Here is a 72089-nt window from a genome sequence, read left to right on the forward strand (position 1 = left end):
CCAGCTCTGTTACTGTCCGAAGTCACGTGACGTCACTCCAGCTCATCCAGCCCTTTGGAAATGGCATGATCTGCCTTTCCCAAATTACAAAAAAAAAGCGTGGGGCCCCCAGGCCCTATATACTCTGAACAGCAGTATACAGGCGGTCCCCAGGTTACAAACAAGATAGGGATTATAGGTTTGTTCTTCAGTTGAATCTGTTTGTAATTTGGAACAGGTATATTTTTAAAGTGTAGCTCCAGCCGAAAAAAATCTATTTTTAAGCTTTTTGGATAACATAGGGAAGGGTTATCACCCCTGTAACATATGTTTTGCTGTCTGTGCCCCTGTTCAGAAGATTTCACCTCACTTTCTGTCCCAATGATAATTGGATTTTGAAAATTTGGGGTTATTAGGGAAACAATAATTGGTGATAAAGCATCAGTGGAGGAGACACCTTTTTCCCTATATTAACTCTTACAGGAGAGAATTTCCCTTCCTAGGGGTAGATTTCATCTCACTTCCTGTTGTCTCCCTCCGTTTGTAAGTAGGAGTCGTTTGTAAGTCAGATGTTTGAAAATAGGGGACTGCCTGTATATACTATACAGCCTTCCCTATACACTCAGCGGAAAATTGGGCCTTAGGTGTTGGTGGTACCAGAACACTGTAAGCCCTCACAGTTACTTTTGGTGGGCACTGGAACGGACCCTGCTGTGAAATATTATATCAAGAATTGTAATTACATGCCCCTGTTAAACAGGGGCAGAAAAATTGGGCCATAGGCGGTGGTGGTGGCACAACACTGTAAAGCCTCACAGATACTTTTGTTGAGTACAGGAATGAGCCCTGCTGTGAAATATTAGATCAAAAATTGTAATTACGCGCCCCTGTTAAAAGGGGGCAGAAAAATTGGGCCTTAGGCAGTGGTGGTGGTGCCACAACACTGCAACCCCTCACAGATTCTCTTGTTGAGTGCAGGAACGAGCCCTGCTGTGAAATATTTGATCAAAAATTGTAATTACATGCCCCTGTTAAACAAGGCAGAAAATTTGGGCCTTAGGCAGTGGTGGTGGTGCCACAACACTGCAACCCCTCACAGATATTCTTGTTGAGTCGAGGATGAGCCCTGCTGATAAATATTTGATCAAAAATTGTAATTACACACCCCTGTTTAACCTCCCTGGCGGTATGATTATTTCGGATTTTAGGTGCTGAAAGCGGTACAATTATTTTGCATGGAAATTTGGCGTTTTATATTATAGGCCTCTAATTCTTAACAATAACACACTTAAATCTGTCCAAACAAGAGTCTAGTAGATATCCCGGGTATGATGAAGTTTGAAACATAAAAACATAAATTATAATATAATAAATAAATATAAATAATTAAAAAAAATAATAATATAATAATAATATAATAAATTTCCCCACGATTCACTATCGCTCAATTCTGCTAGTGTTCTAATTTACTATCACTGTTTTCTAGCTGGTCTAAAGCCACTTTTGACGTAAAGGGACACTTTTTGGTTGCTATGGACAATCTCCAGCTTCCAGGCAGAAAGAACAGTATATATAACATAAAACTGCATGCAGGGCATGGGCCAAAGCACTGGGGACAAAAGGGATGTGAAAAAATTTCATACAGTACTGTATGTGTTATGGTTTTTACATTCTTTGAATTTGCCGCCAGGCTCCGCCCCCCGTGCGTCGCGATGCTCGCAGGGAATGGAGCCTGGCACAGAGAGGCTTCAGAGGAGGACAGAGCCCACAGACACAGCGGGGGACATCGCAGGATCCTGGGGACAAGGTAAGTAAAGCCGCACCAGGATCCTGCAATATAATCCCGAGTGTGGTTCTGGGTTACCGCTAATGGGACTGAAGTTTAACCCCGAGCTACACTCGGGTAAACTGTCAGGGAGGTTAACAGGGGTAGAAAAATTGGGCCTTAGGCAGTGGTGGTGGTGCCCTGAACCAAAAATATTCTTAGAAGCTATCATCATGAAGACTGAGGAGGAATAGGATATTCACTCAGCATAATAGGATAGTCACTCAGCATATGCAGTCTTCAAAGGAACCCACATCCATAGAAAAATCAATCGGTTACATCAGAATCAGGTGCTTGGTAGCTGGTGATCCAAGACTGATTCATTTTTATGAATGTGAGCCAATCAACAGAGTCTGTGGACAGGCGCACTCTATGATCGGTTACAAAGCCTCCATCAGCACTGAATGTACGTTCAGAAAGAACTCTGGAGGCAGGACAGGCCAGTAGCTTAATTGCATATTGAGCAAGCTCTGGCCAGTGGTCCATCCTCAAGATCCAGTAACCCAGTGGATGTTCTGTTGGAAAGGTCTCCAAGTCTGATCTTGTCCCTGCACCATGATATTCCTGCACCATGTAGTTCAGATGCTGGAGATGGTTGCTGGAACTGATCAGACCTTGGCGCTGAGGACTGAAGAATTGTCTGAAGGCATCAGTCAGCCGGCCACCTTCTCCACTGCTCTTTCTGTGACTGAACGAAGCCTCAGCAATACGTTGTCCAGCACCAGGAAATTGTAACCTCCCAGGCACTGGAAACGAATTGCACAAACCTTTCTGCAAGGCCTCCCCAAAGATGTTTCATCCCCTGTTCCCTCTACGAAGGCTTGATAAGTTATGAAACCTTACCCTTGTAATGTGGATCAAGAAGGGTTGCCAGCCAGTAATCATCCCTCTCCTTGATACCACGAATCCTAGCGTCCTTTCGCAGGCGTTGCAGGATCAGGGAGGCCATGCAGCATAAGTTTTCAGAGGCATTCGATCCTGAGTCTTCTGGGTCACTAAGGATCACATCAGGATCCTCAACCACCTCCTCCCAGCCACATACAACTCCGTGGGTTTCTGGGGACTGAAAATGATCCCTTGAAGACTGCTGCTGATGCTGAGTGTTATTCTCCACCTCCATGGTGACACAATCCTCCTCCTCCTCCTCTTCTTCTTCCTGTGTGATCAGCGGGCCCGCAGGAATACTATCTGGATAAAGGGGGCCTTGAGAGGTAAGGAAGTCCTCCTCTTCCTCCGGCTGTTCTGCCTCAAGTGCCCTGTCCATTATTCCACTAAGCGTGTGCTCCAACAGGAAGACAAGAGAGACAGTATCACTGATGCATGCACTGTCACTGCTCACCATCCTCGTGGCCTCCTCAAATGGTGACAGGACAGTGCATGCATCCTTGATCAGTAGCCACTGGCATGTGGCGAACAAAAGCCAAGCTCAACTGACCCTGTTATGGTGCCATACTCACACAGGTACTCATTGATGGTCCTCTGCTGCATGTGGAGCCGCTGCAGCATTGCCAACGTTGAGTTCCACCTGGTGGGCATGTCACAAATGAGGCGGTTCTTGGTCAGGTTGCATTCTCTTTGAATGTCAGCCAGCCGAGCACTGGCATTATATGACCGGCAGAAATGACCACAGACTTTCCTGGCCTGCCTCAGGAGATCCTGTAAGCCTGGGTACCTGCTCAAAAACCGCTGGGTGCACGGTACTGTGTACACCAACAGAAGTGTAATAACAACTATGGGTGTACTGTATGTAATGTGTACTGTGTACACCACCAGAAAAGTAGTAGCAACCGCACTATGGGTGCACGGTACTGTGTACTGTGTACACCGCCTGAAGTATATTAGAAAAAGTACACCAGGAATGGCCTGCAGTCAGATATAGCTAAACTGGATGCATATATATATAACTGAATAACCTGCCTGCCTACCTGCTCAATCTAAAATGACATTCTCTCTCTGTCCACGCCAACAACACTTTACACGGGGCCGACGTGCAGGCAGCATTGTATAGTGTGGGGCATGGACTTAGTCACCCTGAGCCATGATTGGCCAAAGACACCCTGCCTTTGGCCCATTATGGCTCTCTTAGCTGAGGGTGCTGGGATTGGCCAAAGCATGCAGGTCATGGTGTATGATTTTGCCAATCATCATACAGCAATGCACTGTGCTCCCGCAGTGCATTATGGGGCATTACGCGGTGCTCAAATTTGGTGCGAACGCCCCATAATGTTCGATTTTCGACGAACGGGCCAACAGCCATGTTCAAGTCAAACTCATGTTCGACCCGAACATAAAGCTAATCCCTATTAGTGACTGTGAGCACAGCTGGGCGGCTTTGCACCCCAGATACATCTAGAGATATGTTTTTGTGTTGAGGTGAATTGAGGATTGAGGGATAGGAAACATTACTGTGCAAAATAAGTAAAGGAGTTTGGGCAAGATAATCTTCTTGAAGGAGGCAATCTTTCCTATAGCGGATAGGTCATTAGTGCACATTTGATTTAGCAATTGGGGGAGCTGTTTCTGGAAGGCACGATAGTTAAAATTGTACAGGTGGTGTAAAGAAGAAGCTAGTTTTATTCCTAGATATGGGATAGATTGGCTGGACCAGGTAAAGGGGAGAATCTCTTTTTAGAAGAGATTCTTGTTTATACATAATATTTAGAGGGAGAATCAAGGATTTTAATGAGTTAAGTTTGTAGAAGGAGGCCAAACTAAATTGGTGGAGAATGTCTAGAATGTCTAGAACTGCTCACATAGAGTGATTTGGTAATCAGGAGTATAACATCATCGGCAAAGAGATTTATTCTATGGTCTAAGCCATTACATTGAATGCCCAAGATAGATTCATCTCCTTTAATCGTACCTGCCAGAGGTTCCATTAGGAGCACAAAAATAAGAGGTGAAAAAGGGCTCCCTTGGCTGGCTCCATTGGAGACCCCGAAGGGCTTGGCTAGAGTTTCATCTGTCAGCATTCTGGCTGAAGGGTTGGAGTATACTGAGAGTATCGCTGATTGAAACCATCCAGTTATGCCAAATTTGGTGAGTACTGCCTTCAGGAATCCCTAGTGCACCCTATTTAATGCCTTTTCCACAACTAGGGACAGAAGCAGGGAAGGCGTTCGTGCTTGGGTAGCCTGGTGAACCAAGTTGATGACCCTTCTTGTTGCATCTGAAGCTTGTCTGTCAGGTATGAAGCCAACTTGTTCTGGATGCACTAAGGAGGGTAAATATTTCTACAACATAGAAGCAATGACAAATATTTTTACATCTATGTTAAGGAGCGATATTGGTGTATAGTTGGTCGGAGAGGTAGGATCTTTCTCTGGCTTGGGGATAGTGGTAATAATTGAGCGTAACATATCTATCTGCAGAGAACCAGGGGTTGCAACAGAATTGAAGAGAGAAGTCAGGTGAGGTGATATGAGGTCAGAAAATTGCTTATAAAATGTATTTGTGTATCCATTTTTGCCTGGAGATTTATGGAGGGGAAGGGTTTTCATGGTTTGAGTGATTTCCTCTTCCATGTAGGGTTGGGAAAGTAGAGCTAGCTAAACAGGACTAATAGAAGGAAGATCAATTGATGTTAAGTTTTGCCTACTTGAGTTTGTTGGTTGGGGTGTAGTTGGGTCATTGGCCAGGTTATAAAGCAAGGAGTGATAATCCCTGAATGAGTTTGCTTTGTTCTGTGGATTGGAAAGAAGCTGCTTGGAGGTAGGGTGATAAAGGGACGCTATTTTGCATTTAGAGCACTGAGCATTAAACAATTAAGGACCAGAAGGATTTACCCCCTTAATGACCAGGCCATTTTTTGCAATACGGCACTGCGCCGCTTTAACTGACAATTGCACTGTCGTGCAACGTTGAACACAAACAAAATGTATGTCCTTTTTTTCCCAGAAATAGAGCTTTCTTTTGGTGGTATTTTAACACCTCTGCGGTTTTTATTTTGTGCGCTATAAACAAAAAAAGCGCCAATTTTGAAAAAAACACAATATTTTTTTACTTTTTGCTATAATAAATATCCAAAAAAATAATTTCTTCTTCAGTTTAGGCCAATACGTATTATTTTACATATTTTTGGTAAAAAAATTGCAATAAGCGTATATTGATTGGTTTGCGCAAAAGTTATAGTGTCTACAAAATAGGGAATAGATTTATGGCATTTTTTTTATTAATGACATTTTTACTAGTAATGGCAGTGATCTGCGATTTTTAGCGGGACTGCAACATTGCGGCGGACAGATTGGACACTTTTGACCCTCTTTTTAGGACCAGTGACATTTATACAGCGATCAGTGCTAAAATAGCCACTGGTTACTGTATAAATGTCACTGGCAGGGAAGGAGTTAACACTAGGGGGCGATCAAGGGGGTTAAGCGTTCCCTGGGAGGTGTTTCTAACTGTGGCGGGAGGGGACTGATTCGGAGTAGAGAGAGATGGCTGTTTCTGATCACTAGGAACAGCAGATCTCTCTCTCTACTTCCCTGACAGAACGGGGATCTGTTTGTTTACATTGACAGACCCCCGTTCTGGCTCTCTGAGGAGCGATCACGGGTCACCTGCAGACATCGCTGCCACCAGCCGCACGCATTGGCTCCGGCTTTGCGCCCACGGACGCGTGCGCGCTCCCTAGAGCTTTTAAAGGGGCCGACGTACACGTTTGTTTTGGTGCTCTAACTGGGCGATTTAAGATGAGATTGCTTCAATTTGCTGAGACCTCAGGTTTTTAGCTCTGAGATGGAGTCGGTATAATTGATTTAATTAAGCAACACAGAAATGTTACTTTACAATATTAATCCCCATGCCACCCTTTACTTGAATATGGTTGGATTTTTTAAATTGTCTTTTTATTTTTAGCTGGATTTTTTTCACTAACCATCCATGGAGTATGAAATTTTTTCTCCCTTTTATTCTTGGTGGCAATTCAATTTACTATATTTGAAAAACACACAGCCTCTGGCTGATCTGTCTGTGGATATATCTATTTTCATTCCTAATAGATGGTTTGGACACATGCAAATCCTCGACCGCATTGACTTACTGTTTACACGGGGAGCTGTTCGGTTATGTGAACAGGATGGTTTTGCATCTAAGGATCTTTTGTTAAATCTTTTACTAATGGGAGTATTGCAACATAAGTATATACCGATTACTCAGAATCACAGACTTTACCTACAGAAATGAGCTAGCACTAGACCCGTATCAGGACTTTGGGTGCGTCTAAGGTTTTTACAGTACATTATAAAGTATAGAAACAATTAAATGTATTGTGTTTACAAAGTGTTAATCAGGATACACATTTTTCAAGATGGAAATGCAGCTTATTTGCTTTACAAAAACAGATGCACGATGAAATCATTTGCTTTTCAGATAGTCTATCTGAGTGCTAGAAGCATCACGGCACGAGAGTCTTCATTTTCCATTTATTTGTATGGCCAATGTTAACTGAAACTCTTGGACTTTTGCATATCCTGAAATAAATCAATAGGACATTGACCTGAAGGATTATGAGGTTTATTATATGCAGTATTATTCAGTGTATACAGTGTATGGCTCTGACCAAAAGTCTTAAACACTTGAGAAATATTACTATAAAATTGAATAGTTTTTATTTCTTTTAAAGATGCTTATTTATATATTTTTAAAAACACACGAATGCCAGCTGGCAAATTGCACACTTGCTGGTGTGCAAATACAAGCAATTTACCATAGGTACACACACACATACACACCTTCTAACATTCTGAACTTATACAATCCTCAAAGAAAGCACACTATTTGCGTATTTAAGAGAATAAGGCGGATTAAATGATCGCTAAAAAGGTGTGTGTGGGGGAGCGCATTCCCAACATAATTTTGTTTAGAGACAAAGGAGATAAGTGTAGTCCCTTGTTCCTAAAAATGGGGCTATAGTTACATAGTTACATAGTAGGTGAGGTTGAAAAAAGACACAAGTCCATCAAGTCCAACCTATGTGTGATTATGTGTCAGTATTACATTGTATATCCCTGTATGTTGTGGTGATTCAGGTGATTATCTAATAGTTTATTGAAGCTATCAATGCTCCCCGCTGAGACCACCGCCTGTGGAAGGGAATTCCACATCCTTGCCTCTCTTACAGTAAAGAACCCTCTACGTAGTTTAAGGTTAAACCTCTTTTCTTCTAATTGTAATGAGTGGCCACAAGTCTTATTAAACTCTCTTCTGCGAAAAAGTTTTATCCCTATTTTGGGGTCACCAGTACAGTATTTGTAAATTGAAATCATATCCCCTCTCAAGCGTCTCTTCTCCAGAGAGAATAAGTTCAGTGCTCGCAACCTTTCCTCATAACTAAGATCCTCCAGACCCTTTATTAGCTTTGTTGCCCTTCTTTGTACTCGCTCCATTTCCAGTACATCCTTCCTGAGGACTGGTGCCCAGAACTGGACAGCATACTCCAGGTGCAGCCGGACCAGAGTCTTGTAGAGCGGGAGAATTATCGTTTTATCTCTGGAGTTGATCCCCCTTTTAATGCCAATATTCTGTTTGCTTTATTAGCAGCAGCTTGGCATTGCATGCCATTGCTGAGCCTATCATCTACTAGGACCCCCAGGTCCTTTTCCATCCTAGATTCCCCCAGAGGAATCTAGATTGATAGATTGCATTCATATTTTTGCCACCCAAATGCATTATTTTACATTTTTCTACATTGAACCTCATTTGCCATGTAGTCGCCCACCCCATTAATTTGTTCAGATCTTTTTGCAAGGTTTCCACATCCTGCGGAGAAGTTATTGCCCTGCTTAGCTTAGTATCGTCTGCAAATACAGAGATTGAACTGTTTATCCCATCCTCCAGGTCATTTATGAACAAATTAAATAGGATTGGTCCCAGCACAGAACCCTGGGGAACCCCACTACCCACCCCTGACCATTCCGAGTACTCCCCATTTATCACCACCCTCTGAACTCGCCCTTGTAGCCAGTTTTCATTCCATGTACTCACCCTATGGTCCATGCCAACGCACCTTATTTTGTACAGTAAACGTTTATGGGGAACTGTGTCAAATGCTTTTGCAAAATCCAGATACACCACATCTACGGGCCTTCCTTTATCTAGATGGCAACTCGCCTCCTCATAGAAGGTTAATAGATTGGTTTGGCAAGAACGATTCTTCATGAATCCATGCTGATTACTGCTAATGATATCGTTCTTATTACTAAAATCTTGTATATAGTCCCTTATCATCCCCTCCAAGAGTTTACATACTATTGATGTTAGGCTAACTGGTCTGTAATTCCCAGGGATGTATTTTGGGCCCTTTTTAAATATTGGTGCTACATTGGCTTTTCTCCAATCAGCTGGTACCATTCCAGTCAATAGACTGTCTGTAAAAATTAGGAACAATGGTCTGGCAATCACTTGACTGAGTTCCCTAAGTACCCTCGGATGCAAGCCATCTGGTCCCGGTGATTTATTAATGTTAAGTTTCTCAAGTCTAATTTTAATTCTGTCCTCTGTTAACCATGGAGGTGCTTCCTGTGTTGTGTCATGAGGATAAACACTGCAGTTTTGGTTACTGAAGCCTCCCGATTCACTCATGAAGACTGAGGAGAAGAATAAATTCAATACCTTCGCCATCTCTCCATCCTTTGTAACCAGATGTCCTTCCTCATTCTTTATGGGGCCAATATGGTCTGGATTTTTTTTGCTCTCCTCCGCTATGTGTCTTTCATGTTCTATCTTAGCCGTCCTAATTGCACCCTTACATTTCTTGTTGCATTCTTTATAAAGTCTGAATGCTGAGGATGATCCCTCAACCTTGTAATTTTTGAAGGCCTTCTCTTTGCTTTTATATGCATTTTTACATTGGAGTTAAGCCATCCAGGATTTTTGTTCGCTCTTTTAAATTTATTACCCAATGGGATACATTGGCAAATCCCCTTTTTAATATGCTCTTAAAGCAAATTCTTTGTTCCTAATATTTTATCCCAATTTATGCCTTTTAGCAAGGTTTGTAGTTTAGGGAAGTTGGCTCTTTTGAAATTCAGTGTCTTTGTGTTCCCTTTATGTTTCCTATTTGTGTGATTTATACTGAAACTAATTGACCTGTGATCGCTGTTACCTAAATTGCCCCGTATTTCCACATCCGTGATCAGGTCTGTATTGTTGGTAATCAGTAGATCCAGTAATGTTTTATTTCTAGTTGGTGCGTCTACCATCTGACCCATAAAATTGTCCTGCAAGACATTAAGGAACTGGCGAGCCTTAAATGAATGTGCTGTTCCCTCCGCCCAGTCTATGTCTGGATAATTAAAATCCCCCATTATGATAACACTTCCCATCCTTGCTGCTAATACAATTTGTGATAGGAGATCTGTCTCCACTTCCTCCCTCAGGTTAGGGGGCCTATAGCATACTCCCAGTATTATTTTCCCCTTAGCTTCATCCCTTTGGAGCTCTACCCATAAGGATTCCACCTCCTCTCTAGCTCCCTCAGTGATGTCATCTCTCACATTCGCTTGTACATTATTCTTGATATATAGGCATAACCCTCCCCCTTTTTTACCCTCTCTATCCTTGCGGTATAGGGTATACCCTTGAATGTTTGCCAGCCAATCATTAGAGCTGTTGAACCAGGTCTCTGAAATTCCCACAAAATCCAAATTCTCCGTGTACAACAGTATCTCTCTATAGTGTAAATTTAGTTTTTGGCTGAGCTGTAAACTGCTCAGATTTGATTGTATATTTGGTTCTGTTCTAAACTTGACTGAGTTGTGCATTTCTCACTGTTGCCAGTAGGTGTCACTGGTACCACAGGACAGTATGAGAATTACAACTAGGTTGAGCTGTAATGAATATTCTTTTTTCCAGAAACAGCCCAGTAGGAGGTTCCTGGCTGCTGTGCATTCGGGAAAGGGGTATTTATTGGACAGATGCCATGTGCTGCAGTTAGTTTGTCACCTCAGGGCCCTCCTGGCCCGAGGGTGTGTTGCTATAAGTTCTGCAAGTAGGCCCAGAAGCCTGTCTGGGGCCTACTAATCCTGAGGCGGTTTTTAAGCTGTCTTGACTGTGTGGAAGAAGCTGAGCCAAGCTGAGGAGATCCATGAGAGGACCCTTGCTGGAGAGAGCCAGGATGAAGACTGGTCTCTCAGGAGGGGCTGGTGACTCATTTGGAGGACTCACCTGTATCTAAACTACCCTTACAGTACCGCCAGGTCGGCTTAAAGGTTCTGGTACTGTTGAGCTATTCTACAATCTAAACAAGGTAACTAGCTCCTGGCTGCTAAGTCTGTGAGAGAGACTTATCCAGGAGTTCTGCTGGCTGCTAAGTCTATGAGAGAGGCTTGTCCAGACATTCTACCGGCTGCAAGGTCTGTGTGAGAGACCTATCCAGGTATCCAAGATCTTATAAAAGAAAGCTGTTTTGCCTTTGGATTCAAGGAGTCTGTAAGTGATCTACAAAAAGGGTATCTGAAACCTCCCCTAACCCCCTCTCCTACTACTTCTCTCAAGTTCTCATTAAAGCATTGAAAAATACTTAGTGACTGGCACCCAAATTCTTTTCTAAATTCCCATTTTAGCCATGGACTCAGCCCTGGGGTGAATGTAAGCTCGCTTCCTGTTTCTGAAGGTACTTCCTTGCTCACAGGAGACTCGGGGGGGCGCTACATAAGGCTACATAAGTATAGGTCTTGGATGTGAAGTGGGAGAAAGGATTAGGGATCTTGTCCAAGGGTCCCTAGCAACATATGTATAGGGGGTTCAAGGTAACAGTAATGTTCAATCAAAGTCAGGAGGGAGATAGTGGTCCACCCATGATTTCAATAAGCGTTCATATTTTTTTACTTTGTCCAAAGAAATTGCTTCCACTTTGGCATGGATCATGGCTCCGGTGACCCTGTTTTTGGTTTCTGTGATGCTAAGGTGGGAAGATCTCCAGGCCTTCACGATGGTTTGCTTCACCACGGTAGTAACCTGGAAGAGGAGTTTAAATTGTGGGCAGGTTGCTTCTAGGGTATTGAGTAGGACCGTGGCTGGGTTGGGGTGCAAAGGACCTTTGAACAGTGTAGAAAGAACAGGAATGGGTGTTTCAAACCTGCCTGATGCCCTTGGAAGCTGGAAAACACCAAAGTAGACACTTCATTGATCTTCTCTTGATTCCGGGTCCTGTACCAAGCTGCTGCACTTCTGCTTACTGAACACAGGAGGTCAGCCAGTCAGCACAGGTTCCATTCAGAGAATGCTTTGCATTTTTTGAATGAATGCAAATCATTCTCGGATTAACAGAGATGGAGAGAAAGGGGGAGGTAATGTCACACAGTCTACCTCTTCCAATCGGAGAATGCTTTGCATTCACTTAAAGGATGCACAGCATTTTCTGAATGGCACTCGTGCTGAGCGGCCAACCCCCTGTGTTTAGTAAGCAGAGACACAGGCGCTCAGCACTGGACCCGGAAGCAAGTAAAGATCACTGAAGTAGTGGTGTTTACTTCAATGATTTCTACCTTCTCTGGGCATTGGCCATGTATGGTATGTACTGTAACTCACAAAAGTGAGTACACCCCTCATATTTTTGTAAATATTTTATTATATCTTTTCATGTGACAACACTGAAGAAATAACACTTTGCTACAATGTAAAGTAGTGAGTGTACAGCTTGTATAACAGTGTAAATTTGCTGCCCTCTCAAAATAACTCAACACACAGCCATTAATGTCTAAACCGCTGGCAACAAAAGTCAGTACACCCCTAAGTGAAAATGTCCAAATTGGGCCCAATTAGCCATTTTCCCTTCTCGGTGTCATGTGACTCGTTAGTGTTACAAGGTCTCAGGTGTGAATGGGAGCAGGTGAGTTAAATTTGGTGTTATCTCTCTCACTCTCTCATACTGGTCACTGGAAGTTCAACATGGCAACTCATGGCAAAGAATTCCCTGAGGATCTGAAAAAAAGAATTGTTGCTCTAAATAAAGATGGCCTAGGCTATAAGAAGATTTCCAAGACCCTGAAACTGAGCTGCAGCACGGTGGCCAAGACCATACAGCGGTATAACAGGACAGGTTCCACTCAGAACAGGCCTCGCCATGGTCAACCAAAGAAGTTGAGGTCACGTGCTCAGCGTCATATCCAGAGGTTGTCTTTGGGAAATAGACGTATGAGTGCTGCCAGCACAAGAAAGCCTGCAAACAGTTTGCTGAAGACAAGCAGACTAAGGACATGGATTACTGGAACTGTCCTGTGGTCTGATGAGACCAAGATAAACGTATTTGGTTTAGATGGTGTCAAGCATGTGTGGCGGCAACCAGGTGAGGAGTACAAAGACAAGTGCATCTTGCTTACAGTCGCAGAGCATGATCCCCCTCCCTTTGGAGACTGGGCCGCAGGGCAGTATTCCAACATGATAACGACCCCAAACACACCTCCAAGATGACCACTGCCTTCCTAAAGAAGCTGAGGGTAAAGGTGATGGACTGGCCAAGCATGTCTCCAGACCTAAACCCTATTAAGCATCTGTGGGGCATCCTCAAACGGAAGGTAGAGGAGCGCAAGGTCTCTAACATCCACCAGCTCTGTGATGTCGTCATGGAGGAGTGGAGGAGAACCCCAGTGGCAGCCTGTGAAGCTCTGGTGAACTCAATGCCCAAGAGGGTTAAGGCAGTGCTGAAAAACAATATTGGCCACACAAAATATTGGCCCAATTTGGACATTTTCACTAAGGGGTGTACTCACTTTTGTTGCCAGCGGTTTAGACATTAATGGCTGTGTGTTGAGTTATTTTGAGGGGACAGCAAATTTACACTGTTATACAAGCTGTACACTCACTACTTTACATTGTAGCAAAGTGTCATTTCTTCAGTGTTGTCACATGAAAAGATAGAAGAAAATATTTACAAAAATGTGAGGGGTGTACTTACTTTTGTGAGATACTGTACATAGTAAATTGGTCCAAGCTGTACCAATGTAACTATGTATTAAGTACCCATGTCTAGAAGGATTCTATAATATTGCAAATGCAGGCAGGAAGGGGTTAATCAATTAACTTCCTAGAACGTGTAGTTAAACAAAAAGAGCAAACGATTCCCTGTATGTCTGTACTAGCCCCATGAGATTTAAGATTTTTTTCCCAGGAAAATACAAAAAAAGACAGGAAACAAAACAAGGTCAACATACTCCTTAATTTTGGTACCATCTACAGTTTTTAAAAGATACATTTGGAATTTTTTTTTTGCTTAGAAACATACTTACCTAGGTGGATGCAGCATTGGTCCAATACTGAATCTGTCTCCCGCTGGCTTTAAGATTGAAAACTGAGTGATTAAACACAGCTGATCGTTCAGTTCTCAGTGCTCTGTGAGCAGAGAGTTGGTGACTGTCAGTTACCGGCTCTATTCTCTGCCCCCCCCACCGTGCTCGTGGGGGCCCTGGGCTGTGGAGGGGTGGGAACAGCCGGCTCAGGCACTCAGCTACTCGGCTATGTGACGTTAGCCAACAGAGGGCTTCAGTCCACTGTCAGCTGAAAACGGGTCACAAGAGTGCAGAACAAACTGCACTCTTGTGATCCTCAGGCAAAGTACAGCCAAACAAGCTTTGGCTGTACTTCTCCTTTACATTTGCAGGATATTTGCATGCTGTGCTAAATGCTATAATCAGATCCAAAACATTACAAAGATTAGACCTTTGTTTCTGAACACTCAGTGAATACTCTGGATAAGCAGACTAATCAAGGAAGGCCATGTTTTATTCTTTTATTAGAAGAGGCTTTGAGATTGCTCCAGGACCGGGTGGTCTCCAAAAGACCTGGAGGGCCCTTTCAACGTTAAATATTGTAGTCTTTTTCAACTAGCTGTATGCAAAATGTTGGGGATTATGTCCATCTTGCCTGTTTTCAAGGTAATCCAATATATTTTTTGCTACAAAAATGCACTTTGAGGTCAATGAATTGCATTCCAGATTTGGGTAAGTTATGTCTTTCCATGATTTTAACTTTTTTAGTCTTAAAAGGTACATCCTTTGCAGCCCTTGTTTAAACCAATATAAATCTGCATATATTCCTTATGTTTGTGAGTTTGTGCATGGCCTGAAATGCTTGTCATTTTTTAATTTTTAATTCCTTTGGTAAGGAGAAGATTGAGCTCCAATAAAGACATCTTTGGATAGAAAATATTTTTAACCACTTATGCCCCGGACCATTTGGCTGGCAAAAGACCAGAGCACTTTTTGCGACACGGCACTGCGTCCCTTTAACTGACAATTGCGCAGTCGTGTGGCGTGGCTCCCAAACAAAATTGACGTCCTTTTTTTCCCACAAATAGAGCTTTCTTTTGGTGGTATTTTATCACCTCCGCGGTTTTTATTTTTTGCGTTATAAACAAAAAAAGAGCGACAATTTTGAAAAAAAGAAAAACAATACTTTTTACTTTTTGCTATAATAAATATCCCCAAAAAATATATAAAAAAACATTTTTTTTCCCTCACTTTAGGCCGATATGTATACTTCTACATATTTTTGGTAAAAAAAATGGCAATAAGCATTTATTGATTGGTTTGCGCAAAAGTTATAGCGTCTACAAAATAGGGGATAGTTTTATGGTATTTTGATTAATAATTTTTTTTTTACTAGTAATGGCGGTGATCTGCAATTTTTTATCATGACTGCGACATTATGGCGGATACATCGGACAATTTTGACACATTTTTGGGACCATTGTCATTTTTACAGCGATCAGTGCGATTAAATTGCACTGATTACTGTAAAAATGACACTGGCAGTAAATGGGTTAACCACTAGGGGGCTGGGGAAGGGTTAAGTGTGTCCTAGGGATGTGTTCTAAATGTGGGGGGATGGGCTATGTGTGACACATCACTGATCACCACTCCTCATCACAGGGAGCTATGATCAGTGACAGTGTCACTGGGCAGAACGGGGAGATGCTTGTTTACATTAGCATCTCCCCGTTCTTCCTCTTCGTGAGACGATCGTGGGTATCCCCACGGACATCAAGTCCGCGGGACCCGTGATCTGACTCACGGAGCTCGCGACGGTCGCGTGCACGGCGGCAAATTTAAAGGGACGTACAGGTACGCCCATTTGCCTGTCCGTGCCATTCTTCCGACGTACATTGGCGTGCGCCGGTCGCTATGTGGTTAAGAAACATCAGAAGGTGGGATGTTAGCGTAGAATCGTGCTTCTTGACTAGGTGACTGATCCTAGAACCATAGTTGCCATCTTTGATTAAGTCTTTGGATCTGTTGGCAACTGTTCCTGAACAGTGTAGACTCTGTAAATTGTAAGTAAATAGGAGGATGTCTTTTTTTCTCCAGAGATAGTGTTTAGGACAGAGAGATGGAGTTGAAGCTTAGAGACTATGGAGTTTATTGACTAAAAGAAATTGGCTGTCCACTTTGCAAAGGAATTTGTCCCGAGCAAAAGCTAATGTGGTGACATTTCACTTTGCAAGGAATACCCAATCATGTGCAAGAAAAAAAAAAATACACAAATTTTGCTTCCACATAATTGGATGATGGAAGTCATCAAAGCTTCACCTCATTTACTAAGCTCTATGGAAAAATCATCTTTTTACATGAAACTTATTTATATGTTTATTTAGGGCAGGGGTGCTCAACCTGTGGCCCATGAAGCCCCCTGATGTGACCCCTGAACCTCAAATCAGGGAAGCGCATGCCCATGCTCTGGGATGGTGAGTTGGCAAGCCCAGATTATGATCAACTGATTTCTAGCCCTCCATCCCAGAGCATAAGAATGCATGGAGCTGGCACCAGCAGTGGAGGAAGCAGGCAGACATGGAGGAGGCAGGAGCAAAGCCAATGCTTCTTCTGTAGTGCCAGCTCCTGTCCCAGGCAGAGTGATACCAAGTGCACTTCACCTGGGACCTTATTAGCACCCTGAAGAGTAATTTCAGTGTACGGTCAGTGTATTAAACATTACATATGCTGCACTTTTGTAATGGGCATACCAGCACTTATAAAAAACGGTTATTAGGCTGCTTTCACACTGATTCACAGGTGTAGGGCAGTTTCTTGCAGGTTAGCTGCACTAAGCCATACGACTCGTACACACGATCTGACTTTACGCCAACAAACCATGGAATTTTGTCCAAAGAGCGTTGGCTCAAACTTGTCTTGCATACACACGGCCACACAAATGTTGTCCGACAATTATAAACGTAGTGATGTACTAGAGGTACTACGTGTTTTTTCAGCTCTTTAGCGCCACCATTTGGGCTCCTTCTGCTAATTTCGTGTTAGTAGAAGTTTGGTGAGTGTTGATTCGCGCTTTTCATTTCACGCTTTTCATTTCTCACTTTTCAGTACGTTTCTAAAAGGCCGTTCGTCAACCAGACATGCTGCGGAATCGGAGGAGATAACGTGTTATTTATTATTGGCCTTGGAGTTATTGCTTTGAACATTTGGTTGAATAATAATGATTTGATTTGATTTGGTATATTTTCTATATTTTTGGATGCATAGAATGCACTTTTTGGTTAAGTTCTATTGGCAGAGAGCATGTCTAATTTTATTTGTTTTCTTTTTTTAATGCACTTTAAAACAATTGTGCAGAATAATACTTGGCTGTGTGTTTTACTTCAAATGACAGTTTGGGAGTCGGCAGCTACATTTAAAAAAATACAATGTAAAATTAACAAGGGACATCAACATAGTTTTATCTTTGATCTTAAAAACTACGGGATAATGGTGTTGTGGTAACTTGCCCAAGTATAAAAAAAAAAATAAGCATAATAATATTATTCTTGATATTACTAGAAAAAAAAAGCCTTTGAAAATGTGTTTGCAATAACTCCATCAGTATCACCAGCAAAGCAGCTTCATTATTATCCCATTAAAGAAGAAGAGAATTGTGTGCTGCATTTGGAGATTTCATAATTTGCAGCGTCACGAATGTTAATTCTCCATTACCAACGCTAGTTTACACGACCGACTGCTTCCCGCTCATCCTTGCTTCCGAGCATGCGTGTTTGTACTTTGGAATTTTGTCTGACGGACTTGTGTACACACGATCGGAAAGTCCGACAACACACATTTGTTAGTGGAAAATTTGAGAGCCTGCTAGCAAACATTTGTTGGCGGAAAGTTTGACAACAATTGTCCGATGGAGCATACACACGGTCGGACTTACCGCCAACAAGCTCACATGTAACATTTCCCATCGGAAAATCTGATTGTGTGTATGCGGCATAAGGGTTCATTAACATTTGATTTGTGGGGGGGGGGCGGTTAAACCCCATAGATCAATGTGGACTATGACCGGTTACCAAACCACTTAAGAGGCCCTCACTCTTCAAAAGGTTGAGCACCAATCTAGGGGAATCATTTTATGTAGCAGCTAAGTTTATGGAATAGAAGCACAGATGTTTGGTGACACAGTGGCTTAGTGGTTAGCACTTCTGCCAGGCACTAGGGTCATCAGTTTGATTCCCAACCATGGAACTATCTGCCTGGAGTTTGCATGTTCTCCCTGTGCCTGTGTGGGCTTCCTCTGGATATTCTGGTCTGCTTCCACACTCCAAAGACACGCTGGTAGGTTCAGGGCCAGGCCCAGAATTAGGCTGCTTAGGCAGCTGCCTTACGGTGCCAGGATAGGAGGGGGGTAGAAAAAACGAATTCCACAGCAAGGGATTCTGATTTTGAAAATACCAGTCTCCCATTCCCTAATGCTGCTCCACTAAGCACAGCATGGAAGTTTTAGTTTGCCTCACATGCCAGCTGCCTGTAGCCAGTGAGGGGAAGCTGGGAATGCATGACCCCTCCCCCTCATAACGCACTGCCATTTTGTGGCAGTCCGGATAGCTCAAATTTTAAATACTGTGTGACATCCTTCACACTGCACCCCATCACATTATGGGCACAATGTGAAGAAGGGATCAACACGGTGGGGGGGGGGGGGGTTGGACTTGGAAGCATAATGCACTATTCCCTGTGTAGACAAAAATCCTTGCATCAGCTCTACTGTAGGTAGATTAATTGGCACCTGACAAAAAAAAATTGACCCTAGCATGTGTATCTATGAATATGTGTTAGGGGCCGTAGAATGTAACCTCCTTGAGACACTGATGTGAATGTATAATATATACTGTTTATGTATATACATACTCAGTGACGTCTGGTGTTTTTTTTGGGGGGGCAAACAACCACCCTCCTGGTGTCGGTCGGCCCCCACCCCCCGGGGGGGGTTTTTGGCCGGTTGGTCGGTCATTAAACCCCACACTTGCCATATCTAGGTTGTGGGCAGGCAGCGCTCCTACGGGCAGTGGGGGGCGGCTTTTATCGCATCTCCTTCTCCTCTGCATCATGGTGGCTTCTGCCATGCATCTCCTTCCACTAGGCGTCCAATAGGATCGCCTGTCCTTTCAGCCAATCGGGTGATGCTTGACTGTAGACAAGACACACTTGTCTTTGTACTCCTCACCTGGTTGCCACCACACACGCTTGTCACCATCTGAACCAAATTAGTTTATCTTGGTCTCATCAGACCACAGGACATGGTTCCAGTAATCAATGTCCTTAGTCTGCTTGTCTTCAGCAAACTGTTTGCGGTCTTTCTTGTGCATCATCTTTAGAAGAGGCTTCCTTCTGGGACGACAGCCATGCAGACCATTTTGATGCAGTGTGCGGCGTATGGTCTGAGCACTGACAGGCTGACCCCCCCACCCCTACAACCTCTGCAGCAATGCTGACAGCACTCATACGTCTATTTCCCAAAGACAACCACTGGATATGACGCTGAGCACGTGCACTCAACTTCTTTGGTGGACCATGGCGAGGCCTGTTCTGAGGGTAACCTGTCCTGTTATACCGCTGTATGGTCTTGGCCACCGTGCTGCAGATCAGTTTCAGGGTCTTGGCAATCTTCTTATAGCCTAGGCCATCTTTATGTAGAACAACAATTCTTTTTTTCAGATCCTCAGAGAGTTCTTTGCCATGAGGTTCCATGTTGAACTTCCAGTGACCAGTATGAAAAAGTGAGAGCGATAATACCAAATTTAACACACCTGCTCCCCATTCACACCTGAGACCTTGTAACACTAACGAGTCACATGACACCGGGGAGGAAAAATGGCTAATTGGCCCAATTTGGACATTATCACTTAGGGGTGTACTGACTTTTGTTGCCAGCGGTTTAGACATTAATGGCTGTGTGTTGAGTTATTTTGAGGGGACAGCAAATTTACACTGTTATACAAGCTGTACACTCACTACTTTACATTGTAGACAAGTGTCATTTCTTCAGTGTTGTCACATGAAAAGATAGAAGAAAATATTTACATAAATGTAACTGAGGGGTGTACTCACTTTTGTGAGATACTGTAACTCACACATCATGTAGTTACAATTCTGCACTCCTTCAATTTTCTATCTCGTGATAAGTAATTATCTGTCATAAAGTAAGCTTCGATCTCCCGCGTGTCACCACACCTAGAAAAAAAAAATTGTATTTTCTCTTCCTGTTGTTTTCTAGCATGTGAGAGGAGAGAGCAAAGATCAATGCTGCAGAGGCACACGTCAGGTAATGTCTGTGTGAGGGATATAGGGGAGATATAGGAGTAATATAGGGGAGGTATAGGGGAGAGAAAGTACAGGTATAGAGGAGATATAGGAGTGATATAGGTGCGGTATATGGGAGATAAAGGACAGGTATAGGGGAGATAAAGGGGAGGTATAGGGGAGATAAAGTACAGGTACAGGAATAGGGGAGATATAGGGGTGATATAGGGGAGGTATAGGGGAGATAAAGGACAGGTATAAGGGAGATATAGGGGTGATATAGGGGGGATTTAGGGGAGATTATTCTGTTTTTGTTAAGGGATAGACAAGCACAAAAACTGATTACCTGTATTAGCTAATCCAGAGCTTACCGATCTGCTTACACTATATCAATGGAAGGGTTAAATGTTACTTAGAATGAAAATGAAAACTTTTTTTTTCAACGTGATCTCCTAACATACAGTAAATCCCACTTGAGAGCCTCCAGTATATGGCAAGGGCAAGCTTTGCTGAGATACAACAGATCCCAGCATGCCCTTGGGATCAGTGTTTTGATATATTCATTCACTTTGTTCTCTTGGTTCCACAACAGGCAGCAGACTGACGTTTGGTGTCTTCCAATGAAAAGTTTATTTTTCTTTCCTGATAAGATTTGCTTTGCTGGGTCAAGGACATTTGTTTTTAAAACACTTGCTTTTATTTTATTGTGATGATATTGTATTGGCAGACTTCAAATCATTAAAAAATGTATCACGTCAGCAATGTAACTTGCAACAGAAGCAAATGCAGGAAATTTAAGGCGACTCAACTCAAAAGTGAAACTGTTTTAGAAGACACGCCCCAAGTGCGTCGGGTGATTTACATTCTTTCTGCTCTAGAATGTTGTCTCGGTTCAGTTGATTTTGAAGAAAACTTGAGTTTGTCAAGACAGAGATTGAAGCAATGCTGACACTAACTAGATAAAAAACACTTGCCTTTATTGTTTGAGATTTTATTATTAATAAATTCGGGGAAAATTAAGTGATTGAAACGATGGTCAGTGCAGTAAAATATTATAATTTAGGCTAAATGTTTTTGGAGGCAAGGGCAAAATAATTAGATTGATTTGAAGGGTGTGGGGTTAACCACTTAAGGACCAGGCCTAGTTCTGGCATTCATTGTTTACAAGTAAAAATCCATATTTTTTGCTAGAAAATTACCTCCAAACATTATATAGATATAGACAGAGAGTTGGTCTGATTAATGGTGAAACACCCAATCAAATGGCACCTCATCCCAAACATATAGGTAGATCAAGATAGAGGAGTTACAGGTATTTTCAAGGTGCCAAAAAAAATCCAGAAAGAGCTATTGTTTAAAAAGTATATAACTAATATTTTATTTTAACAAATTCAAGATTAAAAAATACAGGAAAAAATATTCACAATAATAATGGTGATATGGTGGTCACAGAAAGCAGGTTCATGTAGAATAGATACATTGCACATTAGCCCGACATATAATGTATATATAACGTATATATGGATATGGGTGACTGTCTGCCTCTTGCTGTATACGGGGCCTGTCTATTGCTGTATATGGAGGACTGTCTCTTGCTGTATATAGAGGACTGTCTCTTGCTGGATATGGGTGATTGTCTCTTGCTTGATATTGGGGCCTGTCTCTTGCTGTATATGGTGACTGTCTCTTGCTTGATATTGGGGCCTGTCTCTTGCTGTATATGCGGGCTGTCACTTGCTGGACATTGGGGACTGTCTCTTGCTGGGTATTGCGGACTTTCTCTTGCTGTATATGGTGACTGTCTCTTGCTGGATATGGAGGACTGTCGCTTGCTAGATATGGAGGGCTGTCTCTTGCAGTATATAGGGGCTGTCTCTTGCTGTATATGGGGGCTTTCTCTTGCTGTATATGGGGCCTGTCTCTTGCTCTATATGGGGCCTGTTGTACTCTTGCTGTATATGGGGCCTGTCTCTTGCTCTATATGGGTAACTGTCTCTTGCTGTATATGAAGGATGTCTCTTGCTGTATATGGGTACCTGTCTCTTGCTGTATATGGGTAACTGTCTCTTGTTGTATATGGGTACCTGTCTCTTGCTGTATATGGAGGTTGTCTCTTGCTGTATATGGGTACCTGTCTCTTGCTGTATATGAGTAACTGTATCTTGCTGGATATGGGGCCTGTTGTACTCTTGCTGTATATGGTGACGGTCTTTTACTGTATATGAGTAACTATCTCTTGCTTTATATGGGTGACTGTCTCTTGCTTGATATTGGGGGCTGTCTCTTGCTATATATGGAGGGTGTCTTTTGCTGTATATGAGGACTGTCTCTTGCTGTATATGGGTGACTATCTCTTGCTGGATATGGAGGACTGTCTTGTGCTGTATATGGGGCCTGTCTCTTATTGTATATGGGGCCTGTTGTACTCTTGCTGTATATGGGGGCTGTCTATTTCTGGATATGGGTGACTATCTCTTGCTTGATATTGGGGACTGTCACTTGCTATATATGGGTGACTGTCTCGTGCTGGATATGGGTGACTGTCTCTTGCTGCATATGGGGGCTGTCTCTTGCTTGATATTTGGGCCCGTCTCTTGCTGTATATGGGGGCTGTCTCTTTCTGTATATGGGGGCTGTCTCTTGCTGTATATGGGTGACTGTCTCTTACTGGATATGGGTGACTGTCTCTTGTTGGATATGGGGACTCTCTCTTGCAGTATATGAGGGCTGTCTCTTGCTGTATATGTGGGATGTCTCTTGCTGTATATGTGGACTGTCTCTTGCTGTATATGTGGGATGTCTCTTACTGTATACGTGGGCTGTCTCTTGCTGTATATGGGTGACTGTCTCTTGCTTGATATTGGGGCCTGTCTCTTTCTGTATATGGGGGCCTGTCTCTTGCTTGATATTGGGGACCGTCTCTTGCTTGATATTGGGGACTGTTTCTTGCTGTCTATGGGTGACTGTCTCGTGCTGGATCTGGGTGACCTTCTGTCTCTTGCTGTATATGGGGACTGTCTATTGCTGTATATGGAGGATGTTTATTGCTGTATATGGGTACCTGTCTTTTGCTGTATATGGGAGCTGTCTCTTGCTGTATATGGGGCCTGTCTCTTGCTGTATATGGGTAACTGTCTCTTGCTGTATATGGAGGACTGTCTCTTGCTGGATATGGGTGACTGTCTCTTGCTGTATATGGAGGACTGTCTCTTGCTGTATATGGAGGACTGTCTCTTGCTGGATATGGAGGACTGTCTCTTGCTGGATATGGAGGACTGTCTCTTGCTGGATATGGAGGACTGTCTCTTGCTGGATATGGAGGACTGTCTCTTGCTGGATATGGAGGACTGTCTCTTGCTGTTTATGGGGACTGTCTCTTGCTTGATATTGGGGCCTGTCTCTTGCTGTATATGAGTGACTGTCTCTTGCTGGTTATGGACATCGGGAAGCTGACCTGGAAACAAACACATTTGTATATTAGAAATTTGTGGGATTTTTAAGATGCATAATAAATCATTAGAAAAAAAAAGAGTCAAAAAATGTCAATTTTATTAATACATAAAAACAATGTAGTTATATTTAGAAAAGACTCATACGGTACAGGCCTTAAAGGTACAGTACAATGGTGTGGTTCCCAACATGTTTCGCCCTACAATGGGGCTTCCTCAGGGGTTGCTGTCCAAATGAATATCAGAGCCTTCCCAGGATATATTTCAATTGATAATAGTTCAGGGAGTCAGGCAGACACCATTAGACCAGAAACCAGACTGCAGGCAATCATAGGAGGCATAAAAGGACAATTTGGGGACACTCAGCACATAATCTTAGGTCCTGTAGGGACAAACCCGCTATGCCTGGGCCCGCAGATGGGCAAGTTTGGCCCGGGATGGGCCCGGGATGTGCGCAGGTAGGGTGAAGTTACCGGGGTGTGGAAGCAATGCCTGAGTGCTTCCATCTGACAGGCAGGAGTCTACTTGTCAGATTTACACACAAACCCAGTGGTGGCAGCCACTTGAAATTATTATTATTACTATTATTCACGATTTATATAGCACCAACAGTTTACGCAGCGCTTTACAATGTATAAGGGGGACAACACAATTACAGTACAGTTCAATACAAAAGGTACAGGAGGGCCCGGCTCGTAGAGCTTACATTCTAAAGGGAGGGGGTGGGGGTACAAAAGGTAATAGCTGCAGAGAATGATTTGATGGGGGTGGCTCGGGGACGGGGGTTGTTAGGTGGGTGTGGGATAGGCTTCCCTGAATAAATGAGTTTTTCAGAGATCTCCTAAAGGTGGACAGGGTAGGGGCTGATCGGACATACTGGGGCAGGGAGTTCCAGAGGATGGGAGAGGCTCTGGGGAAGTCCTAAAGGCGAGCATGGGAAGTGGTAACAAGGGAGCTAGAGAGCGGGAGGTCATGGGAGGAGCGGAGGGGACGATTTGGGCGATATCTGCAGATAAGGTTGGAGATGTAGATGGGGCGATGTTGTGAATGGCCTTGTAGGTTATGGTTAGCATTTTGAATTTTATGTGGTGGGGTAGGGGAAGCCAGTGAAGGGATTGGCAGAGAGGAGCAGCAGTCATGGATTGGTTAGTGAGGTGTATTAGTCTAGCAACAGAATTCATAATAGACCAGCGATTGGATATGGGGGCTGAAGGAGAGGTCAGAGTCAAGGATTACACCCAGCACCCTGGCATGTGTGGAGGGACCAATGGTTGTGTTGTTGATATTAATGATGAAGTCACATGGGGGGACCATGAAGGAGGAAATATAACAAGTTCAGTTTGAGGAAGTGGCGTGACATTCATATCGATATGTCATTCAGTAAGTTTGAGATCCGTGAGGTGATCGAGGGGGTGAGTTGAGGAGTGGAGAGATAGATCTGGGTGTCATCGGCATAGAGGTGGTATTGGAAGCCATGAGAGGTTATCAACTGGCCCAGGGAAGAGGTATAGAGTGAGAATAGGAGAGGCCCAAGGACAGAGCCTTGGGGTACCCCAACAGAAAGAGGAAGGGGAGTGGAGGATATGGAGTTGTAAGTGACACTGAAAGCGTGCTGAGATAGGTAGGAGGAGAACCAGGATAAAGCAGAATCACGGAGGCCAAGAAAGTGTAATTTGCTGAGGAGGAGCAGGTGGTCAACTGTGTCAAAGGCAGCAGAGAGGTCTAAAAGTATGAGTATGGAGTAGTGCCCATTGGTTTTAGCAGTTAGTAGGTCATTGGTTAGTTTTAGTAGGGCAGTTTCAGTAGAATGTTGTGGGCGGTAGCCAGACTGTAGGTGGTCAAGAAGGTTGTTGTCTGTAAGGTAGCAACTCATTCGGTCATGGACAAGGCGCTCTATGAGCTTGGAGGCAAACGGGAGCAGGGAGATGGTTCTTAAGTTATTCAAACAGGTGGGGTCTAGTGAAGAATTTTTGAGTATGGGGATAACCAGAGCATGTTTGAGCAGGGAAGGAAAGGTGCCGGAGGAGAGGGAGAGGTTGAAGATGTGGGTTAGGGAGTTGAGGATAGAGTGGGAAGGTGGTCGCAGTAATTGAGAGGGGACAGGGTCCAGGGGACATGTAGTGAGGTGGGCCATGGAGAGGAGTTTATCAACTTCATCTATGGTAACTGGACAAAAGGAGGAGAGTATTGAGTGTGGCGTTGGACCTGATGTGTTGGGTAGGAGAGGAGTTTGAATGCTGGATATCTCCTTGCGAATTGTGCCGATTTTTCTATTAAAATGGTTGGCAATTTGTTGAGCGGTAAGCAAGTTGGTGGGTGGGGGCAGAGGGGGGTGAAGTAAGAAATTAAGGGTAGAAAAGAGTTGATGAGGTTTGGATGAGAGGGTTTTGATGATAGTGTTGTAATAGGTTTGTTTAGCAGTGTGGAGGCAGAAGTTGTATTTGAGAAGGGCAGATTTGTAGAGGGTAAAGTCTTGCAGGGATTTAGATTTACGCCATGCTCGCTCAAGAGCACGGCTGTGTCTCTTGAGACTTCTGGTGTCGTCTGTTTGCCAGGGTTGTGGCAGATGGGGCCTGGTTCTGCGTGTAGAAAGAGGAGCAAGTATGTCTAGGGAGGATGACAACGTGGTGTTGTAGATGGAAGTGGTTAGGTCTGGGCAGGACAGGTGTGCAATTTTGTCATAAAGGCATCAGTAGCAGAGTGAAGAAGGGAAAGGTTAAGGCTGCGAAGGTTTCTGCGGGTAGTGGTTTGTGGGTTGGCAGCATGGGATGTAGACAAGGAGAGTGTAAAACAGATAAGGTTGTGATCAGAGAGAGGAAAGGGGGTGTTAGAGAGGTTGCAGGGAGTGCAGCGATGGGAGAATACGAGGTCAGGAGTGTTGCCATTGGAGTGAGTGGTGGTTGTGTCCATTGTGTTAGGTTAAAAGAGGAGGTTAGGTTTAGTAGTTGAGAAGTTGTAGCAGTATTAACATTGATTGGAATGTTAAAGTCACCTAGGATGATGGCAGGCACTTCAGATGAGAGAAAATAGGGTAGCCATGCAGAGAAGTCATCCAGAAAGCGTGACACTGGTCCAGGAGGCCGATAAATGACTGGGACCCTCAGACAAGCTGGAGAGAAAAGACGAATGCAGTGCATTTCGAAAGAGCAGGGGGAAAGAGAGGGAGGTGTGGGAAGTACCTGGTAGGTGCATTGTGGGGAGAGGAGAAGTCCGACACCACCTCCTTTTCATCCACTGGGTCTGGTGGAGTGAGTCCAGAGGAGGCCTTTGTGGGACAGGGCAGCTGGAGAGGTAGTGTCAAATTCCTGGAGCCAGGTTTCGGTTATAGCAAATAGATTAAGGGATTTGGAGAAGAAAAGGTCATTGACAGAAGTTAGTTTGTTGAAGACCGAGCGGGCATTCCAGAGGGCACATGAAAGAGGGGGGCCGACTTGTGGAATCAGGGGAATTGGGATGAGAAGGTTGAAGTTACGACTACTGTTGGAGGAGGTAGATCGGCAATTTTGGCGTTGGGAAAGTTCCCAACGCATTTGGTGTTGGGAATTGGGTGTGGGAGGGCCGGGGTTTGGTGCAATGTCCCCACCATTAGGTGTAGTAGGAGGGTGAGGGTGGTAAGGTGGGAGTGGGATTTATGGGAGGGCAGATGCTGTGGTGGAATGGAAGAGGTGATACTGTGAGGGCTTAGAAAGAGCAGGGAGTGGTAAGTGGCGTAATATTGAGTGGGAAGAAGAGAGGGAGATGTGTACAGGTTGGGGGCTGGAGAGGTGGGATAAAGAAATGAGAGTTTGATGAGAGAGGACGTTATAACAAAGATTAGTGTGATCATGTTGGAGGGTGGGGAGAGCGGAATAGAAGGAAGGCTGAGGAAAGTTAGAGAATGAAGAGGAACTTCCTGCAAAATAGCTGTTGAACAATAATGTCTGTACTTTTTTGTAGCTGTGCCTTGGTTAAAGTGCCCGTGTACAAGCGCCAAACACTTGTTGCCGGCGTGACACTTTGCGCAAGGAGTGACCAGCCTAAACCCTCACCCTCGGAGTCTTTGCAGTTACGAGAGGGTATGAAGAGTCAGGTGGGAAATCGCAGACAGGTAGAGCGACTTTTTGTGTTGCAGGGAAGATCAGTGTAGTTACCAGAGAGTTACCACTTGAAATGTGTGTAACCCCCCCCCCCCCAGCATCAGGTCCAAACTGGTAGTGAAGTTCGCCATTTAAAAAAAAATAATAAATGCACCTATTTTTGCAGTTAAAAAAATGTGCATTTATTGTATTTTTTTACTTGAAGCCTGGAAAGCATTGCACCTGTGATCAGCAGATCACAGGTACCATGCGGGAATCCTGCAGTCACCTCGCCAGTGTGACAGTATTTGCCATTGTCACACTGATTCTCCTCCCAGCCAATCAGGAAGCTTGTTGTGAGACCTGTTTCCCAATTGGCTGAAAAGAGAAGTGATCTTATTGGCCAAGGAGGAGGGAGGAGACTCACAGCCCGAGAAGCACGGGAAGCCCAACGGACCAACCCACCAGCCCTGCTGTGACTCCAGGGATGGCTCACCTACAGCATCTCAGCCACCCAGCATCCAGCACTCCCTGGATCGGACAGGGGAGGGAGGAGGAGGGGAGATCAGAGGTAGGGTTAAGGAGGCTGTCCGTCTCTCCCATGGGGGGGGGTGTATTGCTGGTGTTCCCTGCATTCATGTCTGTCTCCGGGGGGGTGGCCTTGGTTTGCAGTCCTTCCAGATTATTGAGGACAAGCCACCACTGCACCTCATATGAGCAGACACATACACACTGACCGGAAAAATGAAGGATCTACCAGAGCACTCAACAGCAGTTCATTGAAACTACAAGCCAACAGCCGCAAAGACTTGTAGTTTCCCATTCACAGGACTGTGAATAAATGATGTGGCTGGGCAAACATTGACAGTGGATGCCCGGAGAAGATGCCCACCTGCTGTTACTGGGGAGGGGGGGTGGCTGCAGCTGCTGGAACATGTTACATGTTCCACCCTAAATATGTAACATGTTCCAAAAAGGTGAACTTATCATTTAAAGGCTTATTTTCATAATATTTCTAAGATGATAAAATTGAACATTTTGGCAAAAAATATTTTTCGTGCAAATCAATCCATGTATCCCCAAAAAGTACACACAGGAAGCCTGGCTAATAAAGACCAAGCAGGAGGGAGGGTGACCATTTAATGGCTGGTTGTTAGGGGTGGGTTGCAGATTATCACTGAGATTTTAAAGCAACATGGGGAAGTTTTACCAAATATAGATCATTTTTAAAGTGGTTGTAAATGCTCTTAAAATAAAAATTACAAATAGGTTAATACTTGCCTGCTCTGAGCAGAAGAATTGAACAGAGTGGCCCTGAACCCCCTACTCCACTGGAGCTCCTGGCTTCTCCCCTCAACCAAATACCCCCATAGAAAGCCACCCCCTGCCCCCTGGTCATTGGCTTTGATTGTGTGACGGAACACCTGGCACCTGAGCCTGGGTGCTTCCACCAAACAGTGCCTCCTGCTCTCCAAACTGTTCCAGCAGACAACTAATGCTAATGCCAGCCCTTTCCCCCTCAAGTATCATACACAGACAAGGTGTTAAGGTAAACTCCAAAGCAATAACTGTTTATTGAACAGACATACCGTTTTTTATACACTTTAAAAGTAGGTCAGTCACCACATGAACAAAAAAAACAAATATTACCCAAAACATCACACAAAGGTTAGATAACAAGGTAGAGTTGGCACCAGACTACTCCCATCATGTAGGAACCTCCAAAAGTTAGCAAAATTAGCCAACAGACAGAAACAATAGGTGACTCAATTAACTCAATTACCAATCGTAATTCACACCTAGGAGGCACACAACAGGACAAAGACATTTAACACGTTACACCACAGATTATATCAGGAAACCCCAAAATCAGGTTGCTTTGAGCTGATCATATTAACATCTGCTCTCAGTCTCACAGTCTAAAGAAGTCATTTCTGGTTTGAGCATAGAGGCCCCCAAATATGTACCTCGGTACTCCAGTTCCCCCGAGTCTGTGTGTTTTGAGGGAGATATGGACTTGAATCCAAAGCAAAATCACTCCAATGGTCCCCCAGGCACACACCTCCCAAAGAGTAGTGCTACCTTAAAGCCAGGGCCCATAGTCAGTAGGCTGTTTGGGTCTGTCACAGATTGTCAAGCAAAGTCCGGGAGATCAAGAAATGACAGGAGATAAAGTTGCACTGGATCAAATGAGGGCTTAGGTAAGTAAAGGGGGGGTGAGGGGATACTGTTACCTAAACATTTTTAACCTTAATGCAAGGAATGTTTTATGAAAAAAAAATGTTTAGGCTTTATATCCACTTTAAGTAAATTTTGCCTTAATAAATCTCATGATGAAATTTGAGGTTTATTTTTGACATTTTGCCAAAGGTGGAATCAATTACAAAAATAATCAATTGAGAATTAAATAGGGTAAACTGTGCCTGATCCACCTGGCACTGTGCCTTCCTATCCCTTGTATGTGCAGCAATTAGAGGGATTAATAAAAGCACAAATATCGAGTATCAGATGACTCCATAGTGTTAAACACCAAAAATGACCTTTCTGATGTTATCTCCTGCAAGCCAGTTCCAATGGGCTCAAGAGAATGTCGCTAAGAAGGGTGACATGTCCTTACATGGTGGACCAATGTGCAGCATTAAAGACCTGCCCCTTTAAGCGGTAGTAAACTGCACATTTTTTTTTAAACCTGGCATAATGTGCTAGTATGTGTCGCATACACATTATGAAATCCTTACCTTAGAATGAAGCCCTCCAGTGGCATGCTGTCACCACTGACAGGCCTTCCATCATCAACCGGTCTTCCTTCCGGGTTAGAGTGCTCCAGCCATCTGATTGGCTGAGCTGCAATGACATCACTAGCGTGCAGGAGTCACGTCTGCGACATGGAACTCTGAAAGGACGGAGTAGGTATGCTGTCCCTTGCAGTGTGAATATCTCCTAAACCATGCACATTTAGGAGATATTCACTGGTAAGCCTTATTATATACAAGTCAAAAAGAAGACTTTACTACCACTTTAAAGAGGAAGTAAACTTCCCTCGAATGTTTGTACCTACAGGTAAGCCTATAATGAGGCTTACCTATAGGTACTGTAAATATCTCCTAAACTTGCACTGTTTAGGAGATATTTACTGTACACTGCGCCAATTACATCATCGGCGCATGCTCTTTGAAGGAACGCCGGCAGTGCCATTTCTTCAGAGCCTTGTGCCGCGACTGGCGGCTCCCACGCACATGAGCGGGAGTGACGTCACGCGCCTCCGGCCAGTCACAGAGCCAGAGTTAGCAGACCCGGAAGGAAGATGGGCGAAGATGGATGCGGCCTCCAGCGGGGACGACCAGGGCTTCGTTTTCAGGTAAGTGTCACTTAATGTGCTGGTATACGATGCATACCATCGCATTCTGCCCCTACTTTGCAGGTAAGAAAAAAGCAAAAAAAAGCAGAGTTTACTTCCTCTTTAGTTTACTGTATCTCTTTCTACATTACCTCAAACCACAATTGTTATGACCAATGTGTAACAATGTACACATTATGTCACTTGTTTGATGCCTTTTTCTAGGAGACACATAGGACAATGGCCCTTCAAAAACTCACAGTTGGGATTTTCTCGCGAGAAGGACAGGACAATTATAAATGGCTGATTCATGTGCTTCAGCAAGTCATGTTTCTAGCTTTGATACAATATACTTTTCCTGTATATATCAGTAATAATTCCCGGTCCATCACGGATGCTTTGGCTCAGTGCCAATTCGCCATCTTATACCATACCAGGAAGAGAGGTCGTCTGAACATTACCGATGTCACTGATTCCCTCTATGATGAAGAGCTGAAAGACTTGGCAAGTCAACTAGGTGAGAGATTTTTTTTATTATTATTTAGAAGACGAGTGTAATGCTAAGTAGACATGTGCACTGCCGAAAAATGTATTCATTTTCGTTTCATTCGTTTTTTGTTTTTTTTTCGTTTTTTGGGTCATTCGTTATGATCGCAGTTCGTAAATTCGTACATTTATAAATTCGTAAATTCAAAAATTTGTAAATTCGAAAATTCGTAAATTCAAAAAATTTGTATATTCATAAATTCGAAAATCCGAAAATAAAAAATAAAATCCAAAAATTTGAAAGAGTAACTAACTAATAATAACTAACTGTTAAATTATAGGTAATGGAATTCGCTTTCAAATTTGTCTGTTAGTGAGCGTAACAAATACAAAATTTATCTGAAGTTACGAATTATCCGAAATAAGGAATGGCGCATCTAAACAAATGGAACAAAGCAAATTAATAATAAATAATAATATTAACACAATTTTATTGTTGTTAGTGTCATTTATTATTATTAATTTGTTATGTTCCATTCGTTTAGATACGGCATTCGTTATTTTGGAAAATTTGTAACTTCGGATAAATTTGTATTTGTTATGTTCACTAACTGCCAAATTTGAAAGGAAATTCCAATACCTATAATTTAATAGTTAGTAATAGTTATTATTAGTTATTATTTCAGATTTTCAAATTTTCGGGTTTCCGAATTTTTGAATTTCCAAATTTTTGAATTTTCAAATTTTTGAATTTTCAAATTTTTGAATTTTCAAATATTCCAATTTACGAATATATTAGGAAAAAATTGTTAAACAGGTTTTTGTTAATTTTTGTTAATTTGGAGATTTCCCGAATTAACCAATTTGTCGAAATTCATTAACCACTTACGGACCCCTCGTCATCATTTTATGTTGCTACTTTGAAGAGGAAAATCATTGTTATGGCAGCAGCTAGCTACCATAACCCCAGTATCCTCCTCTTCAGGGGATTCACCACAAGATCACTTTTATCAGTGAAGGGAGAGGCGCCCCCCTCCCGCCGCGCTCTGTTGCCCTCCGCCGCTTACCGGAGCCGTCGGTAGCGGCGGAGTCGATCAGGTCCTTCTCATGGAGGTATGGAGACGAGTGAGGGGAAGATGGCCCCCACCCATCTCCATGTCACTTCCGCCCATAGCTCGTAAAGGGACATTTTTTTTTAAATTACATTTAATTCTTTTTTGTTTTATTGTATTTTAGTGTAAATATGAGATGTGAGGTCTTTTTGACCCCAGATCTCACATTTAAGAGGTCCTGTCATGTTTTTTTTCTATTACATGGGATGTTTACATTCCTTGTAATAGGAATAAAAGTGACACATTTTTTTTTTTTTAAAGGAACAGTGTAAAAATAAAAAATAAAAGGTAAAATAAATAAGAAAAAAATCCAAAAAGCCTGTGACTCCTTCCCCTCCTCGTCCATGGTTCAATAGAAAAACAGTGCCTGATAGGAGATACCTGCACTCTTTAGAAAACCTATAGTGCTCTGGGAATCCTTTATCATGCATTAAGTGTGTAGGTATAAAAATGTAAGTGTTTAACAATAATAAGCAGTGTTACTGTTACCTTATTTAGGTAACAGCAATGTTGTTGTGGTGGTGGATGACCTGGAAGACAGCAGTGAGGGGTTCAAGAGAAGAATTTTGATTGAACAGCCCCTCATCAAGGCGTGCGCACGTGATCTTATTCTCATCAGCGAGATGGAGAAGGAAGCTGCAAATTTGACCGGATCTGATCCAAGGTGGAGTCCGCCTTCCAGTTCTCAAGAGACCTATTGCTCCATAGAAAGCAAAATATATCTACTAAAGCAATTTATGGAAGAAGCATTGGGTATCAGTCCAGGTATCAGTTCAGGTAAACCAAAAAAATATATCATATAATAGATATTTTCCAAAATATGTCTGGTAGTTGTGATTGGAAAAAAAAACACGTGGCAAGAGTGGTTTGACTCTTTTGACTCAACTCATGTCAATTTAATCCCTTTGTGCCTAAGACCCCTTTCGCACTGAGGCTGTGGCCACGTTAGCGCTAAAGCACCGCCCGTTTCAGCAGCACTTTACCCCTGTTTAAGCTGCGCTTTTTGGCCACTAGCGGGTTGCTTTTAACCCCAAAGAAGTCTGTTAATTTCAATGGGCAGGGGCATTTTGGGAGCGCTAAATACAGCGCTCCCAAACCGCCCCAAAGGTGCTGCTTGCAGGACTTTCCCGCAAGCGCACCGCCCCAGTGTGAAAAAATGCTCTAAAAGGAACGGGAGGTGCTTTTCAGTTGCTATTTATGCCCTGTACACACGATAGGATTTTCCGACGGAAAATGTGTGATAGGACCTTGTTGTCGGAAATTCCAACCATGTGTAGGCTCCATCACACAATTTCCATAGGAATTTCCGACACACAAAGTTTGAGAGCAGGCTATAAAATTTTCCGAAAACAAAATCCGTTGTCGGAAATTCTGATCGTGTGTACACAAATTTGACGCACAAAGTGCCACGCATGCTCAGAATAAATTAAGAGATGAAAGCTATTGGCTACTGCCCCGTTTATAGTCCCGACGTACGTGTTTTACGTCACCGCGTAAAGAATGATCGGATTTTCCGACAACTTTGTGTGACCGTGTGTATGCAAGACAAGTTTAAACCAACATACGTCGGAAAAAATCAATGGATTTTGTTGTTGGAATGTCCGACTGTGTGTACGGGGCATGAAAGGCTATTTCTGGCACTAAAATGCCTGAAAACCCAATTTTGCAACTTTGACATGTGTTAGTAAACCCGTACATATCATCACAGCTGCTTTGTGCATCCTGGTGGATTTTACCGCATTTTTTTCAGGACAAATTGGGCTTGCATTTGGTGGTAAATGGTAATGGATATCTCCTGATTTTTTTTTTATTGTCTAAGGAAATCTGTCCCAAAATAATAAAAACATTTTTTTTAATGTAGCTGTATATTTCTTGCTACTATCATAACCTGCCACCAAAGAACAGACCAAAATAAATTCTCCTGCTCCTGATGATTGCAGAGATACAACATACAGTGGGGACGGAAAGTATTCAAACCCCCTTAAATTTTTCACTCTTTGTTATATTGCAGCCATTTGCTAAAATCATTTAAGTTCATTTTTGTTCCTCATTAATATTCACACAGCACCCCATATTGTACACACAGCACCCCATATTGACAGAAAAACACAGAATTGTTGACATTTTTGCAGATTTATTAAAAAAGTAAAACTGAAATATCACATGGTCCTAAGTATTCAGACCCTTTGCTCAGTATTTAGTAGAAGCCCCCTTTTGATCTAATACAGACATGAGTCTTTTTGGGAAAGGTGCAACAAGTTTTATACACCTGGATTTGGGGAACCTCTGCCATTCCTCCTTGGAGATCCTCTCCAGTTCTGTCAGGTTGGATGGTAAACGTTGGTGGACAGCCATTTTTAGATCTCTCCAGAGATGCTCAATTGGGTTTAAGTCAGGGCTCTGGCTGGGCCATTCAAGAACAGTCACGGAGTTGTTGTGAAGCCACTCCTTCGTTATTTTAGCTGTGTGCTTGGGGTCATTGTCTTGTTGGAAGGTAAACCTTCGGCCCAGTCTGAAGTCCTAAGAACTCTGGAGAAGGTTTTCATCCAGGATATCCCTGTACTTGGCCGCATTCGTCTTTCCCTCGATTGCAGCCAGTTGTCCTGTCCCTGCACCTGAAAAACACCCCCATAGCATGATGCTGCCACCACCATGCTTCACTGTTGGGACTGTATTGGACAGGTGATGAGCATTGCCTGGTTTTCTTCACACATACCGCTTAGAATTAAGGCCAAAAAGTTCTATCTTGGTCTCATCAGACCAGAGAATCTTATTTCTCACCCTCTTGGAGTCCTTCTGGGTTTTTGTTTAGCAAACTCCATGCAGGCTTTCATGTGTCTTGCACTGAGAAGAGGCTTCCGTCGGGCCACTCTGCCATAAAGCCGCAACTGGTGGAGGGCTGCAGTGATGGTTGACTTTCTACAACTTTCTCCCATCTCCCGACTGCATCTCTGGAGCTCAGCCACAGTGATCTTTGGGTTCTTCTTTACCTCTCTCACCAAGACTCTTCTCCCCCGATAGCTCAGTTTGGCTGGACAGCATGCTCTAGGAAGGGTTCTGGTCATACCAAACGTCTTCCATTTAAGGATTATGGAGGCCACTGTGCTCTTAGGAACCTTAAGTGCAGCAGAATTTTTTTGAAACCTTGGCCAGATCTCTGCCTTGCCACAATTCTATCTCTGAGCTCTTCAGGCAGTTCCTTTGACCTCAGGTCTTATATAGACAGGTGTGTGACTTTCCTAATCAGGTATAATCAGTATAATCAAACACAGCTGGACTCATATGAAGGTGTAGAACCATCTCAAGGATGATCAGAAGAAATGGAAAGCACCTGAGTTAAATACAGTGGGGCAAAAAAGTATTTAGTCAGCCACCAATTGTGCAAGTTCTCCCACTTAAAAAGATGAGAGAGTCCTGTAATTGACAAAATGTGGAAACAAATCCAGACAATCACATTGTCTGATTTTTGAAAGAATTTGCAAGTTATGGTGGAAAATAAGTATTTTGTCAATATCAAAAGCTCATCTCAATACTTTGTTATATATCTTTGTTGGCAATGACAGAGGTCAAACGTTTTCTGTAAGTCTTCACAAGGTTGTCACACACTGTTGCTGGTATGTTGGCCCATTCCTCCATGCAGATCTCCTCTAGAGCAGTGATGTTTTGTGGCTGTCGCTGGGCAACACGGACTTTCAACTCCCTCCAAAGGTTTTCTATGGGGTTGAGATCTGGAGTCTGGCTAGGCCACTCCAGGACCTTGAAATGCTTCTTACGAAGCCACTCCTTCATTGCCCGGGCGGTGTGTTTGGGATCATTGTCATGCTGAAAGACCCAGCCACGTTTCATCTTCAATGCCCTTGCTGATGGGAGGAGGTTTGCACTCAAAATATCACAATACATGGCCCCATTCATTTTTTCATGTACAGGGATCAGTCGTCCTGTTCCCTTTGCAGATAAATAGTCCCAAAGCATGATGTTGTCACCCCATGCTTCACAGTAGGTATGGTGTTCTTTGGTTGCAACTCAGCATTCTCTCTCCTCCAAACACGACGAGTTGTGTTTCTACCAAACAGTTCTACTTTGGTTTCATCTGACCATATGATATTCTCCCAATCCTCTTCTGGATCATCCAAATGCTCTCTAGCAAATCTCAGACGGGCCTGGACATGTACTGACTTAAGCAGGGGGACACGTCTGGCACTGCAGGATCTGAGTCCCTGGCGGCGTAGTGTGTTACTGATGGTAGCCTTTGTTACGTTGGTCCCAGCTCTCTGCAGGTCATTCACTAGGTCCCCCTATGTGGTTCTGGGATTTTTGCTCACCGTTCTTGTGATCATTTTGACCCCACGGGGTGAGATCTTGCGTGGAGCCCCAGATCGAGGGAGATTATCAGTGGTCTTGTATGTCTTCCATTTTCTAATTATTGCTCCCACAGTTGATTTCTTCACACCAAGCTGCTTGCCTATTGCAGATTCAGTCTTCCCAGCCTGGTGCAGGTCTACAATTTTGTTTCTGGTGTCCTTCGACAGCTCTTTGGTCTTTACCTTAGTGGAGTTTGGAGTGTGACTGTTTGAGGTTGTAGACAGGTGTCTTTTGTACTGATAATAAGTTCAAACAGGTGCTATTAATACAGGTAATGAGTGGAGGACAGAGGAGCCTCTTAAAGAAGAAGATATAGGTATGTGAGAGCCAGAAATCTTGCTTGTTTGTAAATACTTATTTTCCACCATAATTTGCAAATAAATTCTTTCAAAAATCAGACAATGAGATTGTCTGGATTTGTTTCCACATTTTGTCTCTCATAGTTGAGGTCTACCTATGATGACAATTACAGGCCTCTCTAATCTTTTTAGGTGGGAGAACTTGTACAATTGGTGGCTGACTAAATACTTTTTTGCCCCACTGTATATGAGTGTCACAGCAAAGGGTCTGAATACTTAGGACCATGTGATATTTCAGTTTTTCTTTTTTAATAAATCTGCAAAAATGTCAACAATTCTGTGTTTTTCTGTCAATATGGGGTGATGTGTGTACAATATGGGGTGCTGTGTGTACAATATGAGGTGCTGTGTGTACAATATGAGGTGCTGTGTGTACAATATGGGGGGCTCTGTGTACAATATGGGGTGCTGTGTGTACAATATGGGGTGCTGTGTGTACAATATGGGGGGCTGTGTGTACAATATGGGGTGCTGTGTGTACAATATGGGGTGCTGTGTGTACAATATGGGGTGCTGTGTGTACAATATGGGGTACTGTGTGTACAATATGGGGTGCTGTGTGTACATTAATGAGGAAAAAAATGAACTTAAATTATTTTAGCAAATGGCTGCAATATAACAAAGAGTGAAAAATTTAAGGGGGTCTGAATACTTTCCGTCCCCACTGTATGTATATATTAGTTGTATGTACCCGTGGTACGGCCCAGAAACTATAGTGCGCATTTTGCTTTTTTTATCCTACCTTAAATACACCGACACTGATACTAATTTAACCACTTGCCGTCCAGCCACCGTCATCGTACTGCAGCAGGTCGGCTCGCTCCTGCAAATCGCCATCATTGTACTGCGGCAGGACGGCTCGCTTCTGCAAATCGCCGTCATTGTACTGCGGCAGGACGGCTCGCTCCTGCAAATCGCCGTCATTGTACGTCGGCTCGGTCTATTGTGTGGGCGCGTGCCCACTGGCCAGGGGGGAGACAATCAGCAGGGTGGGGCGGACTCGATGTCCGCTGGCCACCCACGATCATTCACCGCAGTGACAGAACAGGGATCTGCCTGTGTAAACAAAGCAGATCTCTGTTGTGTTCTGACAGGGGAGATCACACAGATCCTGTCTTTCTTCTATGCAGGAAGACAGATCTGTGTGTTTCGCCAGGCAGCCCATCCCCCCTACAGTTTAAAAACACCTGCAGGGAACACATTTAACACTTTCATCGCCCCTGATGATAACCCCTTCCCTGCCAGTGCCATTAGTACAGTAACAGTGCATATTTTTTGCACTGATTACTGTAATAATGTCACTGGTTCCCAAAAAAGTGTCAAAATTGTCAGTTAGGTGTCCGATCTGTCCACCGCCGATCTGTTCGCCGCAATGTCGCAGTTCTGCTAAAAGTTACAGATCACCGCCATTACAAGTAAAAAAAAAAAAAATCATAATAAAAATGCCATAAATCGTTTAGATACGGCATTCGTTTTTTTTCTGATAATTCGTAACTTCGGATAAATTCGTATTTGTTATATCACTAACAGCCAAATACAAGTTTACGAATTTTTGAATATTCAAAATTACGAATATTAGGAAAAATTTGTTAAACAGGTTTTCGTTAATCCGGATATTTCCAAATGAACAAATTTGGTAAAAAAATGAATTCAGAACGAAACTAATTGCACATGTCTATCACGGACTAGATAGGTGATCCGGCACAGGAGAGCCACTCTGCCGCCGTATTCTTATGTGAGGAGGTTGGCAAGCAGTTAAAGAGGCAATTAAATACCACCAAGAGAAAGCTCTATTTCCAGGGACAAAAAGGAAACATACTGTATTTGTGTACAACATTGCATGACTTGTCAGTTAAAGTAACGCAGTGCCGTATCGCAAAAAATGGCCTGGTCATGAAGGGGGGCTAAATCTTCCGGAGGTCAAGTCAAGTGGTTAAAAAGGGTCACTATGTTGCACCCTAAGGGTTCAATCACACCACACAAAGTACCTTTTTGAATGCATAAGGCATTTGTGTTGTGAGAAAGCATGTTGCCTTGTGCTGCATTTGTGCTGTTAAAGAGGAGCTCCAGCCCGCCCACCAAAAAATGTATAGTCAGCAGGTACAAATACTGTACAAATACTGTACAAATGATGTAGCTGCTGACTTTTACTATTAGGTCACTTACCTGTCCAGGGATCCTGCTGAGTCCTCACCCAAGCCAATTCTTGAATCGGCTCTCGGGTGCTGGTGCCGCCATCTTGGGTAAGAGAAACCGGCGGTAAAGCCTTACGGCTTCACTGCTGTTTCCGACTGTGCATGCGCAATTTGCCCTTCACTTTCTCAATGTGCTGGCTGCGGCGAGGGCCGAACTTCAGCCTGAGTTTGCTGCGGCAAACTCAGCAGGAAGTGGGAGCGAGTACCTGTCAAATCCAGATACCCGTTCCCCCCCTCTCTCACACAAGATGCAAAATATGGCACCAGATGGGGGGAGGAGGCAGACAAGCAGAGTTTTCCCCTTTAGGTGGAGCTCCACTTTAAAATGAATTGTATTGCTTGTTTGTTTTTTTTTCTTCTTCTTTTTTAACAACTTGCCGACCAGCCGCCGCAGTTATACTGGCACGGCAGGTTGGCACGTCTGTGCGAACCGCCATCATTGCACGTCATCCTCTTTAAGAGCTTTAAGAGCTATAGGAGGCATACGCGTGTGCCCCTGGCGTGATACTGGAGCCGATGCGCGTGGCCGGCAGCCGCGATGTCTGCCGGCCAACCGCAATTGCTCTACAGGAAGCCAGAATGGGGATCTGTCAATGTAAACAGGATCTGTCAATGTTCTGACAGGAACAGCAATCTCTCTCTCCTCCTCTAGTCAGTCCCCTCCCCCCACAGTTAGAAACACCTCCCAGGGAAGACTTAATTCCTTGATCGCCCCCTAGTGTTAACCTCTTCCCTGTCAGTGTCATTTACACAGTAATCAGTGCATTTTTACAGCACTGATCTCTGTATAATGCCCCATACACACGGTCGGACATTGATCGGACATTCCGACAACAAAATCCATGGATTTTTTCCGACGGATGTTGGCTCAAACTTGTCTTGCATACACACGGTCACACAAAGTTGTCGGAAAATCCGATCATTCTGAACGCGGTGACGTAAAACACGTACGTCGGGACTATAAACGGGGCAATAGCTTTCATCTCTTTATTTATTCTGAACATGCGTGGCACTTTGTCCGTCGGATTTGTGTACACACAATCGGAATTTCCGACAACGGATTTTGTTGTCGGAAAATTTTATAGCCTGCTCTCAAACTTTGTGTGTCGGAAAATCCGATGGAAAATGTGTGATGGAGCCTACACACGGTCGGAATTTCCGACAACAAGGTCCTATCATACATTTTCTGTTGGAAAATCCGACCGTGTGTACGGGGCATAAGTGTCAATGGTCCCAAAGAAGTGTCAAAAGTGTCCGATCTGTCCTCCGTAATGTCGCAGTCCCGCTAAAAATTGCAGGTCACTGCCATTACTAGTAAAAAAAAATAATAATAATAAAAATGGCATAAAAATATCCCCTATTTTGTATCCACTATTTTGCGTAAACCAATCAATGTACGTTTATTGTGATTTTTTTTTAACAAAAATATGTAGAAGAATACATACTGTATCGGCCTTAAAGTGATCAAGAATTTTTTTTTTACATTTTGTCTGGATATTTATTATAGCAAAAAGTAAAAAATATTGTTATTTTTTTTTTCCAAAATCTTCGCTCTTTTTTTGTTTATAGCGCAAAAAATAAAAAGCAAAGAGGTGATCAAAAACCACCAAAAGAAAGCTCTATTTGTGGGGAAAAAAAAGGACATTTTGTTTGGTTACAGCGTCGCACAATCACGCAATTGTCAGTTAAAGCAACGCAGTGCTGTATCACAAAAAATGGCCTGGAGGCAAATTCTTCCGGTCCTTAAGTGGTTAAAATATCTATCTAACTCTATGCGCTTTTGCACATTGAGATGCATTTTGGTATAATAATATATGCCATGTATTTTTTATAAATTATTGTTTTATTGCCTGTATGTCAAATACTTGTTGTATTTTATTTGACTTTATTTTTATTTTTTTCTAGCAAAACGAGCAGATGAGGTAAGAAGTATCCCAATATGCTTTTCAGTAACTTACAGAGGAGTTCCCTAAAGAGGACCTAATTGTATACTTGGGACTTACTTGTGGAGGTTTAGGAATTGACAAAACTCTGATTAATGATATTTATCTGTTTGTTTTCCCTCCTTTCCCTGAAGACGAAGCCTCTCCTTAAAGGAAATGTACAACCTCCTGAAGGCCAGCCTGAAGTAAGTAATATGAGAGACTCCATTTTAATGATTTAGAAGAAGAGTATCTGCCAATACATTTCTGTATATATACTAGCGGGAACCCAAATATAACAGATAATGTTTGCGTAATTTGCATAATTTCTGGGTATTTTTTTTTTTATGTCTGTAATATTATTGACTCTGTTTTTTTTTTTTATAATGCAATCACTATTAATTATTTTATTCATTTAGGAGCCAAACATAAGGCTACAGAAAAGAAGGAACAAGGTAAGTCAGATACAAGGACTACAGCTGACAACACATTGCATTGTAGGCAATTCCACTAACCAGCCCAGCAATGTAAAGTACTGTGACCCCGAGTGAAATAAAAATGGTTGTAAAGGCAGACTTTTTTTTGTGTTTTATTACCTTAAAGTGATAGTAAACTCTGTTCTACCACCTGTACCTACAGGTAAGCCTATACCTTACTTAGGTAGGGCTTACCTGTAGGTACTGTAAATATCTCCTAAACTTGCACAGCACAGTTTTGGAGATATTCTGAGTGCATGCAGCCGGTGACATTAACGGTGCATACGCTCTAAATGTCCGGAATACAGTTCGCACTGTTCACCTAACCTGGCACTACCACCTAACCTGACACTATTCCCTAACCTGGCACTATTCCCTAACCTAGCACTTGTACCTAACCTGGCACTTGTACCTAGCCTGGCACTACCACCTAACCTGGCACTACCACCCTAACCTGGCACTATTACCTAACCTGGCAGTACCACCCTAACCTGGAACTTTTACCTAACCTGGCACTACCACCCTAACCTGGCACTATTACCTAATCTGGCAGTACCACCCCAACCTGGCACTATTACCTAACCTGGCACTACCACCCTAACCTGACACTACCACCCTACCTGGCACTACCACCCTAACCTGGCACTACCACCCTAACCTGGCACTATTACCTAACCTGGCACTATTACTTAACCTGGTACTGCCACCTGACCTGGCAGTACCACCCTAACCTGGCACTATTACCTAACCTGGCACTACCACCCTAACCTGACACTACCACCCTGCCTGGCACTACCACCCTAACCTGGCACTACCACCCTAACCTGGCACTATTACCTAACCTGGCAATATTACCTAACCTGGTACTGCCACCTGACCTGGCACTACCACCTGACCTGGCACTGCCACCTAGCCTGCCACTACCACCTAACCTGGCACTATTGTATATCATCTAAACTGGCACTACCACCTAACCTGGCACTATTGTATATCACCTAACCTGGAACTACCACCTAACCTGGCACTATTCCCTAACCTGGCACTATTCCCTAACTTGGCATTTGTACCTAACCTGGCACTACCACCTAACCTGGCACTACCACCCTAACCTGGCACTATTACCTAACCTGACAGTACCACCCTAACCTGGAACTTTTACCTAACCTGGCAGTACCACTCTAACCTGGCATTATTACCTAACCTGGCACTACCACCTTAACCTGACACTACCACCCTAACCTGGCACTATTACCTAACCTGGTACTACCGCCCTACCTTGCACTACCACCTAACTTGGCACTGCCAACTAGCCTGCCACTACCACCTAACCTGGCACTAGTGTAAATCACCAAACCTGGCACTACCATCTAACCTGGCACTATTATATATCACCTAACTTGACACTATCACCTAACCTGGCACTATTGTATATCACCCCAACCTGGCACTATATCACCCCAATCTGCCAGTATACTACCCTAACATCACTTGACGTTGACATATGGTGTGCTGCCTGTCCGCCTGGGGGGAGGGATGCCAGATATAGGATCTGCCCCAGGTGTCAATTTTGAAAACCTATTATCATTTTCCTTCCACTTCACAATTATGTGCCACTTTGTGTTGGTCTATCACATAAAATCCCGATAAAATACATTTACATTTTTGGTTGTAACATGACAAAATGTGGAGAATTTCAAGGGGTATGAATACTTTTTCAAGGCACTGTATGATGTGTGTGTGTATATATATATATATATATATACACACACACATTTTTATAGTTTGCCCCCCCTACTTCTGTCCCTGTCCCCCCATGTGCCCCCCTAAATATGAAAGCTGGAGACAACACTGACTGTATGTCTGTATGTATATGTGTGTGTGTATATATATATATATATATATATATATATATATATATATATATATATATGTCTGCTGTCTCTCCTCTCTGTACTCTCTGCTCAATATCTGTTCTCTCTCTCTCTCTCTCTCTCTCTCTCTCTCTCTCTCTCTCTCTCCTGCTCTCTCTCCCTCTTTGACTGTGTGTGCCTCTCTTGCTGTCTCTAACTCTCTCTCTCTCTGTGTCTCTCTCTCTCTGTGTCTCTCTCTGTGCCTGTCTCTATTTCTCTCTGTGTGCGTGTGTCTCTCTCTCCTCTCCCTCTCTCTGTATTATCCGCTCTCTCTCTCTGCTCTCTCTCTCTATTATCTGCTCTCTCTCATATCTGCTCTCTCTCTCATCTGCTGTCTCTCTCTCTCTCTCTCTCTCTCTCTCTCTCTCTCTTTCATCTGCTCTCTCTCTCTCCCTCTTTGACTATGTGTGCCTCTCTTGCTCTCTCTCTCTCTCTGCCTGTCTCTCTCTCTCTGTGTGTGCCTGTCTCTCTTTCTCTGTCTCTGTCTCTCTCTCTCTCTCTGTGCCTGTCTCTCTTTCTGTGTGTGTCTGTCTCTCTCTCTTTCTCTCTCTCTCTCTCTCTCTGTATTATCTGCTCTCTCTCTTATCTGCTCTCTCTCTCTCTTATCTGCTCTCTCTCAACTGTTCTCTCTCTCTCTCTCTCTCTCTCTCTCTCTCTCTCTCTCTCTCTGACTGTGTGTGCCTCTCTTGCTGTCTCTAACTCTCTCTCTCTCTGTGTCTCTCTCTCTCTGTCTCTCTCTGTGCCTGTCTCTATTTCTCTCTGTGTGCGTGTGTCTCTCCCCCCTCTCCCTCTCTCTGTATTATCTGCTCTCTCTCTCTGCTCTCTCTCTCTATTATCTGCTCTCTCTCTCTCTTATCTGCTCTCTCTCATCTGCTCTCTCTCTCATCTGCTCTCTCTCTCATCTGCTCTCTCTCTCTCTCATCTGCTCTCTCTCTCTCTCTCTCTCTCTCTCTCTCTCTCTCTCTCTCTCTCTCTCTCTCTCGCTCTCTCTCTCTCTCTTTCATCTGCTCTCTCTCTCTCTCCCTCTTTGACTATGTGTGCCTCTCTTGCTGTCTCTCTCTCTCTCTCTGCCTGTCTCTGTGTGTGTGTGCCTGTCTCTCTTTCTCTGTGTGTGTGTGTCTCTCTCTCTCTCTCTGTGCCTGTCTCTCTTTCTCTGTGTGTGTGCCTGTCTCTCTCTCTCTCTCTCTCTCTCTCTCTCTCTCTCCCTCTCTGTGCCTGTCTCTCTTTCTCTCTCTGTGTGTGCCTGTCTCTCTTTCTCTCTGTGTGTGCCTGTCTCTCATTCTCTCTGTGTGTGCCTGTCTCTCTTTCTCTATCTGTGTGTTCTTTCTCAGACTGGGCAAACGTTAGAGCGAAACCTCCATAATATTATTTTGAATGTGCAGGTTGTTTAGGTAACTGTAATAAAATAAACATAAGGACCATCGGTTATGCAACATAAAACATAAATATAACTGCAAATATGCCATGTAAGAATGTCAGTGAGCTTTGTACCTGGATCAGCCCTGAGGAGATAAGAGGGGAGGAAAGTGAAAGTAATCTCTTCTGGCTGCGATCTCAGTCATAGTGATGTACAGCGCAGCAGAAGACACGCCTCCTTCACACAGGCTCATTCATGTGTCCAATTTCACAGGCTGTCAATCAAAGGAGAATGGGAGGGGCATCACCATTTTTTTAACAAGTCCTTTTTTTTCAATCAGTATAGGAGGGAAGATTACAGATGATAGGCCTTCTTCTACATGTCATGCTATGTGCACCTGATCTTGTTCTTTATTAGATTTAATGTTCTATCTGCTTTTGGTGTTCCAGGTTTACAACCACTTTACCTGACCTCATATGCATATTTAAATGTATCCCTTTTATTTGTAGATTAACGAAACAGAGTAGATACAAAAGTAACAATGTTACTTTGTATCTCTTTATCTCCCATCTGAAAAATGTTTATAAATAAAGTTACTTTGTATATTTCCATTTCCCATCTGATGTTTATAAACAATGGGAATCTGGAGATTGCAAAATCTGGTGCAGCTGTGCATAGAAAACAATTAGCTTCCAGGTTTTTTGTCAAAGACGCCTTTCACACCTTAAAGTGCCTGAAAACCTGAAAACCGCCTCCCATTCATTCAAGTGTGACTTTTCACACTTGCGGGATGTTCCAAAAAGTCCTGCAAGCAGCATCATTGGAGCTGTTTGGGAGCGCTGTATTTATCGCTCACAAAATGCCTTGCCTATTGGAATGAATGAGCAGTTCTTCCAAAGCACCTGCAAAGCGCTTTGAAAGCGCCGCAAAACAGGAGTTTTTAACCCTTCTTTGGGGGGCTAAAAGTGCCCCGCTAGCGGCTGAAAAGCGCCACTTAAACAGTGCTAAAGCGCCGCTAAAAGGAGCTGCGTGGCCGCAGCCCCAGTGTGAAAGTTATCTAACTGAACAAGGTTAAAAGCTGATTGGCTACCATGGACAGCTGTACCAGATTTTGAACTCTCCAGTTTTAGTAAATGAACCCCAATGTTATTTTATAGCTATATCTCCTGTTTAATCAATGTTTAAAAACAATTCTATTTTGTATCTCTCTATAGCCTGCCTGATCAATGTTTATAAACAATTCTATTTTGTATCTCTCTATAGCCTGCCTGATCAATATTTATAAACAATTCTATTTTGTATCTCTCTATAGCCTGCCTGATCAATGTTTATAAACAATTCTATTTTGTATCTCTCTATAGCCTGCCTGACCAATGTTTATAAACATTGTTACTTTGTATCTCTCTATCTCCCATCTGATCAACGTTTATAACAAAGGCACTCTGGGGTTGATTTACTAAAGGCAAATAGACTGTGCACTTCCCAAAGCGCAGTTGCAGTCTGCAAGAGCAGTTGCTCCAAAGCTTAGTAAATAAGCAGAGGTTCTGCTGACTCTTCTTGAATATGATTGGGTATTTTTTTTACAAAGTGAAGCTTTTACCTCATTTACTAAGTTCTGGAGTGACTGCACTTACAGAGTGCACAGGCTATTTGCATTTAGTAAATTCACCTTTTTGTACCTGTCTATCTTCTGTCTGATCAATGTTTATAAACAATGTTACTTTGTATCTCTCTATCTCCTGTCTGATAAATGTTAATAAACAATGGTACTTTGTAGCTCTCTATCTTCCATCTGATCAATGTTTATAAACAACGTTACTTTGTATCTCTCTATCTCCTGTCTGATCAATGTGTATAAACAATGTTACTTTGTATCTGTCTATCTCCTGTCTGATCAATGTTTATAAACAATGTTACTTTGTATCTCTCTATCTCCTGTCTGATCAATGTTTATAAACAATGTTACTTTGTATCTCTCTATCTCCTGTCTGATCAATGTTTATAAACAATGTTACTTTGTATCTGTCTATCTCCTGTCTGATCCATGTTTATAAACAATGTTACTTTGTATCTCTCTATCTCATCAGAACAATGGTTATAGTAACTGTGCCAGTGGTCCATTTTTTAACAGTAGTGGCTTCTACAGCTCCTATATTTACACAGAAAATCCCAGTTGTAATTTTTCACAGGGGGGAATTGTTGGCAAGTACAGAGGTGGATCGGCAGAGTGGAAGAAGGACAGGGGTTACTACAGAAGTACACACACATCCTGTATACTTTGATGAAGTTTGTTGGGCATTTGTAGTATGTCCAGAGTTCACAGCTGGCCAAGGTCTCTTTATAAATTCTCCATCAGTAAACTCAGTTATAGTAAACATTAGCTAATAGTGCAGGTGTGTGACAGCATGAAAACTGCCCAGAAATACGATCTACCTAGGGCTGGCCATACATGGGTCGAATTTTGAAATAATTTTCTATTGAAAATCAGAAAATTTGTGCGTTTTGTGATCTGATGATGCCACCATTGATTTTGAAATTCGGCCAACCAAGCCTTCAATTTCACCTCATGTTGCTACAGAAAAGAATTTTCGTGGCTGGGAATCTTCTTTTCTTTCCGGAAATTTTCTTTTCTTGCTTTTTCTTTCTTTATTCGATTACATTTATCACACTATTCTCCCATCAATGATTAGAAAATCATTTGTTCTTCAAAAAATTTCCAACATGTCCGATTACTCAAATTTGATTGCCGCACGCAAATCGGCTGTTGCTGCAGCCCGCCAATGGTGCGAAATACGAGCGAAAATTCTTAAATAAGATTTTCGAAAGAACATTATTTCGAAATTCGACCCATGTATGGCCTGCCTTATCCTACCTCATAACAAAAAAACTAAAATAATAAGTTAGTAGATTATGCCTTAAGCAGGCCATACATGGACGAATTTCGAACAAATTTTCTTTTCAAAATCAGAAAGTTTGTTTTTTTTGTGATCCGATAGCGCCACCATTGATTTTCGAAATTCAACCGACCAACCCTTCAATTTCACCTCATGTTGCTACAGGAAATAATTTTTGAATCTTCTTTTCTCTCCGTAAATTTTCTTTTCTTTTTACATTTCTCGCACGATTCTCCCATCATTAATTAGAAAATCTTTCGTTTTTCAAAAAATTTCCAATATGCCCGATTCCTCAAATTTGATTGGCGCACGAAAATCGGCCGTTGCTGCAGCCCACTAATGGTGCGAAATTCGTACGAAAATTCTTAGATATGGTTTTCGAAAGAAAATTCTTTCGAAATTCGAACCGTGTATGGCCGATAGGCCATACATGGTCGAATTTCGAACAAATTTTCTTTTCAAAATCAGAAAGTTCATTTTTTTTGTGATCCGATGGCGCCACCATTGATTTTCGAAATTCGGCCGACCAAGCCTTCAATTTCACCTCATGTTGCTACAGAAAAGAATTTTCGTGGCCGGGAATCTTCTTTTTTCTCCATAAATTTTCTTTTCTTATTACATTTCTCGCACGATTCTCCCATCATTGATCAGAAAATCGTTAGTATTTCAAAAAATTTCCAATATGTCCGATTCCTCAAATTTGATTGCCGCACGAAAATCGATTGAAAATCCATTGCTGCAGCCCCAATAATGGTGCAATAATGGTGCAAAATTCGTACGAAAATTTGAATGCCCTGTACACGCGATCGGACATTGATCGGACATTCCGACAACAAAATCCATGGATTTTTTCTGACGGATGTTGGCTCAAACTTGTCTTGCATACACACAAAGTTGTCGGAAAATCCGATCGGTCTGAACGTGGTGACGTAAAACGCGTACGTCGGGACTATAAACAGGGCAGTAGCCAATAGCTTTCGTCTCTTAATTTGTTCTGAGCATGCGTGGCACTTTGTGTGTCGGATTTGTCTATACACGTTCGGAATTAAACCGATCAAGTTTTGTTGTCGGAAAATTTTATAGCCAGCTCTCAAACTTTGTGTGTCGGAAATTCCGATGGAAAAAGTCCGATGGAGCCCACACACGATCGGAATTTCCGACAACACAATCCGACCGCACTTTTTCCGTCAGAAAATCCGACCAAGGCATTAGATACGATTTTTGAAAGAAAATTCTTTCGAAATTCGAACCATGTATGGCCGGCATTAAAGGCAGACTTCTGTTTTTTTTTTTTTTTTTCATTATAAGTATTTTTTTGCTTGCTCTGTTTTAAAATATTGATTATCGATTTGTTTTCCTTTTGTCTTTTACAGAGATGGTTGATTATTGGAGGTGTCAGCGCCATCCTTGTGATTATAATAATTATTGTTCTTTGTCTCACCTTAAAATAATGGCCGCAAGTAATAATCTGAAGAGACACTAGCAGGCCTTTGATCTTCAAATTACCCCCAAAAAACATACTCCCCCTCAAAGGGAAGAAAAGAGAGAAACTGAGAAAAAATGTACTTTGCATTTAAAAATGACTCCTCATGTGATTGATCACATGATCATTTGCCTAGGAAGATCGCAAAGCAACGATTACTGCAGCCAGTAATTAAGGGTTTCAAGTGTTGTGTTATGGTGGAGTCATATTTTATGAGATGTTCATTTTAATCAGTCCACTAAATGAGCATCATCATGGTATCATTTATAAGGCTAATACATATAAGAGACCATACATTGTTTTTTTTTTAAATATATTTAAAGCTTGTACATGTTTTACTGTATATCTGAACAATTGCTGGAGATTGATTATCCAAGAGGCTGTACCACCATACAGTCACCAGAGGAAGAATTAAAATGAAAAAAAAAAAAACACGAGAAGGGATTGTTGTGATTTTTAAAACCCTGTTGGATTGGACAATGGGGACCATTTTTTAAATGAAAAAAAAATAATAAAAAAATAAGAAACTAAAGTGATTTATTGATGTAAGACGTATAATGGTTTATATTTCATTTGGAATTATATTTAATTTAGGTTGTAATATATATCTTCAATCATGTAGGAGTGCACAATAAAAGTTTTACTTTGTGATATACTATATTAACAAAAGTATTTGTACGCCTGCCTTTACACGCTCATGAACTTTAATGTCATCCCAGTCTTATGCCCCGTACACACGGTCGGATTTTCCGACGGAAAATGTGTGATAGGACCTTGTTGTCGGAAATTCCGACCGTGTGTGGGCTCCATCACACATTTTCAATCAGATTTTCCGACACACAAAGTTTGAGAGCAGGCTATAAAATTTTCTGACAACAAAATCCGATCGGTTAAATTCCGATCGTGTGTAGACAAATCCGACGCACAAAGTGCCACGCATGCTCAGAATAAATAAAGAGATGAAAGCTATTGGCTACTGCCCCGTTTATAGTCCCAACGTACGTGTTTTACGTCACCGCGTTCAGAACGATCGGATTTTCCGACAACTTTGTGTGACCGTGTGTATGCAAGACAAGTTTGAGCCAACATCTGTCTGAAAAAATCCTAGGATTCTGTTGTCGGAATGTCCGATCAATGTCCGATCATGTGTACAGGGCATTAGTCTGTAGGGTTCACTATTGAGTTGGCCCACCCTTTGCAGCTCTAACAGCTTCAGCTCTTCTGGGAAGGATGTCCACAAGGATTAGGAGTGTGTCGGGACTATAAACAGGGCAGTAGCCAATAGCTTTCATCTCTTTATTTATTCTGAGCATGCGTGGCACTTTGTGTGTCGGATTTGTGTACGCACGATCGGAAATTCCGACAACGGATTTTGTTGTCTGAAAATTTTATATCCTGCTCTCAAACTTTGTATGTCAGAAAATCCAATGGAAAATGTGTGATGGAGCCCACACACGGTCAGAATTTCCGACAACAAGGTCCTATCACACATTTCCCGTCGGAAAATCTGACCATGTGTACGGGGCATAAGTCCGTAGGGTTCAATATTGAGTTGCCCACCCTTTGCAGCTATAACAGCTTCAGCTCTTCTGGGAAGGATGTCCACACAGTTTAGGAGTGTGTCTATGGGAATGTTTGACCATTCTTCCAGAAGCGCGTTTGTGAGGTCAGGCACTGATGTTGGATGAGAAGGCCTGGCTTGCAGTCTCTGCTCTAATTAATCCCTGTATGGACAAACAGAATTTGATCAGCAGTCAAGGTCTGGAGTCAGGCTCACGGGCAAGTAGCTATAGCAGTGGAGCAGCACCCACCTACAAGCGGGACAGGTATACAAGTAGGTCACCCTGGCTGATGACACAGGTCCACCAGACATGCAGGGTCAAAGTACTAACTGGTATTCAACAGAGCTCCTAATGGCGGAGAAGGGTTTTGCTACATGTTAGTACCAGGTTTTGGTCCTCAGGATCCTCCCCCCAGGAGGTGAGCAAGCTTGAGTCCAGTAGCAGAATTAGCAGGTAGGGATCAAGCAGAAACATGGTCAGAAAACTAGCCAAAGGTCATTAGTGAATGGTTGCAGGTTGGAATTCAGCAGAAACGTAGTCAAGGAACAAGCCAAAGAAATGGATGGCAGCAAGAGAGAAGAAAGCGAGATATTGGCTAGAGGGAGCATAATAATCTGGCAAACAGGAAGTGCAGAAACATGGCTAAAATCAGGAAGTTCATGGCAGGAGCAAAGAGTTCAGGGTTCAAGCCAAAAAGGTTCAAGGCAGGATCATTCAAGGAATTGTCCAGGGAACTGTCCAGCATTCTAGGTGGCTCAGCAAGCAGAGTCATTGCCAGACACAGCAGAGGGTCCAGGCCCTGACAACAACAAGGTGTAAATACTATGCTCTACAATTTTTTTTTAATCGCTATCTAATTTACAATACTGTTGGGAGTCTATTTATAAAACATTCATTGGCTGAATGCAAAAACATTTGGGCAGGCAGCAAAAAATATTCCTTGTATTTTCTGTAATAAATTAATCCCTGAGATTGGCAGCTTCATCTAGTAACCAAAATGCATTTTTTTCTCATTGAAAAAGAGATCCCATCTAAGGACTGGTAAATCAGACTAAGCCAAGTATTTGTTTATTCTACGTGATGAAGAATTGGGGGAGGGGACATCATCATCTGTAATGCCCTTAGCAATGTGGAAGACCTTAAATATTGGTGGCTCTATCTCAACAGTTACATTTCAGAGAGATATAAGAGAGCTATCCATTAACTACAAAAAGCTACAATGTAATGTTTGTTTGCTATTGGCCCTCATTCTAAGAATTTTACCAGCCTGGATAAGGTAGATGTAAGAAAAAGGCTCTCTGGTTGGATTTTTTTAATGAATTAATGTATTCCCAAGGCATTGTCTATCCCAGTATTTTTTTATTTTTTTTTTGGGGGGGGGATTAGTTCGGGTGGAAGTAGGGAGATAAACAGACAGTAGAAAAGTATGTATAGGTCGACACATAGACACGTTTTAGGGTCTATCTCTGACCATGCCAATACCATGTGATAGCTGTCACCAATCACAGCAGATCACATGACAATTGTACACAATGGATGGCTTCTATTCATTGTGTACTATGGTGTTGATCTCTGTGATCAGTCACAGTGATCACATGGTACAGACAGGGCCAATCACAGCCCATCTGTACCATTTAATTAACTATGGCCACATCACAGCTAATCACAATAATACATACTGAATGCATGGATTTCATTCAGAAAAAAATGGCTGCTTATAACAGTGATTATCATAGTGTTTTTAAAAAAAATCTTAAGGTAACACTCTGTATTGCTGAGAATGTAAAAAAAAAAATCTAAAAAAAATAAAACAAAGAAATAAAAACTAAAAAATATTGTAAAAAAAATGGAAAAAATTATATTTTTTACATACTGTAATTAGTGTCCCTGATCACCACAACACCAATTATATGATGACGCTGTACTGCACTGGTGACAGTATGTAAATAAATAAATAAATAAATAAAAGAACATTTTTTTTGTATTTCTTAATTTTCCCAAAAATTTGGACAAAAAAATTACAACTTCAAAAATATATATACCATAGTTTGTGAATGTATACATTTTGGCCTAAATTTATGAAGAAAGAATATTTATTTGCAATATTTTATAATAGACCCCGGATGCTTCAGTATAGAGGGCCCGTCACTGCTTATTGCCATCATAGGGATGTTTACATTCCCTGTGACAGCAATAAAAGTGAGCAAAATAAATGTAAAGAGACAGTGTAAAAAGACAAAAATAATAAAATAAATAAAATAATGAAATCAATTTACACATGAGAGATCACTGCGAATATCAGATCATGGGAAGTAATTATAGCACTAGACCTCCTCTGTACATCTAAAGTGGTAACCTGTAAAGGCTTTTAAAGCGTCGCCTATGGATAGAAAATTTTTTTATTGCCATTGTACTACAGACATGCGCAATTTTAAAGCATGACATGTTTGGTATCTATTTACTTGGTGTGGCATCATCTTTTATATTTTTTTAAAAAAGTGGGTTACGTATTGTGCTTTTTTGCATTCAAATTTAAAAAGTGTATTTTGTTCCCAAAAACTGCTGTGCAAATATCGTGTGACAATTAAAAAAAAATGAATTTCACATGTAAACAAAATATGCAAGAAAATGCTTTGTCTTTAAGTGGTTAAAGACGTAAAAGTGGAGGTTCACAGAAATATTTGTCTGTGTTCACACCCATGTATTGTTGATGTAAGGCATAAGGCAAGTAAATGAGTTCTAAGAAAACTTGGAGGTATAGTATCGGACCAATAACAGATCTTTTTAATCAATCTCTTCTAATAGAAGTTCCCCATGACTAATAATATACCCATCCACAAGAGGGGCAGCAAGGTAGAAGCTGGCAATTACAAGGCAACGAGTTTAACATCAGTTGTAGTCAAGTTAATGAAATCACTCCTTAAAAGAAGGATCATTAATCACTTAAAAAAAACAACTTCCTGGACCCAAAGCAGCGTGGCTTTACTGAGGGCAGATCATATAAGACTAATCCGATTGAATATTTTGACTATATCACCAAAGTTTTGGACCAGGGTGGTGCTGTGGACATATCTTCCATCTTTATCATATTTCTTTTTTTTTTTGCTTTCCAATAAATTTTTATTTTAGAAAAAGAAAACATGTACAGAAATCTCAAATAACTTGTATACATAAACAAGTATTGGAACAACAACATTGTAGTACAAGGGCAAATTCTGTCACTTAGACATAAACCTCTATATAGTGTTCCTGGGTCTCTTAGTCCCTTCGGTGTAGCCCGAGTCGCTTTGTTTGTCCAAGGTTTAGACCCATACGGTACGTGACTACCGTTCGGGTTCCCAGGTTGTTCGCCAGGAGAGGAAAGCGGCTAGGGAAGAGAATGTAGGCCCTGTGTGAACCTAACTGGCGTGGGTTGTGAGTACTAGTGGTGAGAGGCTTGCTGTTCCACATACCCATGTGTGGATCTAGAATAACATAGAAGGAGAGAAATTGGGACTTTTAAAGCGCACACGTAAACAAAATTTAGAAAAATAGAAAATATTTATTGAATTAAAAATACATATGTGAAAAAAGGGTAAAACCACAGTACATCAGTAACAAATATCAAAAGAAGTAAATTGTCTCTCTGCATGTTTTTCTGTTCACAGCTTCTTCAGGGGATTCTGTTACAATAAACTGTATAGACTGATCACTTCAAAATTTCAAAGATACAGTCATCAATAGTGGAGGAAGGGCAAACAGGGCCGATTGGGAGCATGATAGAGAAGGTTAATAGACTGGGAAGAACAGAAAGTCCATCTCAATAAATTTTGAGGCAGTCAAGATCTTGATAGCAACAGCAGGTTATATTTTCTCCATTTGCAAGCAAGGGAAAAATAGACTTTTTGAATCCAAAAGATTCTCAAAGTATTTCAAAATTCCCTGGTAATTTCTCAAGCCCTAGGCAGCATGCCTCCTTCCATTGACCAAACCTGGGCATGCTGCCTAGGGCTTCAGAAATTACCAGGGAATTTTGGAATATTTTGAGAATCTTTTGGATTCAAAAAGTCTAATCTCCTGAAGAAGCCATGAACGGCGAAACATGTAGAGAGACAATTTACTTCTGTTGATATTTGTTACTGATGTACTGTGGTTTTACCCTTTTTTCACATATGTATTTTTAATTCAATAAATATTTTCTATTTTCCTAAATTTTGTATATGTGTGCGCTTTAAAAGTCCCAATTTCTCTCCTTCGATGTTATTCTTGCAATAAGGGATGTGGCGCCTAAATTGAGTCTTTCCAACAGACTAGCTCTAAAACTATACTTCTCCCATGTGTGGATCTAGTTGAGTGTAGCTGGGGAATATGTAAAGTGAGGTGAAGTCTCTGGCAGAATCTGTATGTGTTCAGGTTAAGATATTTATTATGACGTGGGGGTAAGGGGGGTTCGTGCTTGGCATAAGATAGGAAGGGGAGAGTAGGAACAGAGGAGGGGCTGGAAGGTCTGTCTCTGACTGCCCACCTCAGAGGTAAAAGGAAGGTGGGGACTTCCGTTTATTGATTTAGTATACCTGGGGGCTGAGTAGGTTCATGGAGGCGAGGGACAACCAAAAGTGTGGGTTTTGACTTGATACATTGTTTTCCCCCTTGTCCCAATCTCCTACCCCTTCCCCCTCCCTCCCCTCTCTCCATTACCTTTCTCTTGTGAGTGGGGATAGAGACATATCTTTATTTCAGAAAGGCATTTGATACAGTTCCACATAATGATCTAATACTAAAGTTGTACAAGCTAGGACTTAACCCTTGGGTAGTTCAGTGGATATGCAGTTGGCTAAAAGATAGATACCAGAGTGTGGTTGTAAATGGGGTTCACTCACAACAGAGGCCAGTCACTACTGGGGTACCACAAGGCTCTGTACTGGGTCCTGTTGTATTTAATTTATATGTAAATGATATAGCTAATGGTTTGTTGGGCAAGGTATGTATTTTTTCTGATGATACAAAGGTGTGAAATAGTGTTGATATCCCTGGAGGTGTCTGTAACTAGGGATGAGCTTCGAGAGTTTGACTCAAACATCGGCTGTTCACCAGTTCATCGAACAGCGAACAATTTGGGGTTTTCGCTGCAAATTCGAAAGCCGTGGAACACCCTTTAAAAGTCTATGGGAGAAATCAGTCTGACAGCAAAATGACATTTCAAAGGAAAAAAAGTCATTTAAAACTCCTCATGGCTATTAATGAATTGCGGGTCCGACAATACACATAAAAGTTCATTGATAAAAACGGCATGGGATTTCCCCACAGGGGAACCCCGCGCCAAATTTAAAGAAAAAATGGCGTGGGGCCCCACAAAAATCCATACCAGACCCTTATCCGGGCACGCAACCTGGCAGGCCGCAGGAAAAGAGGGGGGGACGAGAGAGCACCCCCCTTCCTGAAGCATACCAGGCCACATGCCCTCAACATTGGGAGGGTACTTTGGGGTAGACCCCCAAAGCACCTTGTCCTCATGTTGATGTGACGCTTCTCATCTTCTGACACTTCTTAAATAACGGATGGCGGGGTCTCCTGTTACGGGGACTTCTCTGTGGCATTCCCTGTGATGTCAGAGGGGGGCGGGGTCTCCTGTTACGTTAACGGGTTACCCTGCCCCCCTCAGACATCACAGGGAATGCCACAGGGAAGTCCCCGTCAAGTCCCTGTGCGTCAGAGGGGGGCGGGGTCACTGTGTGGCCCCGCCCTCCATTATTTAAGAAGTGTCAGCAGACGAGAAGCATCACGCAGTGGGAGCCTCCCATCATGGATGCGGAGCGGCCCGAGAATGAAGAAGGGAAGAAGACGCCACGGAGGAAGATGCCGGATGAGAACACCGGAGCAAGAAGCAGAGGATCGGAGGAAGAAGAAGATGGAGGAAGAAACCGAAGGAAGATAGAAGAAAGAAGATAGAAGAGAGAAAATGGAAAGAAGAAGACTTTAAATAAAGGAATTGTCAAAAACTGTCTCTTGTCATTTTTAACATTTTTGACACTTTTTTTGTGAAATGGTTGAGGTACTTTTGTACCCATTACCATTTCACACAGGGGGGGCGGGATCTGGGGGGTCCCCTTGTTAAAGGGGGCTTCCAGATTCAGATAAGCCCCTCCGCCCGCAAACCCCCGCAAGGGTTGTGGGGATGAGGCCCTTGTCAATGTTGAGGGCATGTGGCCTGGTACGGTTCAGGAGGGGGGCGCTCTCTCGTCCCCCCTTTTTTCCTGTGGCCTGCGTGCTTGGATAAGGGTCTGGTATAGATTTTTGGGGGGACCCCACGCCATTTTTTAAAAAAAATTTGGCGCGGGGTTCCCCTAAAAATCCAAACCAGACCTGAAGGGCCTGGTATGGAATTTAGGGGGACCCCCACGCCAGTATTTTTTTTTAAATTTTGGTTTGGGGTTCCCCTGTGGGGAGTTCCCATGCCGTTTTTATCAATTAACTTTTATGCGTATTGTCGGACCGGCAATTCATTAATAGCCGCGGGTAGTTTTAAATGACTTTTTTTCCTTTGAAATGTCATTTTGCTGTCAGACTGTTCTAAATACGGGAAACATGCGTCCCTTTACAGGCATACTATAGACATCCCCAGGTATGAAATTTAAAGGAATAGTACACTTTTATTGTTTCACTTTAAGCATTATTAAAATCACTGCTCCCGAAAAAACGGCCGTTTTTAAAACTTTTTTTTTTGCATTGATACATGTCCCCTGGGGCAGGACCCAGGTCCCCAAACACTTTTTAGGACAATACCATGCATATAAGCCTTTAAAATTAGCACTTTTGATTTTGAATGTTCGAGTCCCATAGACTTCAATGGGGTTCTAACGTTCGTGCGAAGTTTTGGTCCGTTCGCATGTTCTGGTTTGGCTCATCCCTATCTGTAACATGGAACATAATTTACCATTGCTGGAAGATTGGCCAAAGCAGTGGAAACTGGTGACAGTGGAACAGGTGAGCTAGATGGTGGCATGTGAGCAGTAGGCAGGAACAGGCTGGCACTGGTGACAGTTGGTATGGACTGGAAGCAGATAGGTGATGAGAAGGCACTGACAGATGCTTGCAGTGGGAAGTCTATCAGCAGATGGGACAATAGTGGACTCAGGCAAGCCGAGTCAGATACTGGTAGTCAGATCAGGTACAGCTGTTTAGAAAAAAGAATAGTCAGGGTACAGGCCAGAGTAAAAGATCAGCAGTGCAGGAAAAATGGGAGCAGGCAAAAGAGGAGGTCAGAATACAAGCCAGGGCCTGTGCAGGCAGAGATCAAGGTATGGTCAAGACAAGAGAATGCAGGTTGCATGGGAATGCTGTAGATGAGGCAGCACTGGAGCAGAGCACTGGCTCAGTTTAAATAGCCTGTTTGATGCCATCATCTGTGACAGATGCATGTGTGTGCGTGCTTGAGCATGCGAACATTTCCTAAGTGCATGCGTAGGGCAGTGAACTGGCCTACGACTGCTCACAGGAATCCACCCAGAGGGGCCATGTTGCTTACTGGCACGCCCTTCCTGACAAGTGGTTACTAAAGAGCCAAGAAATGCATTGATAGTGTTTTAACCTGTTCAATAAAAACTGACCAATAACCTGTTCAATAAAACCTCTATCAACAAAAACTAACCATTCACTTGAAAGCACCTTTTTTATTGAATGGGAGCCTCTGCTGACCACACACAGGTTCCTTTTTGGAGACTTTTCAATCACCATTCACTGGATCTAATTGCCACCTAATGCAATGCAATCATTTCTAGGAAACCTTGATGAGCATTGAATTCAACCCCCCACACTCTGCATGAGGCAGTCATATTCTTCACATGTACTAAAATAGTTTGCTTGACCCTAGGACAGGTTCCCAGCAACCTTATGAATGTTGCTTTCTACACTTTTTGCCATACTTTTTACATACGTACAAATGAATACTACCCTTGGAATGATCTCTCTCGTGGCTTTTTAGCCCTTTTTTTTCTCCTTGTCTTTGCTTATCTGGAGCACCACTGACTCTTATGATGATGGCATTCAACAGCTACATAGCCATCAGTTGTCCTTTAAGATACAGTACATATCTGTTATGAACACAAAGCTGGGTTATAAGTTGACCACTGGTTCATTAATGGTTTGATCTCTGGTGTCTTTTGGCCAGACCTGCCTCATCTTTAGCTTACCAAATTGTAATTCTAATTACATTGTTCATTTCTTTGGTGACATTGCTCTTCTGTTGACTTTGGCCTACACAGATACGTTCAACAACAAACTCTCAGTCTTCATTGGATGTATCTGTGAGGGGTTTCTTTCTCTTCTGGTTATTCTCTGTACTTACATAAACATCTTGTAGTCTATACTGCTCATACTCTCTATGGAAGATCAACATAAGGCTCTTTCTCCTTGTGGTTCCCACCTTGTGTTTGTAGTTCTTTGCTATGATACTATCATGTTTATGTATCTGTAGGGCGGTTCTTCCACTTCTGGTTATTCTCTGTTCTTACATAAATATCTTGTATTCTATATTCCTTATACAATCTGTGGAAGGCTGGCTCAGGGCTCTTTCTTTTTGAGGACCCCACCTTGTATCTGTAGTTCTTTTCTATGGTACTCCATGTACAGTACCTTGAAAAAGTATTCATACCCCTTGAAATACTCCACATTTTGTCATGTTACAACCAAAAATGTAAATGTATTTTGTTGGGATTTGATGTGATAGATCAACACAAAGTGGCACATAAATGTGAAGTGGAAGGAAAATGATAAATGGTTTTCAAAGTTTTTTTACAAATAAATATGTGAAAAGTATGGGGGGCATTTATATTCAGCCCCCCCTCTTACTCTGATACCCCTAACTAAAATCTAGTAGAACCAATTTGCCTTCAGAAGTCACCAAATTAGTAAATAGAGTCCACCTGTGAGTAATGTAATCTTAGTATAAACATAGCAGTTCTATGAAGCCCTCAGAGGTTTGTTAGAGAACCTTAGTGAACAAACAGCATCATGAAAACCAAGTAACACACCAGACAGGTCAGGGATAAAGTTGTGGAGAAGTTTAATGCAGGGTTAGGTTTTAAAAAAATAGCCCAAGCTTTAAACATCTCATGGAGCACTGTTCAATCATCCGAAAATGGAAAAGAGTATGGCACAACTGCAAACCTACCAAGACATGGCCGTCCTACTAAACTGGCAGACCAGGCAAGGAGAGCATTCATCAGAGTAGCCGCCAATAGACCCATGGTAACTCTGGAGGAGCTGCAGAGATCCACAGCTCAGGTGGGAGAATCTGTCCACAGGACAACTATTAGTCGTGTTCTCCACAAATCTGCCCTTTATGGAAGAGTGACAAGAAGAAAGACATTGGTGAAAAAAGTCACATTTATAGTTTGCGAGAAGAAATGTGGGGGACACAGCAAACATGTGGAAGGAGGTGCTTTGGTCCGATGAGAATAAAATGTAACTTTTGGCCTAAAAGCAAAATGCTATGTGTGGCAGAAAACTAACACTGCACATCACCCTGAACACACCATCCCCACCGTGAAACATGGTGGTGGCAGCATCATGTTGCGAGAATGCTTTTCTTTAGCAGGGACAGGGAAGCTGGTCAGAGTTGATGGGAAGATGGATGGAGCCAAATACAGGACAATCTTAGAAGAAAACCTGTTGGATTCTGCAAAAGACTTGAGACTGGGGCGGAGGTTCACCTTCTAGCAGGACAACAACCCTAAACATACAGCCAGAGCTACAATGGAATGGTTTTGATCAAAGCATATTCCTGTGTTAGAATGGCCCAGTCACAGGCCAGACCTAAATCCAATTGAGAATCTGTGGCAAGACTTGAAGATTGCTGTTCACAGATGCTCTCCATTCAATCTGACAGAGCTTGAGATATTTTGCAAAGTAGAATGGGAAAAAATGTCCCTCTCTAGATGTGCAAAGCTGGTAGAGACAAAAAAAAAAATACTTGCAGAGAAAGGGGGTTCTACAGAGTATTGATTCTGATGCACGCCACACTTTTCTTATATTTATTTGTAAACTATATATATATATATATATATATATATATATATATATATATATATAAATATATACATATTATATTTACATAGAATATATATAAGCTGAATTTTCTTTACCCAGGGATTCAATGATTTCTCTCTACTAATTTAGATATAGATATAGATAGATAGATAGATAGATAGATAGATAGATAGATAGATAGATAGATAGATAGATAGATAGATAGAGGTATAGATATATATCTATACCTCTATCTATCTCTATCTATCTATCTATCTATCTATCTATCTATCTATCTATCTATCTATCTATCTATCTATCTATCTATCTATCTATCTATCTATATATATATATATATATATATATATATATATATATATAAATATATATAATATATATATATTATATATAAATAATTATTTATTATCACTGTATAAAGATGCTAGGTTTATTATTTCATTTTTTTTTGTAAGCTGAATTTTCTTTACCCAGGGAATCAATGATTTATCTCTACTAATTTAGAGAAACTATTCTGTGTATCTGAGGGACGGCAAGCTGTGAAATACACAGAGGACATTTATATTTGGTGGGACCAATTTACTCCAAATCCCTTACTTACATCATAGAAAATATATTAGCTCCGTGGTTCGAGGACTGGCAGTCTGCTCTATAAATTGGCCATTATCCGCATAGCAAAAGAATCTTTTCTGCTCACTGGAGAATTCATCTGTTTTCTTTGATTTAATATTTTAATTTCTTCTCAGTTCAATTTCTTAAATTTTTCTACTCTATTGAAAGAAAATCTAATCAGGTACATTAGTACACTATCATTGGCTAGTCTAGAATATGTTCCTCTGTACAGGGCTGTCCACACTTCTCTATATTGGGTCATATTAAAGGTTTAATTAAGTAGTAAAAAATAAATAGGAATAACAAATAAAAAATATTTTATGCATGTGCTATAATTTTAGAAAACTATTTAATAAAAGCTGTTTTTTTTTTTTTTTTTTTTACCATATAAAAAAATTATTTGGGCCTGAATTAGCCAAGTTTATTTTGCTAATCTTTATAATTCTATTATCATGAGATGATGGAATAAGTGGGTGATACATAGATATCAAATTAATCTTGACTTTATTTCACTGTGTATAAATACTGTATCTGCTATCTTAATATAATAAAAATGTCATAATAAATGTTTTGCCTTTTTTCATGATAAATATTGCTTCTAAATGATGTGCAGTTTATAAAGCTACGATGTGTATTTCTACCTGCATTCACTAACCACATTCCAAACACATTTTTTGAAGACCTGCCACATTTTTTTTACTGAAAATGTCACTGAAGTATTATGTTGTAGACCTGGTTTTGTTAGTTATTTTCATTGGGTGGATATTGAGAAATTTCTAGAACTCTCCCCATTTGCCATTACATTTCAGTTGACTGCTTGTGACTGTTTCTTCTCATTCCAAATGTTCTAGATTTGGTCACAAATCCTAAACAAGTGATAACCTCCTACCTTTAACCCTTATCTCTTAATGCATTATATCTTAACCTCCTCACTCACAATACTTACCCCAAAAGCAAACTTGAACGCTTAGCCACTAATCCTTAAAATATGTTGAAGCCAAACATTTAAAGCAGATATGAATTGTCCAATGTCCCCATAATGATTCGATGTTCCCAACAATTTTCCATAATGTTAAAAATTGTTTACATTTTCTGTTTTTATTTTCATTTTTATTTTAATCATGTTGGTGATTTTATTCTAATCTTAATCATGTTGGGTGATTTTATTTTTATTTTGATCTTACATTTTATTGCAATCACGTTGGGAGATCTAACTAGAAAGGTGTAAGCACAGACATTTTATTTTCCTAAGGTCACAACACTAACTCAGTTCTAGCATGCTGTTCCTGCTAATACTGTACATATTACTTTGTCATGTTCCACTGAGCTAATGCTGTAAAACTATTCCATTCAGACACCACTGCACTATGTACTCTACATCTCCATAGAAGTTCAAACCAAGGGTCTCCTGGATTGCACGACACATCCTGAACCAACTTAAAAATGCTAAGGGGAAACTAGAAATGCAATCCTGGTTTACATCAAATTTATATTTTTTGAGAGTTTATTTCTGCTTTAACCCATCACCACCTTGACCATATTCATACACCGGCAACCTCCAGCTGGTGATCTCTGCATGTCCATTGGCACCTTCTGGTTGGTGAACTCTGCTAGTATTGACAGTCAGCATCAGAATACCGGACGGATGGGTATAGTATCTGAGCTGGATGGATGGTGACCAAAATGTAATTTATTTGTGGGACCATTCCCATATGATGCCTGAACATTGAAGTGGAAGATTTAACTATTAATTCACCAGAAAGCACTGCTGAATCAACTGTAATATAATATAAAGAGGTCTCCATTGGAGGTGAACCCCTGGGCTGGCAGGTGGTGTCAGAGGTGGCACATAGTTTTGAAAAGCATGTCACATTCCAGTACTGTATGCAGAGTGGCACATGTGTTGGTAATCATGTTGGATTTATGGGATTGCACATTATCTACCTGTTTTTGTTTATTAATTTACAAGAAGTTTTTTTGTGTATAAGGGCTATTTATGAAATTCATTTTTTGGGGCTACATCTATTTTAAATGGGGAGGTTTGTACAGTATATAAGAGGCACGTTTTTGATCACATGTATCCAATACATAATATATTTCATAGATTTTTTTGAAAAGTGCTGAACATTTTGTTTGTTTTTGTTTTTTTTGTCAGGAATGTGAACTACTTTCTTAGTCTTGGTTAGCTATATTTATTTGCTTTTTGTGTCACATTTTTTAATTTTTTTTTTAATTAATTTTATTATATTGGTTGCACGGACAGTAGTTGGTTTTAATTTTATTTTTACTAAGCAACACTACTTTAATTTCCTTAGCTCTCGAATCAGAAGCACTAAGACTTTACAGTACTTAGATCACGGTGTCAAAATGAAATTTGCTATTTTTGAATTCTAAATGGACAATTTATTCACAACAGATATTTTATCTAATGAATGGTATTGCATTGAATCACCTACTAGCTCTTACTTTGATATCCATCTGGACAATCTTTCCACATGTAAATTATTTGGTTCTTCCTCTTCTAACTACCATTAGGATGGTTTTCCACTCTCAATTTTATTATTATTATTATTGATTTTTGTATTATTATCGTTATTATTATTTCATTATATTACAATATAGGACCAACCACTGTGCACCTATAATTAAAATACCAAGCAAAAGTTGAATTGTCTTATAGTGCAAAATCAAAAGAGAAATGAAAAATAACCTTTGAATCAAAAACACATTTAAAACTGTAAAATCAATTTCCAAATATTTGTTTTGATTCTAGATTTTAAAAGCTAAGATGGAATCTGGTTTTCAACAATTTTCAGGCACTCAGAACAAGTCTTCTGTCAGTAAAGTTTTCATTGTTGGGTTCAAAATTCCCTTTAACTACAGGCTTTTGCTCTTCAACGTGTTCTTAATTATCTACATCCTGACTTTAGCATGCAATCTCCTGATCATCTTTCTGATGCTCTTCTCTGAACTGTCACGTTCACCCATGTATGTGTTCCTCTCAAATCTTTCACTGTCTGAGGTCTTGTTCACCAGTAGCATTGCTCCCCCCATGCTCCATGTAATATGTAGAGATGGTGCTACGTTTCCTCTTGTTGGCTGTTTCATACAGTTTTTCTTATTTGGGTCATTTGCCGGGACAGAGAGTTTTCTACTCTCTGTAATGTCCTATGACAGATTGTTGGCCATCTGTAAACCTCTCAATTACAGGCTAATTATGAATCCCAGGTTGTGTCTTTCTCTGATTCTTGTCTGCTGGACTTTGCCATTTTTGATTATGTCCATCCCTTTAAGTTTACTAAAAACTTTGAACTTTTGTAGCTCAAATATCATTGACCATTTCTTCTGTGACTTCAGTCCTTTACTGAAGCTGTCTTGTTCTGACACTTCCATTGTTGAAATGGTTGTATCTTTGCTTTCATCATCAACAACCATGTTGCCGTTCCTCACAATTGTAGCTTCTTATGGGTTTATCATCCAAGCAATCACCAGGATTTCTTCAGCAAAGGGGAAAAAGAAAGCTTTCTCCACCTGCAGTTCCCACCTGGGAGTGGTCTCCACCTTTTATGCCATCATGATTATGGCCTATGTGGTTCCACCTGGACATTTATTGGTGGCAAACAAAGTCCTATCTTTGCCCTATACAGTGATCACCCCTCTATTGAATCCGTTCATTTATACCCTGAGGAACGAAGAGATCAAGGCAGCAATAAGGCAAACTCTGACTATATCTATAAGGAGAATCTAAATGTTCAAAATGTTTACTTTTTGTTGTGGTCCAAAAAAGGAAAAAGAAACACAGTGCCGAATGGATGTTCCTAAATAATTTATTATTTACTAACAAATATATAGGAGCTGACGTGCTGACGTCTCGCGTGTTCAGGTGGTGGACGGGCGATCGCTGTAGCCGGCCGGCTCATGCTATTCCATGCTTTTAATTCTCTTATACCATGTAAGTGTATTTTCTACTTGTAATGAATAAATTAGTCTACTTGATTACGCTATGATCGATTCCCTTTTTTCTCTTGGGGAACCCCTGAGTGACTTGTGTTCCGGTGCTCTGGAAGTGTTTGTGAAAAGTTTTTACTGGGACCGACCCCTCTATGTGGTGTGGTGGATCATCGCCTTCCATTCATCCCTTCTGTTTAAAGGCCCCGACCGGGTCAAGGTCACAAGCTTACTTGAGCTTGCCTTGTGGTAAGCATATAAATTTACTGGTGTTATCACAGTGGTGAGGTGGAGGATTCATTTGTCTACCCAGCAACATCACCTTGGAGATACTATTATATGATTATATAATTTCTTCACTTACATCTAAATGAACTTGATTGATGCCTATCTAGAGTTGTTTTACTTATATTTTTATTTATTTAACCCATTTTAGTTTATGGGCTGCTGTTTATTCACATATATATAATTGTATATGTCACTAATATTGTCACTTTGTATATTATTTCTTGTGTACGTTTTTTTAGGTTAATTAGCACTGCTACTTATTGCTAGTTGTTTTGTTGGGTGTGTATCTCACTTGTAGCGGCAGCTTTTTGGATATAGTTTTTTCCAAATTTGTTATTTTTGACTTTATATTTATCACAGCGCGGTATTTATTGTTTATTTATATTTTTAAATATGTTCAAAATACACAATATAATAACTATGTTTTTATATAGAATGGCAAAACATCTAATCTTACTGAATTGCCCTACAACCACTGACTCCACTTATTGCCAAAACTATTGAATTGGTTTGATTGGTATCTTTCTGTTTCATTGGTTACTGGTATTTTTTTTTAAGCAAGCTCTTCCAGCCTTGATTTTACTCTCTGTGGCGAACACTTTGTTTATGATGTTGCCAGGTTATGTCCGACTCTTGTGGGTACATGCACCAAGAATTCCACCATCTCCAGGTTTCCCTGCCTATTCAAGATGTTCTGGTGCCCTACAGTTTACTGTCATAGTCGGCACATGTCTGCTTATCAGTTTTTTTCATGCTGGCTTTGCTCTTGTCATCTTGAGAAACAATTTTGTTTTTTTGGATGTTAGTACTTTACTGTGAAAACTCTTATTATTTCTCTTATGTTTTGCTGACAGTGACATCTTGAATCAAATGTGTTTCTAGAGGGTTCTCTTGTATCGGTGCTTTTTGTTTTATGGTTATTTCTACAGTGGGTGGTGCTTGCATTATTGGTGAGTGGGTCAAATATTGAGCATAATGGTATATTAAATACTGATGTTTGTTTTGAAAAAGATGGAGTGTACTGAAAAGTCAGACACTCATTAACCACTTCAGCCCCAAAAGATTTGGCTGCTCAATGACCAGGCCATTTTTTGCGATACGGCACTGCGTCGATTTAACTGACAATTGCGTGGTCGTGCAACGTTGTACCCAAACAAAATTAACTTCCTTTTTTTCCCACAAATAGAGCTTTCTTTTGGTGGTATTTGATCATCTCTGTGGTTTTTATTTTTTGCGCTATAAACAAAAGAAAAGCAACAAATTTGAAAAAAACACAATATCTTTTACTTTTTGCTATAAAAAATATCCCACTTTTTTTTTTTTTTTTAATTTTTTCCTCAGTTTAGTTTAGAAGAATATGTATTCTTCAACATATTTTTGGTAAAAAAATCACAATAAGCGTATATTGATTGGTTTGCGCAAAAGTTATAGCGTCTACAAAATAGGGGGTAGATTTATTGCATTTTTATTATTATTTATTTTTTTACTACTAATGCCCGCGATCTGCGATTTTTATCGGGACTGAGACATTATGGCGGACACATTGGACACTTTTGACACATAGGACCGTTGACAATTATACAGTGATCAGTGCTATAAAAAATGCATTGATTACTGTATAAATGTCACTGGCAGGGAAGGGGTTAAAACTAGGGGGCGATCAAGGGGTTAACTGTGTTCCCTCAGTGTGATAACTGAAGGGGGGAGGGGACTGTCTAGGGGAGATGACAGATCGCTGTTCATACTTTGTATAAACACAAAATCAGTCTCTTCTCCCCTGAAAGAACCGGGATCTGTGTGTTTACACACACAGATCCTGGTTCTTGCTCTGTCACAATCGATCGCTCCGGCGGCGAACCGTGGGCATGCGCAACTCCAGTGGTGCACGCAACCCTAGTGGCCTCAATGGGAAGCGACGTAAGGTAACGTTGATTTGCCCAGCCAAGCCAACCTGCCGCAGTAAAACTGTGGCGGCTCATCGGCAAGTGGTTAAAGAGGAACTACAGTCCCCTGTGTATTGGTCCCCCACCACGTTTTACCATTATGCAAGATTTGCCAAGGGGCTGTGCCCAGTCCTCAGGTCCTTGTAAAGCCCTTCAGCGCATCTACACATATTATTTGTAAAAAGAACTCAAACACAGGGAACATCACTGTAATAGCAAAAGAACTATGATAATAAACAGATAAAAACATAAAAAGACAAGAAACATATAAAGTGAACAAGTGCTCATATCAGTCCAATATATAAAAAGTCTGAATATAATAAAAGTGCTCTGTGCCACCCCAGAACACAATAAACTTGTGGATTGTGAATCCCCATGGATTCAGCCTGGAGAAGGAGCTCTGACAGTTGAGGAAAGCTGGTATTTTTGGACCATATCAATCTTATCTTGGGAGCCATTGTTCATGGAACTATCTTAAGGTATGTGGCCAATCCAGAAAAGAGGATGAGTCCAGAATATTGCACCATCAATATCATCTCTATCATGTCAGGAATTGCAATAGTTCATGATGGAAGTCTTACTTTCCTTCTTCTCTATTGCTGCCATGTAACTTTGTGGAAATATGGGTTGCTGAAGCTAGGCACATAATTATAATGGAATAATGATTGGCGTATTGCCTATATTCATACCTTGGATTTTCTGGCACTATTTGACCCATTTGTTCATGCAAAGGGTCATCTCTTTCTGGTGAGGGCAGTATGGAGGTGCAAACCACGTCTTGGAAGTGGATAATTAGCACTTTATTGTGAGACACCAAACATATCACCGATGTTGCACTGTCATTACTGCACTGTTCCCGTGTTTTTTTTTTTTTTTTTTTTTTTACACATAACTTTTGGGATGCTTAGGTATCTTATACCAGCAGCTGAGCTTAGGTTTACAAATAGTTTGAATGTAGGAGATTTTGAGAACATTTAGTTACATTTGCACTTGTGCAGGAGATTTCCTGTTTGTACGCAAAGACGGCAAAAGTTTCTGCCCTGGCCTCGCCTCCCATACTCCCGGAGTCTATGAGTAGCTATCCAGGCAGATAACCTTTTTCTACATTCACAATAATAGACTGCTGTTTCTTGTCTGTGTCTTTATTGGCACGTTGCAGATTTTAATACAAGTGTGTATGAAACACGTTATATGCGGTAAAACTGAAAATAACAAGAATAATATAACATTACCATACAATAGTAAACATCATATAAAATAACAACTGAAATGACTATCTGCTTTCCCTAATAGCCTGTGGAGGAGGAAGGGGGAGATTGCTTACCTCCGATGCCATGGATGGGAAGAGATTACATCTAGGCAGCTGGGATAATCTTCACAATGCAGTTCCCTAAGGGGTATTCACTTCCTGACTAAAGAGGATGTGATGATTTTTATGTCACATCCTTTAAAGGTTAAAGGTATTATTACAAATGATATTAATGTTTGGCAAGTAGGTGGCGCATGCATACAGCTAACCTGGAACAAACATAATTTATAGCTTAACAATGCAACAACACAATATACAATCAAATGACAATTATGAATTCTCCTTTCTGAACCTCGAGAGAGAGAAAGGTCTCCTGGAGACATAACAGTTTCTGATTTCCATATTTGTTTTGTTTTTGCACATGCGCAGATGCTCAAAAGAAACATGTGCATGTGCAGATGTCCAGAAGAAACATGTGGATGTGCAGATGTCAAGAAGAAACATGCACATGCGCAAATGTTCATAAGAAGCATGCGCACATGCAGATGTTCAGAAGGAACATGTACAGATGTTCAGAAAAAGTATGTGCAGATGTTCAGAAGAAGTATGTGCAGATGTTCAGAAGAAGCATGTGCAGATTTCAGAAGAAGCATGTGCAGATGGTCAGAAGAAACATGTGCAGATGTTCAGAAGAAGTATGTGCAGATGTTCAGAAGAAGTATGTGCACATGTTCAGAAGAAGCATGTGCAGATTTCAGAAGAAGCATGTGCAGATGTTCAGAAGAAGCATGTGCAGATTTCAGAAGAATCATGTGCAGATGTTCAGAAGAAGTATGTGCAGATGTTCAGAAGAAGTATGTGCAGAGGTTCAGAAGAAGTATGTGCAGATGTTCAGAAGAAGTATGTGCAGATGTTCAGAAGAAGTATGTGCAGATGTTCAGAAGAAGTATGTGCAGATGTTCAGAAGAAGTATGTGCAGATGTTCAGAAGAAGCATGCACATGTACATAGGTTCAGAAGAAACTTGTGCATGTGTAGATGTACCACAGGGTTTATAGAACCCAAGGTCCTGTGGCACATTTGTGCACCTGCAGTAGGGCGGGCCACACAATTATCATCCTCACCTAGTTAACTTTTTTGCAGCCCAAATAATTGTAAAAAAATACATATAAGTATCTCCAGTTGTGAAGGGGGGGGGGGGGCAGCAACGTGATATCTACTTAAGGGTGATTGTCTGCTTTAAACTTGTTTTAATGTATACCGCCTCTTCTTTCAATCCCTGCAAATGCTCCCACTACGTATGTGTAATACAGTGACTTTGTATGTATATAAAATGGTAAAATAAAATAATAAAAGGATAAAAATGTAAACTTCCTCACATTCTTTTTTGTGTTCAGTTTATTTTTCCCATATATTACAGGTTTTGTTAAATACATCTACTGTTGTATAATATGCCCCATTTTCAATAACCCATATCTAGTTCACTTAAATTAACCACTTTAAGACCAGCCTCGTTTTGGATTTTAGGTGTTTACATGTTTAAAACAGGTTTTTCTGCTAGAAAATTACTTAGAACCCCCAAACATTATATATGGTTTTTCTTCTAACACCCTAGAGAATACAATAGCGGTCATTGCAATACTTTTTTTTGCACCGTATTTGCGCAGCGGTCTTATAAGCGCACTTTTTTTGGAAAAAATTCACTTTTTTGAATAAAAAAATAAAACAACAGTAAAGTTATCCTAATTTTTTTTTTATATTGTGAAATATAATGTTATGCCAAGTAAATTGATACCCAACATGTCATGCTTGAAAATTGCGCCCGCTCGTGGAATGGCGTCAAACTTTTACCCTAAAAAATCTCCATAGGCGATGTTTAAAAAATTCTACAGGTTGCATATTTTGCGCTACAGAGGAGGTCTAGGGCTAGAATTATTGCTCTCGCTCTACCGGTCGCGGCGATACCTCACATGTGTGGTTTGACCACCGTTTTCATATGTGGGTGCTACTCGCGTATGCGTTCGCTTCTGCGCGCGAGCTCGTCGGGACAGGGGGGGGTTTTAAAAATTTTTTTTTTTATTTTTATTATTTATTTTACAATATTTTATTTATTTTTACACTGTTTAAAAAAAAAAAAAAATTGTGTCACTTTTATTTCTATTACAAGGAATGTAAACATCCCTTGTAATAGAAAAAAGCATGACAGGACCTCTTAAATATGAGATCTGGGGTCAAAAAGACCTCAGATCTCATATTTACACTAAAATGCAATAAAAAAAAAAAAAAAAAAAGTCATTTAGAAAAATGACATTTGAAAAAATATGCCTTCAAGAGGCGTGGACGGAAGTGACGTTTTGACGTCGCTTCCGCCCAGCAGTGTCATGGAGACGAGTGAGCGCCATCTTGGCCTCACTCATCTCCAGACACACCAGAGAACAGGACGCGATCACCTCCGCCGCTACCGACGGCTCCGGTAAGCGGCGGAGGGCACCGGATCGCAGCGGGAGGGGGGGCCCCTCTCCCGCCACCGATAAAAGTGATCTCGCGGTGAATCCGCCGCAGGGACCACTTTTATCTGAAAGCCGGCCGCCGCACGAAAACAGGGATACCGGGGTTATGGCAGCTAGCTGCTGTCATAAAACGATATCCCCGTTCAAACTTAGGACGTACATCGTCGTGCGGCGGTCGGGAAGTGGTTAAAGTGATAATAAACTCACTTTGATTTTTACCTACAGGTGAGCTTATAATAAAGTAGGTAAAA

The 72089-nt window shown here is 41.6% G+C and overlaps 2 protein-coding genes across 2 annotated transcripts; both read left to right on the top strand.

Annotated features, from left to right (window-relative positions):
- The first annotated feature begins 20207 nt into the window (after positions 1–20207).
- Positions 20208–50138, top strand: LOC141148154 (uncharacterized). Its single transcript, XM_073635335.1, has 7 exons — positions 20208–20329; positions 31374–31665; positions 33245–33523; positions 41568–41584; positions 41740–41790; positions 42004–42039; positions 49595–50138. Exons 2-7 carry the CDS (start codon positions 31389–31391, stop codon positions 49670–49672), a joined length of 738 nt encoding a protein of 245 aa, XP_073491436.1. The 5' UTR covers positions 20208–20329; positions 31374–31388; the 3' UTR covers positions 49673–50138.
- A 14551-nt stretch (positions 50139–64689) lies between these two features.
- On the top strand, positions 64690–65649 carry LOC141147846 (olfactory receptor 1E16-like). Its single transcript, XM_073635012.1, has one exon. The coding sequence runs from the start codon at positions 64690–64692 to the stop codon at positions 65647–65649; it is 960 nt and encodes a 319-aa protein (XP_073491113.1).
- The last annotated feature ends 6440 nt before the right edge of the window (positions 65650–72089 follow it).

The sequence above is a fragment of the Aquarana catesbeiana genome, linkage group LG06 (genome assembly GCF_042186555.1).
Source record: "Aquarana catesbeiana isolate 2022-GZ linkage group LG06, ASM4218655v1, whole genome shotgun sequence".
Lineage (NCBI taxonomy): Eukaryota > Metazoa > Chordata > Amphibia > Anura > Ranidae > Aquarana > Aquarana catesbeiana.

What these genes read in the sequence shown, in the direction of transcription:
- LOC141148154 (XM_073635335.1), top strand. Translation starts at nt 31,389, where the DNA reads ATGGCCCTTCAAAAACTCACAGTTGGGATTTTCTCGCGAGAAGGACAG. An exon ending in AGACTTGGCAAGTCAACTAG is followed by an intron (nt 31,666 to 33,244) that starts GTGAGAGATTTT and finishes TACCTTATTTAG; the next exon opens with GTAACAGCAATGTTGTTGTG. An exon ending in CTCCTGAAGGCCAGCCTGAA is followed by an intron (nt 41,791 to 42,003) that starts GTAAGTAATATG and finishes TTATTCATTTAG; the next exon opens with GAGCCAAACATAAGGCTACA.
- LOC141147846 (XM_073635012.1), top strand. Translation starts at nt 64,690, where the DNA reads ATGGAATCTGGTTTTCAACAATTTTCAGGCACTCAGAACAAGTCTTCT.